Source organism: Gymnoscopelus microlampas, assembly GCF_963454915.1.
Source record: "Gymnoscopelus microlampas genome assembly, chromosome: 11".
Lineage (NCBI taxonomy): Eukaryota > Metazoa > Chordata > Actinopteri > Myctophiformes > Myctophidae > Gymnoscopelus > Gymnoscopelus microlampas.
The window spans coordinates 10,651,359-10,709,365 of record NC_139948.1 but is presented as its reverse complement, the minus strand read 5'-3'; the positions used below and the strand labels follow the sequence as shown (position 1 = coordinate 10,709,365).

The 58,007-nt window shown below is 41.0% G+C and overlaps 2 protein-coding genes across 2 annotated transcripts; both read left to right on the top strand.

Annotated features, from left to right (window-relative positions):
* Positions 1–3,309: 3,309 nt before the first annotated feature.
* On the top strand, positions 3,310–24,935 carry LOC311054568 (C-reactive protein-like; the record flags this gene model as incomplete). The annotated part of the gene is made up of 4 exons (XM_084070576.1): positions 3,310–3,315; positions 3,965–4,031; positions 23,034–23,265; positions 24,542–24,935. The coding sequence occupies 4 exons, from the start codon at positions 3,310–3,312 to the stop codon at positions 24,933–24,935; spliced, it is 699 nt and encodes a 232-aa protein (XP_083926702.1).
* Positions 24,936–37,180: 12,245 nt separating this feature from the next.
* On the top strand, positions 37,181–39,153 carry LOC311056113 (E3 ubiquitin-protein ligase TRIM35-like). Its single transcript, XM_084072504.1, has one exon. It carries the CDS (start codon positions 37,416–37,418, stop codon positions 38,868–38,870), a length of 1,455 nt encoding a protein of 484 aa, XP_083928630.1. The 5' UTR covers positions 37,181–37,415; the 3' UTR covers positions 38,871–39,153.
* The last annotated feature ends 18,854 nt before the right edge of the window (positions 39,154–58,007 follow it).

Sequence of the window (58,007 nt, the reverse complement as noted above, 5' to 3'; positions counted from 1 at the left end):
GTGGTTGAAGGTGGGGAGAGATAACAGGAGAGAGAGTGCAACCTGAATAATCATTCATATGCATTCTCTCATAAGGATAACTTCCAGCCGGTACCCTTGGGGGTCCCCGGACCACACTTTGAGACCCACTGCAGTAAAATAAACACATAAATAAATAAAAACAAAATTGTGTTTTCAGGGTGTTGTGGGGGTCCTTCAGGTAGGTCATTGATATTCAGTAAACCGTCAGCTGACAGCTATATTGAGATGACTCCTAAGAAGCCAATGAACCTGACAGCCTTCACTCTGTGCATGCGCCTGGCCACGGAGCTGAGCACAGCGAGAACGTTCATTCTGTTTGCATACCGCACACAACCCTGGGATGAACTCAATGTGTGGCATTACTCGGATGGGAGGTACTGTAGCTTCTTTCTTTTCTTTCCTTTCCTTTCTTTCTTTTCTTTCTTGCTAGCGTGCCCCCCTGTTGCACATGTGTGTCTGTGGGTTTTATAAACCGACAGACACACTGTGTAAGTCTCAGTTGCTATTACTGTTTGCAGCTCTACAAGAGTCTATCCATTAAAGGCATTGGATTTGGCTTTAGGCTACTGATTTGATAGGCAAATTGTGACAACAAACATGGACTGTATCAGCTGTGTGAGAGGCTGCATGCACAAATACACATTAGATTGTCTGTTGACTCTGTTAATGATTGAATTGATGGTGTAATGAAAGGTGATGAGCACAACGGATGAAAATTTCCTCAGGGCAAATTCTTTCCCACATCAGCAGTGCAAGACATGTATGGGGTGTGGGGGTGGATGGTGTGTCGGTTTATGTTGACCAATACACACCATTAGTGTTATATTGGAGCTTGAAATGCAAATTTTGTTTTGCCATAAAAATTTCACCCATTTATACACCGAAGGCGGAGGAAACCATGCAAGGCACCTGCTATTCAGAAGCAATTAGGGGTTCAGCGTCTTTCGACACTAACTCTGGGGGAGCCCAGACAAGACATAATGCCAGGGCAGTTCCAGTCCAGTCCAGCCCAATTTTCATCAAGTAAATGGTGTGTGTGTGTGTGTGTGTGTGTGTGTGTGTGTGTGTGTGTGTGTGTGTGTGTGTGTGTGTGTGTGTGTGTGTGTGTGTGTGTGTGTGTGTGTGTGTGTGTGTGTGTGTGTGTGTGTGTGTGTGTGTGTGTGTGTGATTCACAGATTGGGCCTCTTCCTATCTTCTAGTTCAGATGCTGCCCTTTTCCAGCTCCCTCACCTTGGGGCTCTTCAAACCCATCTGTGTGTCACCTGGGACTCCAGTTCAGGTCTGACTGCATTCTACATGGACGGCAAGAAAAGCCTCAGTAAGATCTACAAGAAGGGACACACGGTGCAACCCGGGGGCAGAGTTATCATCGGGCAAGATCCTGACAACTACGTTGGCTCTTTTGATGTCAACCAGTACTTCGTGGGAGAGATCAGTGACATCAATATGTGGGACTATGTCCTTTGTCCTGACACTATCAAGGCTTTGTACGCTGGGCAGCGGGTGGCAAGAGGCAACATATTTGACTGGGACACCATAGTGCTCAAAACGAATGGCCGGGTTGAGGTGATCGATGATAGTGCTCAAAACTAATGGGTGGGTTTTGCTGGTTGACTAATGACTACCTTTAATTGGTTAAATATGTATAAAACCACCAGACACACCAACCAGTATAAAATTCCCTTTCAAAATAATAACAACCAAAAGGATGTAAATAGCAGTGCATATCTACAATTGGGTGGTGTCATAAAGTGTGATATTGTAAATTAAAAATTAAGCTTGAGTTTATGGGTGACCTTGTTGTGACTAATCCCTGTTTAATATTTGTCCTTATTTTTTTGCATTAACAATTAATTGTGTTTAACAGTTATTCTAACTCATTTGGTTTCACGGACTTGCATAAAGTTTGTGTTCCTCTGTGGTAGGCCTATGGACAAATCTTTGTGTGGGTTGTTTGCTTTCACCGCCACCTGCTGGTGATTGTGGCCAAAAGGTCTCATGATGATACTGCTATTAATATGTATACAGTACTGTAGGCCTACATAAGACCCTATTGCTATTATATGTCTGTATAAAACAATAAAAGTAATATTAACAATGCCATGCAATCTGATATGTTTCATGTCCTGTTTTTAGGCCTACATTGTCATAACATAGTTCCTTTAAAAAGGTTTGTTTTAACTGCTTACAATGATCGGGATATTTAATTCATCCTTTGGTTAAATGTGTACACTCTCAGGAGAGTAAAATGCACACTGAGAATTTAACTATGCACCGTTTCCCATTATTTGGTTGTAAAGCCCTTCAACTGGACAGTGAGACCTAACTATGTTAACAGTTAAGTGACAGACCTGCACAACTACACATTAAAAGTAGAGATGTCTTACTAGAAAATGACTGGTGAAAATTCCCACCCTAATCCCATCTGGTATTAACTGTACTTGTGACTGAAAGTCTGTTATTTTACATAAGAATCAAGGAGATAAAAGTGATCATTAAAAACACTGGCACATACTGAGCTCAGCTCAGTATGCCAAAGACTATTTGCTCAACGACCTGAGTTTTGTCACTAATACTATAGAGTATAGACCCAGAAATATCAAGGACCTCCTGGTCGATGCTGACGCATACAGATGTGCCACTTCAAAACTTCACACGTTACTGTTCTTTCCCTGATAGTGCCCTGAAAATGCATTGTTTTCCTCCCTTTTCTGCCCTTAAAATGCACTGTTTTGCCCCTGAAAAGAAGTTGTCACTACACACCCCCGTTTTTCCCTTCAACAGACATCCATATACATGAGAACAAAAGAATGTGTGTTGAAGAAGGTGTCAGACTCATTATGAGGCGAAAGGTGATTTGACCAGTTGCTCAAATTAATTAGCATCATAAAAGCAGTGATCATCAAAATAATTCAGCATTTTAAATGCCCTTCTTTGTCCCTCTTATTGCCCTGGGAATCCCCTGAAAATGTACTGTCTTGGCGATGGCAGGACATGTGAAGTTTTGAAGTGGCACATCTGTATAATCATGTCCAGCCTCTGGACATGATTATATGCACACGCACACATGCACATGCACGCGCACGCACACGCACACGCACACACACACACACACACACACACACACACACACACACACACACACACACACACACACACACACACACACACACACGGTCTTAGCGGTGTGCCGTGATAACTGCAGATGTCATTGCTTATGAAATGGGAGGAGTTTGGAAAATGACTTATAAAAACCCAGCATGTTGGCTTTTAATCAACAGAAGAACCATGATGGTATGTATGACATCATTCTATTTTTTGTTCTTTTTTCTTTTTTCTTGAAACATACACCTGTAATATAAGTCAGTTGTGAGAAGACTGCTGAATACAACAATTCACAATTTAGGCAGACACTCTTATTCAGAGCGACTTTGGAGTGTGAAATTGGAATAAGCAGAGTAAACATGAGCACTAATCAATAAACAAGGTAGTTACATAAATAGAGCGCAGAAAAAAAACAAAGATAGTGCTTCAGAAGAAACGTGGATACCCAATACCCAATATACAATGAACTTAGCATCTGTCTAAATAACAATCAATTATTAGACATTCTGACAGGCAAATAATTGTATGAACTGACTAACTTCAAGCACTTTGTAACTTTGTTTCGAAAAGCGCTTTATGAATAAACATATTATTATTACTATTATTATTACACTTATTATTATTACTATTATTATTATTATTATTAGTATTATTATTATTATTATTATTATTATTATTATTATTATTATTATTATTATTACCCTTATTATTATCATTATTATTATTATCAAAATATATAAATGGTTTTATCTCAAATATATTTCTCAGACCTGCATTTTGTATTTGTATTTTTGACCCAGTATTTGTAATTTGTATTTTGGCCCATCTCTGTTACTAGGCTGTTGTGGACAACATGAGGCTTTTGGCAGCTCTTTTCCTCATCGCCTACCCTCTGCAAGCAGCAGGTATGTTCTTACATGTGCATGTGTTCAAATAATGTTGTTTCTGAAGTAAACACAACGGATGCTACCTTCAGGTAGCATCCGCATCAGATATATATATATATATATATATATATATATATATATATATATATCATCAGATATATTTGGTGTCTCCCCACCAAAGCCCTATTTAAAAAAAACAGTGATTTGTTTTTTTGTTTTTTTACAAGCTCAGAAAGTGTTAGATCTGCTATTTTCATAATTTCTCAAAATTGGATATTTTTTAGTTGTCAATTTTGGAAAATTGGATTTTGTTTTTGTGTGCAAATGCATGACAAAATGTATGAAATACGAGACGATTTTATATTTGAGGGACGATTTCTTTGGGAAACACTACTTTACATATGTGATAATAGCTGAATACTCGTGTGTGTGCGTGCGTGTGCGTGTGCGTGCGTGCGTGCGTGTGTGTGTGCGGCTACATTTACAGTGTTTGGGAGTAGTTTCAATATAATAAATATAGCTGCAAGCAGCAATTAGCGGTTTCGAGAATAATGGCAGACTGGCAGACTGTGACAAGAGTGGCAGACTGGCAGACTGGCAGACTTTGACAGAGTGGCAGACTGGCAGACTGGCAGACTGGCAGACTTTGACAGAGTGGCAGACTGGCAGACTGTGACAGAGTGGCAGACTGGCAGACTGGCAGACTGTGACAGACTGTGGCAGACTGGCAGACTGGCAGACAGACAGACTGTGGCAGACTGGCAGACTGGCAGACAGACAGACTGTGGCAGACTGGCAGACTGGCAGACAGACAGACAGACAGACAGTGACAGAGTGGCAGACTGGCAGACTGTGACAGACTGGCAGACTGTGACAGAGTGGCAGACAGACAAACAGACAGACTGTGACAGAGTGGCAGAGTGGCAGACTGGCAGACAGACAGACAGTGACAGAGTGGCAGACTGGCAGACAGACAGACTGTGGCAGACTGGCAGACTGGCAGACAGACAGACAGTGACAGAGTGGCAGACTGGCAGACAGACAGACAGACTGTGACAGAGTGGCAGACTGGCAGACAGACAGACAGACAGACAGTGACAGAGTGGCAGACTGGCAGACAGACAGACAGTGACAGAGTGGCAGACAGGCAGACAGACAGACTGTGACAGAGTGACAGAGTGACAGAGTGGCAGACTGGCAGACTGGCAGACAGACAGTGACAGAGTGGCAGACTGGCAGACAGACAGACAGTGACAGAGTGGCAGACAGGCAGACAGACAGACTGTGACAGAGTGAGAGAGAGAGAGAGAGAGAGAGAGAGAGAGAGAGAGAGAGAGAGAGAGAGAGAGAGAGAGAGAGAGAGAGAGAGAGAGAGAGAGCAAAGTGCACATGTCTGAATTAACAGGGTCATGTTTTGCATAATGCAATTTAAATGTTTTTCAAACTGCTCAAAATTGCAGACAATCTAAGGGCGGAGTTTACTGGTTAACAATTGCACATGCATTCATTGATACAGTCATGTTGTGTGCAATGCAATTATAATGAATTCTACATGACGTGGGATTCGAACCAGGAACCCTGTGGTTTCAAGGCAGATGATTAAGCCATTGGGCCAACAGACCTGTACTAGTGAAAAGGGAGTTCACACACATCACACACTTTCACGCAAATTGCTCAGAAATCCTTGGTTTAAATGTTTTTCAAACTGCTCAATATATTTCGGAATGGAAACTAGTGGAAAATAGTCGATCTACAAGCTCACGACGCGTTGCTATCTAAAAAGGTGTGAGATTGTAGATCGGCTATTTTCACAAGAAAGTATGTCATACATTAAAAAAAACTACTCTCAAAAGCATTTCGTGTTATTGTCTAAACATTGCACTTGTCTGAATTAACAGGGTCATGTTTTGTACAATGCAATTTAAATGTGAACTGTAATAAGTGGGATTCGAACCAGGGACCTTCGGCACATGAGACTCACACTCTACTGGTGGAGCTATCCAATACACAGCCTTAGACAGTGAAAAGGGAGAATCCAACAAAACAAAACAAAAGCGCGAATGAAGTACGTCATACATTGAAAATAACTACTTTCAAGTATGCATTTCTCGTCATCTTTAACAATTGCACATGTATTCATTGATATAGTCATGTTGTGTGCAATGCAATTATAATTAAGTCTACCTGAGGTGGGATTCGAACCGGCTACCCTATGGTTTCAAGGCAGATGATTAAGCGATCAAGCTATTGAACCAACACACCTGAACCTGTGAAAAAGGGCCTCAAACATGTATTTGACACAGTTTCATGCAAATTGCTCAGAAATCCTGGATTTAAATGTTTTTCAAACTGCTCAAAATTGCAGACAATCTAAGGGCAGAGCTTACTGGTCAAAGTGATACATGTGTTCCTCATGAGTCAAGGCACATGTGTAAGCAGGTTTAACGGCTGTCGGCCAAACGAGGCATGACTTTTGCCTGTTTAAAGTTTGCATTTTCAAAAAATTGCTATAGCGCCCCCCTTTGACCAATTGGAGTAAGATTGGTTTCAGTGATACTTGGAAGGACCCTCTACAATATTGCAAAGTGTCAAACAAATGTGAGTCTGCATGTATGTGTTAGGGGCAGATGAATAATTTAAAAAAAGCTGCAATTTTCATTGGCTTATAAAAGCTTAACGTTTTCACTTATGGAAAATCCGCTTGGTTACGTCTGTCGGCATTGGTCCAAAGTTCATGTGTATACAGTTTCGTACAGATTGCTCATAAATCCCAGGAGGAGTAGGCTTTTTACTGCTTTTTACTGCTTTTCATAGAATTTGAAATGGTGGGAGATCTAAAGGTCAGAGGTCAAAAGTCAAACAGTGAAAGTTGTTAGGCATGAGGAGACGCATGTGTGTATCGAAGTTTCATGGCTGTAGGTCGAACAGGGCATGAGCTGTACCTGTTCAAAGTTGGCATTTTCAATTGAGTGCTACAGCGCCACCCTTTGGCCAATGGTTGTGAGTTTCGGGTTTTCGCCGTTTGGCATAGCCCTCTACCATATTGCCGAATTTCATAAAAAGTGACCACGCGGTTAGGCCAGAACTGGCAAAAACGGCGGAAGAATAATAATAAAGATAGCTCTTTTCTATACCCACCCTGACTGACCTTAACCTCAGTAAAACGACCAAACCTCAAGAAACACTATTTGTAAAATAAAGAATTCCAAATAATGATCACTTTAACACATTGTTGGGGACAGGGATTGAACCAGCGACCTATGGATTCACAGGCTGCCTCTCTTCTCATTGAGCTAAAGATATGGCCTCCCTGATGGTGTCTGTTGATATCTATAGGTTTTTCCGTCCTATAGGTTCTTCCAGTGTGAGATTGTAGATCAGCTATTTTCACAAGAAAGTATGTCATACATAAAAAAAAACTACTCTCAAAAGCATTTCGTGTTATTGTCTAAACATTGCACTTGTCTGAATTAACAGGGTCATGTTTTGTACAATGCAATTTAAATGTGAACTGTAATAAGTGGGATTCGAACCAGGGACCTTCGGCACATGAGACTCACACTCTACTGGTGGAGCTATCCAATACACAGCCTCAGACAGTGAAAAGGGAGAATCCAACAAAACAAAACAAAAGCGCGAATGAAGTACATCATACATTGAAAATAACTACTTTCAAGTATGCATTTCTCGTCATCTTTAACAATTGCACATGTATTCATTGATATAGTCATGTTGTGTGCAATGCAATTATAATTAAGTCTACCTGAGGTGGGATTCGAACCGGCTACCCTATGGTTTCAAGGCAGATGATTAAGCGATCAAGCTATTGAACCAACACACCTGAACCTGTGAAAAAGGGCCTCAAACATGTATTTGACACAGTTTCATGCAAATTGCTCAGAAATCCTGGATTTAAATGTTTTTCAAACTGCTCAAAATTGCAGACAATCTAAGGGCAGAGCTTACTGGTCAAAGTGATACATGTGTTCCTCATGAGTCAAGGCACATGTGTAAGCAGGTTTAACGGCTGTCGGCCAAACGAGGCATGACTTTTGCCTGTTTAAAGTTTGCATTTTCAAAAAATTGCTATAGCGCCCCCCTTTGACCAATTGGAGTAAGATTGGTTTCAGTGATACTTGGAAGGACCCTCTACAATATTGCAAAGTGTCAAACAAATGTGAGTCTGCATGTATGTGTTAGGGGCAGATGAATAATTTAAAAAAAGCTGCAATTTTCATTGGCTTATAAAAGCTTAACGTTTTCACTTATGGAAAATCCGCTTGGTTACGTCTGTCGGCATTGGTCCAAAGTTCATGTGTATACAGTTTCGTACAGATTGCTCATAAATCCCAGGAGGAGTAGGCTTTTTACTGCTTTTTACTGCTTTTCATAGAATTCGAAATGGTGGGAGATCTAAAGGTCAGAGGTCAAAAGTCAAACAGTGAAAGTTGTTAGGCATGAGGAGACGCATGTGTGTATCGAAGTTTCATGGCTGTAGGTCGAACAGGGCATGAGCTGTACCTGTTCAAAGTTGGCATTTTCAATTGAGTGCTACAGCGCCACCCTTTGGCCAATGGTTGTGAGTTTCGGGTTTTCGCCGTTTGGCATAGCCCTCTACCATATTGCCGAATTTCATAAAAAGTGACCACGCGGTTAGGCCAGAACTGGCAAAAACGGCGGAAGAATAATAATAAAGATAGCTCTTTTCTATACCCACCCTGACTGACCTTAACCTCAGTAAAACGACCTAACCTCAAGAAACACTATTTGTAAAATAAAGAATTCCAAATAATGATCACTTTAACACATTGTTGGGGACAGGGATTGAACCAGCGACCTATGGATTCACAGGCTGCCTCTCTTCTCATTGAGCTAAAGATATGGCCTCCCTGATGGTGTCTGTTGATATCTATAGGTTTTTCCGTCCTATAGGTTCTTCCAGTGTGAGATTGTAGATCAGCTATTTTCACAAGAATGTATGTCATACATAAAAAAAAACTACTCTCAAAAGCATTTCGTGTTATTGTCTAAACATTGCACTTGTCTGAATTAACAGGGTCATGTTTTGTACAATGCAATTTAAATGTGAACTGTAATAAGTGGGATTCGAACCAGGGACCTTCGGCACATGAGACTCACACTCTACTGGTGGAGCTATCCAATACACAGCCTTAGACAGTGAAAAGGGAGAATCCAACAAAACAAAACAAAACAAAAACTGCTTTTCATAGAATTCGAAATGGTGGGAGATCTAAAGGTCAGAGGTCAAAAGTCAAACAGTGAAAGTTGTTAGGCATGAGGAGACGCATGTGTGTATCGAAGTTTCATGGCTGTAGGTCGAACAGGGCATGAGCTGTACCTGTTCAAAGTTGGCATTTTCAATTGAGTGCTACAGCGCCACCCTTTGGCCAATGGTTGTGAGTTTCGGGTTTTCGCCGTTTGGCATAGCCCTCTACCATATTGCCGAATTTCATAAGAAGTGACCAGGCGGTTAAGCCAGAACTGGCAAAAACGGCGGAAGAATAATAATAAATATAGCTGCAAGCAGCAATGAGCGGTTTCGAGAATAATGGCAGACTGGCAGACTGTGACAGAGTGGCAGACTGGCAGACTTTGACAGAGTGGCAGACTGGCAGACTGGCAGACTGTGACAGAGTGGCAGACTGGCAGACTGGCAGACTGTGACAGACTGTGGCAGACTGGCAGACTGGCAGACAGACAGACTGTGGCAGACTGGCAGACTGGCAGACAGACAGACAGACAGACAGACAGACAGACAGACAGACAGACAGACAGACAGTGACAGAGTGGCAGACTGGCAGACTGTGACAGACTGGCAGACTGGCAGACTGTGACAGAGTGGCAGACAGACAAACAGACAGACTGTGACAGAGTGGCAGAGTGGCAGACTGGCAGACAGACAGACAGACAGTGACAGAGTGGCAGACTGGCAGACTGGCAGACAGACAGACTGTGGCAGACTGGCAGACTGGCAGACAGACAGACAGTGGCAGACTGGCAGACAGACAGACAGACAGACAGACAGACAGACAGACAGACTGTGACAGAGTGGCAGACTGGCAGACAGACAGACAGTGACAGAGTGGCAGACTGGCAGACAGACAGACAGTGACAGAGTGGCAGACTGGCAGACAGACAGACTGTGACAGAGTGACAGAGTGACAGAGTGGCAGACTGGCAGACAGACAGACAGACAGACAGACAGACAGACAGACAGTGACAGAGTGGCAGACAGTGACAGAGTGGCAGACTGGCAGACAGACAGACAGTGACAGAGTGGGAGAGAGAGAGAGAGAGAGAGAGAGAGAGAGAGAGAGAGAGAGAGAGAGAGAGAGAGAGAGAGAGAGAGAGAGAGAGAGAGAGGCAGTGAGAAAGAGAGGCAGTAAGAGAGAGAGCGAGAGAGAAGAAGTGAACATGCATTAATTAACAAAGTCATGATTTTTGTTCAGTAAATTATATTTGGACCGGTTAAATTGGGGTTTGAACCAGGGACCTATAGACTTGTGGGTAGACAGTGTAAAGGATAAGGATAATTCCAGGTCCGTTCATGAAAGTCCTTGCGGTCTTGTTTCCAATGAGGGCCTGTGAGCAATTAGGGGTTAAGAGTCTTGCTCAGGGACACATTTCATTTCATCGACACATTTGCTGGCCTGGCCTGGATTCGTACCTGGGGCAACCAGGGCCTCTGGCTCCCTAGGTGGGCTCACTAACCACTCAGCTATGGCCACAGTACAGACTGAGCCATTGGATAGACAGAATTGGATTTCATATGTGGTAAGTTATCATACAGCATGGGTTGCTTATTATATACATACAAGCTCATAACGCGTCACATTGTAGATCGGCTGTATGTGGTTACTGTAGGTGTTGTATTAATAATTACATCTGCGTTTCATTTAACAATTGCATGTTTATTCATTGATACAGTCATGTTGTGTGCAATGCAATTGAGTTGAAGTCTGCATGAGGTGAGATTTGAACCGGCGACGCTCTGGTATCAAGGCAGATGATTAAGCCATTGGGCCAACAGACCCGAACTGATGAAAAGGGAGTTCACACACATGACACACTTTCACGCAAATTGCTCAGAAATACTGGATTTAAATGTTTTTCAAACTGCTCAAAATTGCAGACAATCTAAGGGCGGAGTTTACTGGTTAACAATTGCACATGCATTCATTGATACAGTCATGTTGTGTGCAATGCAATTATAATGAATTCTACATGACGTGGGATTCGAACCAGGAACCCTGTGGTTTCAAGGCAGATGATTAAGCCATTGGGCCAACAGACCTGTACTAGTGAAAAGGGAGTTCACACACATCACACACTTTCACGCAAATTGCTCAGAAATCCTTGGTTTAAATGTTTTTCAAACTGCTCAATATATTTCGGAATGGAAACTAGTGGAAAATAGTCGATCTACAAGCTCACAACGCGTTGCTATCTAAAAAGGTGTGAGATTGTAGATCGGCTATTTTCACAAGAAAGTATGTCATACATAAAAAAAAACTACTCTCAAAAGCATTTCGTGTTATTGTCTAAACATTGCACTTGTCTGAATTAACAGGGTCATGTTTTGTACAATGCAATTTAAATGTGAACTGTAATAAGTGGGATTCGAACCAGGGACCTTCGGCACATGAGACTCACACTCTACTGGTGGAGCTATCCAATACACAGCCTTAGACAGTGAAAAGGGAGAATCCAACAAAACAAAACAAAAGCGCGAATGAAGTACGTCATACATTGAAAATAACTACTTTCAAGTATGCATTTCTCGTCATCTTTAACAATTGCACATATATTCATTGATATAGTCATGTTGTGTGCAATGCAATTATAATTAAGTCTACCTGAGGTGGGATTCGAACCGGCTACCCTATGGTTTCAAGGCAGATGATTAAGCGATCAAGCTATTGAACCAACACACCTGAACCTGTGAAAAAGGGCCTCAAACATGTATTTGACACAGTTTCATGCAAATTGCTCAGAAATCCTGGATTTAAATGTTTTTCAAACTGCTCAAAATTGCAGACAATCTAAGGGCAGAGCTTACTGGTCAAAGTGATACATGTGTTCCTCATGAGTCAAGGCACATGTGTAAGCAGGTTTAACGGCTGTCGGCCAAACGAGGCATGACTTTTGCCTGTTTAAAGTTTGCATTTTCAAAAAATTGCTATAGCGCCCCCCTTTGACCAATTCGAGTAAGATTGGTTTCAGTGATACTTGGAAGGACCCTCTACAATATTGCAAAGTGTCAAACAAATGTGAGTCTGCATGTATGTGTTAGGGGCAGATGAATAATTTAAAAAAAGCTGCAATTTTCATTGGCTTATAAAAGCTTAACGTTTTCACTTATGGAAAATCCGCTAAGTTACGTTTGTCGGCATTGGTCCAAAGTTCATGTGTATACAGTTTCGTACAGATTGCTCATAAATCCCAGGAGAAGTGATTTTTTTACTGCTTTTTACTGCTTTTCATAGAATTCGAAATGGTGGGAGATCTAAAGGTCAGAGGTCAAAAGTCAAACAGCGAAAGTTGTTAGGCATGAGGAGACGCATGTGTGTATCGAAGTTTCATGGCTGTAGGTCGAACAGGGCATGAGCTGTACCTGTTCAAAGTTGGCATGTTCAATTGAGTGCTACAGCGCCACCCTTTGGCCAATGGTTGTGAGTTTCGGGTTTTCGCCGTTTGGCATAGCCCTCTACCATATTGCCGAATTTCATAAGAAGTGACCAGGCGGTTAGGCCAGAACTGGCAAAAACGGCGGAAGAATAATAATAAATATAGCTGCAAGCAGCAATTAGCGGTTTCGAGAATAATGGCAGACTGGCAGACTGTGACAAGAGTGGCAGACTGGCAGACTGGCAGACTTTGACAGAGTGGCAGACTGGCAGACTGGCAGACTGGCAGACTGGCAGACTTTGACAGAGTGGCAGACTGGCAGACTGTGACAGAGTGGCAGACTGGCAGACTGGCAGACTGTGACAGACTGTGGCAGACTGGCAGACAGACAGACTGTGGCAGACTGGCAGACTGGCAGACAGACAGACAGACAGTGACAGAGTGGCAGACTGTGACAGAGTGAGAGAGAGAGAGAGAGAGAGAGAGAGAGAGAGAGAGAGAGAGAGAGAGAGAGAGAAAGAGAGAGAGAGAGAGAGAGAGAGAGAGAGAGAGAGAGCAAAGTGCACATGTCTGAATTAACAGGGTCATGTTTTGCATAATGCAATTTAAATGTAAACTGTGACAAGTGGGGTTTGAGCCGTGGACCTTTGGCACATGAGACTAACACTGTATTGATCAAGCTATTCAATCCACAGCCTTGGTCAGTGAGAAGGGAGAATCCAACAAAACAAAACAAAACAAAAGAGGGAATGAAGTACATCATACATTGAAAACAAGTACTCTCAATAAGCGTTTCATTTAACAATTGCATGTTTCTTCATTGATACAGTCATGTTGTGTGTAATGCAATTGAGTTGAGGTCTGCATGAGGTGCGATTTGAACCGGCGACGCTCTGGTATCAAGGCAGATGATTAAGCCATTGGGCCAACAGACCCGAACTGATGAAAAGGGAGTTCACACACATGACACACTTTCACGCAAATTGCTCAGAAATACTGGATTTAAATGTTTTTCAAACTGCTCAAAATTGCAGACAATCTAAGGGCGGAGTTTACTGGTTAACAATTGCACATGCATTCATTGATACAGTCATGTTGTGTGCAATGCAATTATAATGAATTCTACATGACGTGGGATTCGAACCAGGAACCCTGTGGTTTCAAGGCAGATGATTAAGCCATTGGGCCAACAGACCTGTACTAGTGAAAAGGGAGTTCACACACATGACACACTTTCACGCAAATTGCTCAGAAATCCTTGGTTTAAATGTTTTTCAAACTGCTCAATATATTTCGGAATGGAAACTAGTGGAAAATAGTCGATCTACAAGCTCACAACGCGTTGCTATCTAAAAAGGTGTGAGATTGTAGATCGGCTATTTTCACAAGAAAGTATGTCATACATAAAAAAAAACTACTCTCAAAAGCATTTCGTGTTATTGTCTAAACATTGCACTTGTCTGAATTAACAGGGTCATGTTTTGTACAATGCAATTTAAATGTGAACTGTAATAAGTGGGATTCGAACCAGGGACCTTCGGCACATGAGACTCACACTCTACTGGTGGAGCTATCCAATACACAGCCTTAGACAGTGAAAAGGGAGAATCCAACAAAACAAAACAAAAGCGCGAATGAAGTACGTCATACATTGAAAAGAACTACTTTCAAGTATGCATTTCTCGTCATCTTTAACAATTGCACATGTATTCATTGGTATAGTCATGTTGTGTGCAATGCAATTATAATTAAGTCTACCTGAGGTGGGATTCGAACCGGCTACCCTATGGTTTCAAGGCAGATGATTAAGCGATCAAGCTATTGAACCAACACACCTGAACCTGTGAAAAAGGGCCTCAAACATGTATTTGACACAGTTTCATGCAAATTGCTCAGAAATCCTGGATTTAAATGTTTTTCAAACTGCTCAAAATTGCAGACAATCTAAGGGCAGAGCTTACTGGTCAAAGTGATACATGTGTTCCTCATGAGTCAAGGCACATGTGTAAGCAGGTTTAACGGCTGTCGGCCAAACGAGGCATGACTTTTGCCTGTTTAAAGTTTGCATTTTCAAAAAATTGCTATAGCGCCCCCCTTTGACCAATTGGAGTAAGATTGGTTTCAGTGATACTTGGAAGGACCCTCTACAATATTGCAAAGTGTCAAACAAATGTGAGTCTGCATGTATGTGTTAGGGGCAGATGAATAATTTAAAAAAAGCTGCAATTTTCATTGGCTTATAAAAGCTTAACGTTTTCACTTATGGAAAATCCGCTAAGTTACGTTTGTCGGCATTGGTCCAAAGTTCATGTGTATACAGTTTCGTACAGATTGCTCATAAATCCCAGGAGAAGTGATTTTTTTACTGCTTTTTACTGCTTTTCATAGAATTCGAAATGGTGGGAGATCTAAAGGTCAGAGGTCAAAAGTCAAACAGCGAAAGTTGTTAGGCATGAGGAGACGCATGTGTGTATCGAAGTTTCATGGCTGTAGGTCGAACAGGGCATGAGCTGTACCTGTTCAAAGTTGGCATGTTCAATTGAGTGCTACAGCGCCACCCTTTGGCCAATGGTTGTGAGTTTCGGGTTTTCGCCGTTTGGCATAGCCCTCTACCATATTGCCGAATTTCATAAGAAGTGACCAGGCGGTTAGGCCAGAACTGGCAAAAACGGCGGAAGAATAATAATAATAATAGTGAAAGTGTAGAGATGTAATAGGGTTCGAAGCCTTACAGGCTCTCGAAACCTAATAAATATAGCTGCAAGCAGCAATGAGCGGTTTCGAGAATAATGGCAGACTGGCAGACTGTGACAGAGTGGCAGACTTTGACAGACTGGCAGACTGTGACAGAGTGGCAGACTGGCAGACTGTGACAGACTGTGGCAGACTGGCAGACTGGCAGACAGACAGACTGTGGCAGACTGGCAGACTGGCAGACAGACAGACAGTGACAGAGTGGCAGACTGCCAGACTGTGACAGACTGGCAGACTGGCAGACTGTGACAGAGTGGCAGACAGACAAACAGACAGACTGTGACAGAGTGGCAGAGTGGCAGACTGGCAGACAGACAGACAGTGACAGAGTGGCAGACTGGCAGACAGACAGACTGTGGCAGACTGGCAGACTGGCAGACAGACAGACAGTGACAGAGTGGCAGACTGGCAGACAGACAGACAGTGACAGAGTGGCAGACTGGCAGACAGACAGACAGTGACAGAGTGGCAGACTGGCAGACAGACTGTGACAGAGTGACAGAGTGGCAGACTGGCAGACTGGCAGACAGACAGACAGACAGACAGACAGACAGACAGACAGTGACAGAGTGGCAGACTGGCAGACAGACAGACAGTGACAGAGTGGCAGACTGGCAGACAGACAGACAGTGACAGAGAGAGAGAGAGAGAGAGAGAGAGAGAGAGGGAGAGGGAGAGGGAGAGAGAGAGAGAAGGGGAGAGAGAGAGGGAGAGAGAGAGAGAGAGAAGGGGAGAGAGAGAGAGAGAGAGAGAGAGAGAGAGAGAGAGAGAGAGAGAGAGAGAGAGAGAGAGAGAGAAAAGAAAGAGAGAGAGAGAGAGAGAGAGAGAGAGAGAGAGAGAGAGAGGGAGAGAGAGAGAGGCAGTGAGAAAGAGAGGCAGTAAGAGAGAGAGCGAGAGAGAAGAAGTGAACATGCATTAATTAACAAAGTCATGATTTTTGTTCAGTAAATTATATTTGGACCGGTTAAATTGAGGTTTGAACCAGGGACCTATAGACTTGTGGGTAGACAGTGTAAAGGATAAGGATAATTCCAGGTCCGTTCATGAAAGTCCTTGCGGTCTTGTTTCCAATGAGGGCCTGTGAGCAATTAGGGGTTAAGAGTCTTGCTCAGGGACAAATTTCATTTCATCGACACATTTGCTGGCCTGGCCTGGAATCGTACCTGGGGCAACCAGGGCCTCTGGCTCCCTAGGTGGGCTCACTAACCACTCAGCTATGGCCACAGTACAGACTGAGCCATTGGATAGACAGAATTGGATTTCATATGTGGTGAGTTATCATACAGCATGGGTTGCTTATTATATACATACAAGCTCATAACACGTCACATTGTAGATCGGCTGTATGTGGTTACTGTAGGTGTTGTATTAATAATTACATCTGCAAAGTAACAAGTAACTAAAGCTGTCATCTGCTGTAATTGCAGTAGAGTAGAGTAGTAAAGTAAAAGTACCTAAAAATTGTACTGTGCATGTGGCAGGTGTGATTGGTGATGAGTGAGAGGGGTGGATCCAATCCATGGGAATAGGGGGAATTCCAAAGGATGATCACCTCAACGCATTGTTGGGGACAGGGATCGAACCAGCGACCTATGGATTCACAGGCTGCCTCTCTTCTCATTGAGCTAGAGATATGGCCTCCCTGATGGTGTCTGTTGACACTCTCACACTCTACTGGTGGAGCTATTGAATCGACAGCATCAGATAGTGAGAAAGGAGAATCCAACAACACAAAACAAAAGGGCAAATGAATTACGTCATACATTGAAAATAACTACTTTCAAGTATGCATTTCTCGTTATCTTTAACAATTGCATATGCATTGATACAGTCATGTTGTGTGCAATGCAATTGAGTTGAGGTCTGCATGAGGTGAGATTTGAACCAGCGACCCTGTGGTATCAAGGCAGATGATTAAGCCATTGGGCCAACAGACCCGAACTGATGAAAAAGGAGTTCACACACATGACACACTTTCACGCAAATTGCTCAGAAATGCTGGATTTAAATGTTTTTCAAAGTGCTCAAAATTGCAGACAATCTAAGGGCGGAGCTTACTGGTCAAAGTGATAGATATGTTCCTCATTGATACAGTCATGTTGTGTGCAATGCAATTATAATGAAGTCTACCTGAGGTGGGATTCGAACCAGCAACCCTGCGGTTTCAAGGCAGATGATTAAGCTATCAAGCTATTGAACCTACACACCTGAACTAGTGAAAAGGGAGTTCAAACACATGACACACTTTCACGCAAATTGCTCAGAAATCCTGGATTTAAATGTTTTTCAAACTGCTCAAAATTGCAGACAATCTAAGGGCAGAGCTTACTGGTCAAAGTGATACATGTGTTCCTCATGAGTCAAGGCACATGTGTAAGCAGGTTTAACGGCTGTCGGCCAAACGAGGCATGACTTTTGCCTGTTTAAAGTTTGCATTTTCAAAAAATTGCTATAGCGCCCCCCTTTGACCAATTGGAGTAAGATTGGTTTCAGTGATACTTGGAATGACCTTCTACAATATTGCAAAGTGTCAAACAAATGCGAGTCTGCATGTATGTTTTAGGGGCAGATGAATAATTGTCATAAAACTGCAATTTTCATTGGCTTATAAAAAGCTTAACGTTTTCACTTATGGAAAATCTGCTTGCTCACGTCTGTCGGCATTGGTCATTCATTGATACAGTCATGTTGTGTGCAATGCAATTGAGTTGAGGTCTGCATGAGGTGAGATTTGAACCGCCGACCCTCTGGTATCAAGGCAGATGATTAAGCCATTGGGCCAACAGACCCGAACTGATGAAAAGGGAGTTCACACACATGACACACTTTCACGCAAATTGCTCAGAAATAGTGGATTTAAATGTTTTTCAAACTGCTCAAAATTGCAGACAATCTAAGGGCGGAGTTTACTGGTTAACAATTGCACATGTATTCATTGATACAGTCATGTTGTGTGCAATGCAATTATAATGAATTCTACATGACGTGGGATTCGAACCAGGAACCCTGTGGTTTCAAGGCAGATGATTAAGCCATTGGGCCAACAGACCTGTACTAGTGAAAAGGGAGTTTACACACATGACACACTTTCACGCAAATTGCTCAGAAATCCTTGGTTTAAATGTTTTTCAAACTGCTCAATATATTTCGGAATGGAAACTAGTGGAAAATAGTCGATCTACAAGCTCACAACGCGTTGCTATCTAAAAAGGTGTGAGATTGTAGATCGTCTATTTTCACAAGAAAGTATGTCATACATAAAAAACAACTACTCTCAAAAGCATTTCGTGTTATTGTCTAAACATTGCACATGTCTGAATTAACAGGGTCATGTTTTGTACAATGCAATTTAAATGTGAACTGTAATAAGTGGGATTCGAACCAGGGACCTTCGGCACATGAGACTCACACTCTACTGGTGGAGCTATCCAATACACAGCCTTAGACAGTGAAAAGGGAGAATCCAACCAAACAAAACAAAAGCGCGAATGAAGTACGTCATACATTGAAAATAACTACTTTCAAGTATGCATTTCTCGTCATCTTTAACAATTGCACATGTATTCATTGGTATAGTCACGTTGTGTGCAATGCAATTATAATTAAGTCTACCTGAGGTGGGATTCGAACCGGCTACCCTATGGTTTCAAGGCAGATGATTAAGCGATCAAGCTATTGAACCAACACACCTGAACCTGTGAAAAAGGGCCTCAAACATGTATTTGACACAGTTTCATGCAAATTGCTCAGAAATCCTGGATTTAAATGTTTTTCAAACTGCTCAAAATTGCAGACAATCTAAGGGCAGAGCTTACTGGTCAAAGTGATACATGTGTTCCTCATGAGTCAAGGCACATGTGTAAGCAGGTTTAACGGCTGTCGGCCAAACGAGGCATGACTTTTGCCTGTTTAAAGTTTGCATTTTCAAAAAATTGCTATAGCGCCCCCCTTTGACCAATTGGAGTAAGATTGGTTTCAGTGATACTTGGAAGGACCCTCTACAATATTGCAAAGTGTCAAACAAATGTGAGTCTGCATGTATGTGTTAGGGGCAGATGAAAAATTAAAATAAAGCTGCAATTTTCATTGGCTTATAAAAGCTTAACGTTTTCACTTATGGAAAATCCGCTTGGTTACGTCTGTCGGCATTGGTCCAAAGTTCATGTGTATACAGTTTCGTACAGATTGCTCATAAATCCCAGGAGGAGTAGGATTTTTACTGCTTTTTACTGCTTTTCATAGAATTCGAAATGGTGGGAGATCTAAAGGTCAGAGGTCAAAAGTCAAACAGTGAAAGTTGTTAGGCATGAGGAGACGCATGTGTGTATCGAAGTTTCATGGCTGTAGGTCGAACAGGGCATGAGCTGTACCTGTTCAAAGTTGGCATTTTCAATTGAGTGCTACAGCGCCACCCTTTGGCCAATGGTTGTGAGTTTCGGGTTTTCGCCGTTTGGCATAGCCCTCTACCATATTGCCGAATTTCATAAGAAGTGACCTGGCGGTTAGGCCAGAACTGGCAAAAACGGCGGAAGAATAATAATAAATATAGCTGCAAGCAGCGATAATATGGGGCCAGGAGAGAGAAATGATAATTCCTTTAACAGGTCAGTTCATGAAAGTCCTTGCGGTCTTGTTTCCAATGAGTGCCTGTGAGCAATTAGGGGTTAAGAGTCTTGCTCAGGGCCAAATTTCATTTCATCGACACATTTGCTGACCTGGCCTGGAATCGTACCTGGGGCAACCAGAGTCTCTGGCTCCCTAGGCGGGCTCACTCATAGATATATATAAAGGCTAGATGGCTCAAGGGGGCGGCGCAAGCGTAGCTCAACCGCGGCCATCTTGCGACGGTCACTCATAACATTATGTCTATGGTGCATATACTTTGAAATAACCATAGCGTGCTCAATTTTCATCCGATTTTCAAACGGTTTGGTGTTTTGTAAACACCAAAGACGTAGTTATGATATTGCATACTTATAATTATAATCATGTTTTTTTTTTAATACAATAATATCATAACTACATCTTTGGTGTTTACAAAACACCAAACCGTTTCAAAATCGGATGAAAACTGAGCACGCTATGGTTATTTCAAAGTATATGCACCATAGACATAATGTTATGAATGACCGTCCCAAGATGGCCGCCATGTGGCGACGTCGTACTCCATTGGCCAGCAGCGCGGGTGAGTCATCTAGCCTTTATATATATCTATGGGCTCACTAACCACTCAGCTATGGCCACCCCTCAGAGAGAGAGAGAGAGAGAGAGAGAGAGAGAGAGAGAGAGAGAGAGAGAGAGAGAGAGAGAGAGAGAGAGAGAGAGAGAGAGAGAGAGAGAGAGAGAGAGAGAGAGAGAGAGAGAGAGAGAGAGATACGGAATAGATTGAAGAGACAGATAGATACGGAATAGATTGAAGAGACATAGAGAGAGACAAATGGAATAGATTGAAGAGACAGAGAGAGAGACATGGAAACGGAATAGATTGAAGAGAAAGACATGGAAATGGAATAGATTGAAGAGAGAGAGAGAGAGCGCCATGGAAACGGAATAGATTGAGTCATGTTTTTTGCATTTCAACTTAAATGAGTCTGCATCAAGTGAGGCTTGAACCGGCAACCTTACGGTCATGAAGCACTCTTAGGTAGCTGCAACACTACCTATAGTGCTATATCTTTGTCCAGGCTGATATTGTCTGTTGAGGATCACAAACTCTTGCCTTCTGTCATGACCCAAGCCCCTGTTTCACTAACACTAAGATCACTCGTTCACAAACCATTTACCAATGAAGAAATTGTACATCTCCTCAGAACCAAAATTAGTGAAAGTAGCCGATCTACAAGCTCACAAACCATTAAAAGTTGTCAGATTGTACATTGGCTATTTTCACAATGAAGTATGTTATACATTGAAAAAACATACTCTCATTGCTATCTGAAAAGTTGTGAGATTGTAGATCAGCTGTATGTAAAAAACACTCAATTAAGTATTTCATGTTATCTTTAACAATTGCAGATGTATTCATTGATAGTCATGTTGTGTGAAATGCAACTCAGATGAAGTCTGCACCAAGTGAGGCTTGAACTGGTGACCTTCAGGTTGTGGGGCACACATTTAAGCGAGAAGCCACCAACAGACAAGAACCTGTGAAAAAGGAGATCACACAGATCATACAGTTTCACGCAAATAGCTGAAAAATCCTGGGTTTAAGTGTTTTTCAAACTGCTCAAGATTGCGGACAATCTAAGGGCGGTGCTTACTGGTCAACGTGATAGATGTGTTCCTCATTAGTCAAGGCACATGTGTAAGCAGGTCTAATGGCTGTCGGCCAAACGAGGCATGACTTTTGCCTGTTTAAAGTTTCAATTTTCAAAAAATTGCTATAGCGCCCCCGTTTGACCAATTGGAGTAAGATTGGTTTCAGTGATATTTGGAATGGCCCTTTACATTTCTGCAAAGTTTCAAAGAATGGTAAGTCTGCATGTATGTGTTAGGGGCAGATGAATAATTGTCATAAAACTGCAATATTCATTGGCTCATTAAAGCTTCATTTTTTCACTTATGGAAGATATTTTGCAAACGTTTTTTGGTATAGGTCCAAAGTTCATGTGTAAAAAGTTTCGTGCAGATTACTCAAAAATCCCAGGAGGAGATAGGTTTTAACTGTTTTTCATATAATTCAAAATGGTGGGAGATCTAAAGGTCAGAGGTCAAAAGTCAGAGTGTGAAAGTTGTTCAGCATGAGGAGACGCATGTGTGCATCGAAGTTTCATGGCTGTAGGTCAAACACGGCATGAGTTGTACCTGTTCAAAGTTGGCATTTTTCAATTGAGTGCTATAGCGCCACCTTTTGACGAAAGATTGTGAGAATTATTTCTTGATCGTTTTTCATGACCATCTATCATATGGCCGAGTTTCATAAAAAGCGACTGCACCGTTCAGCCAGAACTGCCAAAAGTGGCAGAAGAAGAAATGGAATAATGCGAATAACAATATGGGTCCATGCTGGAAGCCTGGCCCCATAATAATGAAAGCCAAGGAATGTAATAGGGTTCGAAGCCTTACAGGCTCTCGAAACCTAATAATAATAATAATAATGAAAGCCAAGGAATGCAATAAGGCTTCGAAGCCTTACAGGCTCTCGAAACCTTAATAATAATAATAATAATAGTGAAAGTGTAGAGATGTAATAGGGTTCGAAGCCTTACAGGCTCTCGAAACCTAATAATAATAATGAAAGTGTAGAGATGTAATAGGGTTCGAAGCCTGATAGGCTCTCGAAACCTAATGACATATATGTTATTTTTTATGACTAGATATCTACCTTGATCACTTATCGTACAGTACAGCATGGTTCTCAAACATTTTCATGTCAAGGACCCCAAGATTTATTTTTTGTTTAACTTAACTTTCACAGAAGTTTACAACTGTGGTTGAAGGTGGGGAGAGATAACAGGAGAGAGAGTGCAACCTGAATAATCATTCATATGCATTCTCTCATTAGACTAACTTCCAGCCGGTACCCTTGGGGGTCCCCGGACCACACTTTAAGACCCATTGCAATAAAAAAAATACATAAATAAATAAAAACAGAAATACAAAATGATGTGTTTTCAGGGTGTTGTGGGGGTCCTTCAGGTAGGTCATTGATATTCAGTGAACCGTCAGCTGACAGCTACGTTGAGATGACTCCTAAGAAGCCAATGAACCTGACAGCCTTCACTCTGTGCATGCGTATGGCCACGGAGCTGAGTGGCGAGAGATCTCTGAGAAAGAGAGAGATCATTCTGTTTGCATACCGCACACAACCCTGGGATGAACTCAATATATGGCATTACTCGGATGGCAGGTATACTGTAGCTTCGTTCTTTTCTTTCTTGCGTGCGTGCCCATGTAACCCCCTGTTGCACGTGTGTCTGTGGGTTTTATAAACCGACAGACACACTGTGTAAGTCTCAGTTGCTATTACTGTTTGCAGCTGTACAAGAGTCTATCCATTAAAGGCATTGGATTTGGCTTTAGGCTACTGATTTGATAGGCAAATTGTGACAACAAACATGGACTGTATCAGCTGTGTAAGAGGCTGCATGCACAAATACACTTTAGATTGTCTGTTGATTCTGTTAATGATTGAATTGATGGTGTAATGAAAGGTGATGAGCACAACGGATGAAAATTACATTAGGGCAAATTCTTTCCCACATCAGCAGTGCCAGACATTAAATGCCCGGGCTGTTCCAGTCCAGCCCAATTTTCATCAAATGTAATGTAGTGTGTGTGTGTGTGTGTGTGTGTGTGTGTGTGTGTGTGTGTGTGTGTGTGTGTGTGTGTGTGTGTGTGTGTGTGTGTGTGTGTGTGTGTGTGTGTGTGTGTGTGTGTGTGTGTTTGTGTGTGTTATTAAATCATACATTAAATAGCTATTATTTCAATGCATTTGATGTATTATTGATGTTTTATGATGTATTATGATGTATTACCTTGTGTCCTGCTTACTGTAAATCACTCTGGATTAAGAGCGTCTGCTAAATGCCTAAACTGTAAACTGTAAATGATTAAAATAAGGAAATTCAAAGGGAGGTGTTCATTCTCGAAGTCGGCTGTACTTTTGATTGCAGCTTAGAGGAAGCTTTCCTAACTAAAGTGCTACAATAACAGCAGCTAGAGCAGACCATCTCACAGCTAGGCTACAGATGTAAACTTTTGTTTTTTATCTTTGATAGCTTAGGGCACATGCACAAGTTGGTTGTGAGGGGCCTTCAAATGGCCGGCCTCTCCAAAAGGAGGGTCAAACAGTTAGCAAGGTACTAATCAATATCAGCTATTACAGGAAGCCGCTCAATTTGGAGGAGGCGTTGTTTCCTTTACCCATGATTGTTGTCTGCTGTGTTTGACAAGTATGCCAACATTATTGTATGTAATAATGTTCTGCCTGCACTTTGTAACTGCTTGTTTTCCCATTATCTGACTGCACTGGCAGTGTTTATGTCCTTTTTACGTTCTTGTACTTCTGTTTATGTGGACATAAATACATATTTCAAATTCAAAGTGTGCGTGTGTGTGCATGTGCGTGTGTGTGTGTGGTGCGTGTGTCTAATTCACAGATTGGCCCTCTTCCTATTTTCTAGTTCAGATGCTGCCCAAATCCAGCTCCCTCAACTTGGGGTCCTTCAAACCCATCTGTGTGTGACCTGGGACTCCAGTTCAGGTCTGACTGCATTCTACATGGACGGCAAGAAAAGCCTCAGTAAGATCTACAAGAAGGGCCACAAGGTGCAACCCGGGGGCAGAGTCATCATCGGGCAAGATCCTGACAAACTGCTTGGCTCTTTCGATGCCAACCAGAGCTTCGTGGGAGAGATCTGTGACATCAACATGTGGGACTATGTCCTTTGTCCTGACACTATCAAGGCTTTGTACGCTGGCCAGCGGGTGGCAAGAGGCAACATATTTGACTGGGACACCACATTGCTCATAGCTAATGGCCGGGTTGAGGTGTTAGATGATAGCACTCAAAACTAGTGGGCGGGTTTTGCTGGTGGACTACCTTTAATTGGTTAAATATTTATAAAACCCACAGACACACTAACCAGTATTAAATTCCTAAATAAGAAAAAGAGGTTGCGCATCTACATTGGGTTTTCTCAGTGGAGTGCTAGACCCAAAGTCCAGTATACACATAAAAAGAAGGAATTAGAAAAAAAATCCAAAAGGGTAGCACATCCAAAAAAATCAATTAAATGGAGGACAAAGTACTCACATTTCCACTTTTCTTTTATTGGCACACCAATAAAATGAACGCTCACGTGTTTCGGCTATGAGCCTTCCTCAGAGCATTCATATCACATAGATTCAACTCACTTCATACAAAAGGTCAGAGTTCACCTACAGCTGAAATCTCAAGTCAATCACCAAGGTCCAATCGCTTGTATGCAAGAACACAGGCAATTACAGGTAATTAGAGGCACATATCATAAAGTAACAAAGTAACACATCCAATAAACAGTGCAGGTGCATCACATAAGATAGTCTTAATCCAAAACGCATTTTAAGCTATAATCGTCAACAAGTCCATTGGGTGTCATAGTTTTGAGTGTGTATATCCACTGCATTTCTCTCTGGGCCAGTTTCTTTAGAATATCACCCCCTCTGATAGGCATCACATTTTTTTCAATCCCACAGCATTTTAATGAAGAAGGTGAGATTAGCTTCAGCATAATGTTTTGCAATTGCATAATCCATATTTCCTGTATGGATTGCAGTTTTGTGTATTCTTTGTTTGAGGGGTTGTTTAGTTTGTCCTACGTATGCTAGACCACAGGGACATAACAGCATGTCAATCACATGTGTCAATTTGCAATTGATAAATTCACGAATAGGAATCCTCCTTCCAGTGCGGGGATGATTGAATGATTTCTTGTCTGTTGTGTTGTTGCAACAGGCACAGTTACCACATAAAATTAGTATAATATAGTATAAAATTCCCTTTCAAAATAATAACAACCAAAATTATGGAAATCGCCAATAAGCTTACACACTATCTACATGGTGGTGTCATAGTCTATGAATTGAATACCAAGGCCCTCATTGGAAACAAGTCTGCAAGGACTTTCATGAACGGACCTGTTAGACAAAGTATTTTAAATGTAACTGTGCTGTTTTATATTTTTTGCCTAATAACATATTCAATCAATATAATCAATCAAAAAACAGTGTGATATTGTAAATGAAAAATTAAGTTTGAGCTTATGGGTGACCTTGTTGTGACTAATCCCTGTTTATTAATGTTTCCTTATTTTTTGCTCATTAATAACTAATTTGGTTTAACAGTTATTCTAACTCATTTGGTTTCATGGACTTAAGCATAAAGTTAGTGTTCCTCTGTGGTATGGAACAATCTTTGTGTGGATCGTTTGCTTTTACCGCCGCCTGCTGGTGATTGTTGCTAAAAGGCCTCATGATGATATCGCTATATTAATATAGGCCTATAGTAATGCTGTATAAAACAATAACATGAAAAGCAATGTTAACAATGCCATATACAATCCGATATATGTTTCGATGTTTGAGGTTCTTTTTTAGGCCTACAGTACATTGTTCAAGGCATATTCCATTTAGCAACAATAATGGTCATAGTTCCTTTAAAAAGGTTTGTTGAATATTTAATGTATCCATGTTGTGTAACTCTGAGAGAGTTTCATTTAACTCTGAGAGAGTACAAATGTAACTCTGAGAGAGTTTCATTTAACTCTGAGAGAGTACAAATGTAACTCTGAGAGAGTACAAATGTAACTCTGAGAGAGTACAAATGTAACCAAATGGACCCTTGTGGGTCCATTTGGTTACATTTGTACTCTCTCAGAGTTACATTTTCCCATTATTTGGTTGTCAAGCCATTCAACTGGACAGTAATAAAATCCCCCTCATTAGAATATCTAGTGTTAACTGTACTTTCATAGGTATGATTTTAACATACTTACTGTAAGAATCAAATAAAAATTTGTAGAATTTGTCTTGAGGTGGGGTTTGATGTGAGTCTTCAGATTACGATGGAGAATTGGGAGTGATGAGTTTGTAGTTCTGATTGCATAATGCAGTAACCAGTGTTCGAAATAATGCTTGGTTTTTAAATCAAAATCTGACTTTGAATTAGTATCCTCTGCCTATCCAGATAGATACTCTCCCCTGACCGTGTTCATAAGACATTCCTTCACCAATAGATGGCAGCAAACCACAGAGCAAATTTCAATCTGGAGAGTAACCAGGTATTATGCTGTTTCTCATGTTTACCAGTGACCCGAGCACAACGTCTTAATTTAAACACACTGCTCGTTAAAAAAGAATTCAGCAGGAAGGATTTACATTATTTATGATAAGGCCATGTGTACATGAAAAAATAGATCTACATTTTTCTAATTCATCAATAAAAATGGGTGTGTGTAAATATACTATAATAGCTATTTTCACTATTCGTTGCCTACAGGCTTAAGTGGTTAACCAGTATTTCATAAAAATGTTTTTGGTTGAAACATGTGCTCTAACACAGATTCTAAGCAGAAGGCCCAAGAAATGTATGATTGCTTCCTTGTTGCTTTCCTAGATGATGGTTGGCATGAGGCATACTGTAGCACTCAATAAGATATACGTCACAGACATCAATACTGTACGTCACAGACATCAAAGGACCAGGACACAGCAGAGAAAAACAATCGTTACTTGTGCTACAAGTTAATACTCATTAAAAACACTGGCACGTACTGAGCTCAGACCTTGTACTGTATGTCAAAGACTACTTTTTTTTCAACCACCTGGGTTTTGTCACTGTAGACCCAGAAACATCAAGGACCTCCTGGTCAGTGCTGACACATATAATCATGTCCAGCTGCTGGAAGCTTCACTCAATGACAGCTTTCTGCTGTTGTGCAGCATGAAGGGATTTGTGTTTCTCATATCAAACTGAGGGTACTTGAAATTCAAGGACCCTCACTTCTTGAAGGTTGACCACTGAACTAAACTATCCAAACAGTAAAATCTTGTTATCTTCACTCTGGTGTAGGCTACATATGCAACCTGGTCCATTAGTCCACACCCACAAGGGTCCACTATAGTCAACCTTTTGAAAAATGTGACTCATGTCACACTTTCAAAATAATTTGTCAATTTTTTAAAAGTTTTTTGAACTTTTACGTTGGTACTGGAAGTATGTTTTTATGCCAATACTTTTGTACTTTTATAGCTCCAAATATTTTTATTGTGAAGCACAGGATACAAATATACATTTTCCGTTCAAGTATATGGATTGCTTCCTTTTTTTCCAAAAACAAACAAATAGGTAGCTAGGCCTACAAAAAAATAATACAATGTCAAAATGTACATTTTTTCTTATAACAATAACTTATATTCACAACCAAGGCTGCCTTTATATTCCAAAAATGTACACTCAAACCTAAGCAAAAAACAAAAGGACCCCACCTCCCTTCCCCCTTCCCAGAAGTGTTTCTCTTTCAATTGTATAAAGGAAGCAAATATCCCGTTCACATATACATTTCTAATGCAAGTTTACTTTTGTACTTTTACTCAATAGGCGGGTGCAATTATGGGTTGACCCAAAACAAATTGGAACAAAAGGTTTCTCAATGGTTTATTGTAGTATCAGGTGTACTTAATAACATATCAAAAGTCTACCGAAATCTGATCATTAGAAATGTCAAATTTCCAAGATGGCCTCCACCAGTTCCTTAAAAGACCATTACTCCTTCATTATTTGCCCTACACAAGTAATTATGGTGCCTAAGCCCATGTTTTGGTGATCTAGGAATCCGATTAGCATATATACATTATAGTCAAGTGATTATAAGTACAATTAAATATTGAAGCAATTGGTTATAAGCATATTTAACAATGTAATTTGACATTTCTCCCTTTTCTACACGCCATAATGCCCAGGATTGGTGAATTCATCACCTATACATGTAATTCACATTCTGTTGAAGCTTTCAACATTTCTTTGGATACCAATAAGGAATACATTCATTATTACTGGGTGGTACTGTGACATTTGTAAAAACATGGCTGCCAAGTGATAGACTGGGAATATTACACAAATCGTGGAAGAAATTCCTTACCGAGAAATGTCTTCGCCAATTTGTTTGTAAAGGTGTCTGGTTCCCAAACTGGGGGTCCCCCAAATGGTTTGCTTAATGTGCAACATTGTTTTCTCACTCAACAGTAAACAAACCAACATACAGTATAAGTGTATACAGGGTATCTGCACATTTCTAAAGTTACAATTTAATTACTCTTAAGACTATATTATCTATATATATTATCTCAAATATTAGGTAAGAAAGAGGCAAACATTGTGAAAATAGCCGATGTACAAGCTCACAACGCTACACTCAGTAGGAAAAAAATGGCCACTTGTGGGCCTAGAGAGGGTGTGCAAGTCAGTACAGAGCTCAACATGTATATAGTGTCTTCTACTGGGTGTCTAGGCAGGGGTGGTGGAGGAGTGTGGTGTGGATAAGGTTCAGATTTGCTTGTCACAGACATCTCCTTATTCCTTTATTCCTGTGAGTAGTTGTGTGAGGTTTTAGTGCAAAATGAATTTCACATATCTTTGTTTTGTGATTGGTACTGCTGGCAATAAGCTTGAACCTTGATTTTTTTTTCTGGATAATTGTAACAGCAAGAAGGTACGTATAGGGGACAGCCCATGACGCCCTGGGCTCCAGTCTCCCCATAGAATCCCAATTTAACCGACCTCCACGCCCATAAGGGGCTGTGTCCCTGCTGCTATCCAATGTGGTATATTCAGGACTACAAGTAGTTATTAAATATGAGAATATTACTACCAGGTTATTTTGCTATGACACATTAGTGTAATAGTAAGGAACTAGATTAAAGAAATTGATGACTCACTTGAAGTATACTGTGCCAGCAAAGAGGACAGAGGTTGCCTAAACAAAGGCCTAATCAGTCCTCACATTTACATAGAAATGTGTGATGAGTACATCACCTGATGAAGCTTCAAAGGCTGACTGAAACACTTTGATAAAGAACAGAGGGTGGTCATTAATGTAAATAGCATTAATCATGTGTTCCTCTGTTTCACTGATTCTCCAGATAGGTCAAACAGTCGCTGGAAGTCAAAAAGCAAGTTTGTAAGCAAAACAAGATAAGATAATATAAAGTTGAGTTGCAGTATTTTTCCCTGACTGTGAAAAGCCAAAGGTCATCAGACTTAAGCAATGGCTAATGTAATGTAACCTTTTCTAAGTAGACTCAGGATGAGACATAGTAGACTTGTATGATATCTTGATATAAAACTTAAAACCTGTTGAATATACATAAGATACATTGTAAATAAGGATTTCTACTTTTAGTGCTTTAATAAAAAAATACCCTCCTCACTACCTATGCCCACTCACAAGCGCCTATCTCGGGCATAGGAGCCAGACCCGCCAGGAGGTCCAACTGGGACCAGCATACATAGGGACATGACTGTCTGCCTGACACAGTCTTGCAACATGTGGAGGTCTTACAACCACCACCACTGGCTACCTATGCTAACTCAAGAGTGCCTATCTTGGGAGTGCCTATCTCGGGAGCCACCGTGGAGGTCCACTTGGGACCAGTGGGACTATCCAGTGAGCCAGGCGACATAGGGACACTCCTCTCAGCCTCACGCATTAGCTAAATTCCAATTCCTTAATTTCTGCCTCCTCCTCACTCCGTCCTCCAGTGTGCCGTGGCTTAGAAATCGTTTGCATCCCAAATGCTAATTTGCTTTTGGAGGAGCTGAGAAGGAGGAGATGCGCAGGCTCCCTAAGCCACTTGGAGTGAGATCTGGCAAAGAAGTTTATCTTTCATGTATCGTTTGCAAAACTGTCTTTGTTGAAATGGCGTATCATTTCTGTTGGAGGTTTTGCACATCGGACATGGGGGAGAGGAGAAGCTCAGGGTCTCCTTGGCTCCTAACTTTGCTCTTCTGTGCTCCAAGTGCCCAGGGAGCAATCCAGTAACCCCCATACTCCCCTCTACCTACCTGAGGGGAACCCTAGGCCCACTAAACTCTAGACCCACCCCGCATACTCCCCTCTGTCTAGGCACCCAGTTCTGACAGCTCTACACTAACCTCCATAACCACCCCATCCCTCTTTGCACACTCACACTGATTGCCTTCCTAATGTGTTAAAACATTCTATAAACATCTATTCAATGTTTTTCAAAATCGTGTGTCTACAAGATGACACTGCGCTTGTCCACAAGAAAAATAATGTTTTTGGTTAGTCAAAGATGAATTTAGTTTGTGCAATATTGAAAACAATACTATATTGCAACTGACAATATTCTCTACCACCACCTTCTGCAAATTGTGACTATTAGTTGTTATGTTTTGAGGATTAAAGCCTTGTTCCAGTAAAAAATAAATATAAGTTGTTGGACATTTATTATATAAGTAGTTAAGTTAACTTGAAACGGGTGACCATTTCAGAGGGTGTTAAAAGAGTCTCAAACAAAATATAGGATTTCACAATTATCTAATTGTATCTCTGCAATTTGGACAAGTCCAATGGATTCCCATGCCCCCAAAACATGGGGTTAGACACAAAAAGTACTTGTCTAGGATAAATAATGAAGGAATTAAGCTATTTTAACGTTTTTTTGGCCATCTTGGACGCCATCTTGAAAATAACACCTTAAAAGTGGTCAAACTTTGGTAGACTTTTAGTATGTTATTCAGGACACCACATACTACAAAAAACAGTTGAGAAACCTTTTGTTCCAATTTTTTTTGGGTACAGTGCTTTTTTTTCATATATGCACCCGCCTACAAGTGAAATATTGAATACAGGACTTTTACTTATTTCACTTGGAACATAGTATTTCTAACACCAAAGTGCAATCAGGAGTTGTGATGAAAAGTCCTCAGGTCTCACTTCAAAGATGCCGGCCATCCTGTTTAGTCTCTCACTCTACAGCGTGATCCAGCAGATCAGAATGCCATGCTGGGGACCAGATATTTCAGTGTTTACCAAACAATGGGTCAGGACAGGACCCAATTTATGGGCCACGGATCAGTTTTTATGGGTTGCCAGTAAATTTGCATTTTGCGTTTTGTTTTTGTTTGCGTAAAAATACATCAAAACATTTCCAAAAGATTTTCTGACAGTTTCCACAACAAATTCAAAAACGTTCCAGAAATGTAAATATATTTTCACAAATAGCTGAAATAGCAGATGTATACCGGTAAGCTCATAACGCGTCACATCGCCATGTGTTGTGAGCTTGTAGATCGACTATTTTAGATATTTGTAAAACGGGGCTTCAATGTTTAATTCAAAGTTTGAGAACCCCTGAGATATGAACAAAGTCTGTTACACATTGAGTAATAATAAAGGGATCTTTTACCATTAGCATTCCGGAAATATGATAACATTCTGCGAAAATAGCACAAGCATGTACAAGCTCACAACACGTCACCTTGTGGCACTTGGCACAGCTGTTGTTTTCAGCAATGAGATTTGGTATAGCGGGGAAAAAGGAGAGGACCAAGTATAGACCCCTGGGGAACCCCGATCAATGAAGTATATTGGGTTTATATGGTTAAAACTCTTTACCCTGCAGGTCTGAATGAGATGCTATTGATTTGTTTTATTTCATATGTTTACATATCAACTATTATGACATAATAATTATTCTTCTAAATGCATCTAAATAAATCAATTATTGGGTGCTCCCTGCTTCTTTTGAAGCATATTGTATTATTCATTGATATCCTATATGCTGTCAGTTCATTATTCCACTGGTGTATTCTTTGAAATCTATACAGTAATCAGTTATTGTTGTCTTACTTAAATCATATAGTAGATTTTGTTGATATTGTATTTTCTTGGCTCTGTACTTTTCAATTGGCTCAGTACTTTTCAGTTGGCTCTGTACTTTTCAGTTGGCTCTGTACTTTTTAGTTGGCTCTGTACTCTTCAGTTGGCTCTGGACTCTTCAGTATGTGGTGATTGAAAACCCTGCCTCTATAAATAGGACTAGGCCCGTGTATTCCTCTTTACAGCAGACTGAAGACAGTTTTTTATCAAAACATTTCTTTATTTTCTCACCCACACCTTTTTGGTGGCCACCCCCTATGGACCATGATGGTTGCATTCCCTTAATATGAAATCAGATGATCTACAAGTAGATTGACTATTTTTGACGAAGAGATTTGGTGTAGAGGGAAAAAAGAAGAAGTCTTCCCTCATGTATATTAGGGCGGATTCAGACTATGGTGCCGGGTGCGCACACCGGACCACATGGCAGATGTTGTGGTAGTGTGACTGTAGCGTACCGTTCCCCGTAACACATCACCGTACCGTACCCGAAACCACCTGGGAAGGTAGTCTCGGGTCCGATTGCTGCGCCCTCGGGAGCGGAACACTGCAATGTGAATCCATCCGTACCAACAGGAGGAAGTGGACTGCTAATCATATATCATTTATATATTTTTATAATGACACATTATTTTAGCTGGGTTATACAGTACCTTGACCCAGTCTGAATCCGCCCTTTAGGGCGGATTCAGACTGAAGTCCTGCATTAGGGTTCTCACCACACCAGTATGTGACACAAAACAGGGACACCAGGTTGAAAGTGATTAAGTGTGTCTGTGGGTTTCATTTAACAAGTGACTAAATAACAACCATTGGAACACAGGTTCTTTTGTCCATTTCCTGAAATGGAACGGTTTTGAACATACAGTACGAGGTTTCTAACCGACAGCGACGATATATACAACCATATACTGTACATACGGCTGAATCCTGCTAAAGATGACTTGGCCTTCAGCAACGCTGTAAACAGAGACGAGTGGAAAGTCTTCATCACAACATAATACAATTTAGTGATTGTATGATCGTGACTAGCTGGAGGCCATACATAATACAACACATTAGGCAGAAGGCTGCTCAGCTACATGCTCAATGGCTGTTCATAATATTCACAGATGCTGCTTTTTTTCCATTGTGTGAGTTTGCGTTTGCTCTGCTCGAGGCAGCTATGACGTTCTCTGCAGTCTCATCAGCCCGGCATCACACGCTGTGCACTGATGCTTTCCATGTGAAACTTATCTTAACACACACTGAGTAGCAAGGACCAATGCTAGGTACGTATTTGTCATGTTGATGTGACTACTACTGAGACTACTGCTGCTTTAGCACAAAACACTAGACTGTTACTATTGCTGCTATAGTCTTATGCAAGTGTTTTCTGCATAAAATGGCTTTCCCTTATGTGCTACAGAACATTTTGACATACTTTTTGTTATCTTTTCCATTATTGTCATCAACACAATGGATGCCAGCAAACATAACAAGCTGCTGAGGAAGTGTTTCTACAGTATGTAGCTGAGGTTAAATTGGACTGTCTGTAGGTGGCTGAGCAGGGGAAGCCCTCTCTAAGGCACTGGTTCTCAACTGTTTTAAATTCACGGACCCCCAGCGTGATATGCATTAAGCCTAAACTACACTGAGAGTGTATTTTGAGTTATAGATCCATAAGGGTCCATTTGGTTTCAAACAATCATTTAGCAGGGGGACCCCAAAAGAATCCCCTCAAGGACAAAGCAACTGCAAAAGACATGTGAGCACTCACGTATAGAGCACCCATAGAGCACTCACGTAATCCTCGCGGCGGGCCATGAGGATATTGCAGTGGGCCCCCAAATAACTTGCAAAACACTACGATTTTTATGATATTATAACATTAATATGACAAAGAATTAGGTGGAAATTATGACGCTTTCAAAATGTTCAAGTGGGCCCTGATCCACAAAAGGTTGAGAACCACTGGCTTAAATCTCATAATGGAAGAGTATAGGGAGACCAACCACTAAAAAATGTACTAAATTAGTTCTATTGCACTAACATATTCTAGCATACCATACATTACTTACCCTAACCCTACTATGTCTTGTGAAACGTTATGTATGACCATATTTATGCCAATATTATACTGCAACTACTACAAGCCCATTCTAATGAGACTAGAGGGCAGGCCAAAGAGCTCACCTTCCGTATGTCACTGATCACATGACCCTAACAATGAGGATCCTTTTCTTAATTCCACACACCAGATCTAAGGTATATTAATGACATACTGTAGTTCAATGTTGAAAATCAGTGGTATTCCCTGCTCCTGGTGTGCAGGCAGAGGCAGGTGACTTGACTTGCACGGCTGCCTCTGCCGTCGACATGTGAAAGTCTTAATGACAGTTGTACTTGTAAAGTAAGTTAAACGGTCAAAGTGCACTCTGAGACGATAAAAAAGCAAAGCTTTTTTCTATTGTTCCCGGTCTATAATAACATCACACCACATGCCTGTTTGGCAACATACCTGATGGCGTGTGTGTGTGTGTGTGTGTGTGTGTGTGTGTGTGTGTGTGTGTGTGTGTGTGTGTGTGTGTGTGTGTGTGCGGGGGGGGTTCTTTCCTCAGTGTGATGCGCAAACTAAAATAAACATATGGTTCAATAGTTCTGCCGTATGACTCAATGACCAAATACACCTCACATGAACACCACATTCAGGGAGCCTATGTACTGTATCAATCATGCTTAGAGCAGGATTGCTGATAATCGTATGAACGGTCAAACAGGTCCCAGGTCATCTCAACTCTACAGTATGCTGACATTTAATTTGTGTTTGGGATAAACATGTTTTGATCCTGAGCTCTGCTGGTTGCACACAGTACAATTTGTAAGTAATGAACCATGCCACACTTAGGACATACTGTAGGAATGTATGATCTGTTTGAATGACATAAAATTGTTTCCTTCCTAACTTAATTTCTCAAAGAAGAATTGGTCTAAACACTGACTGACTGCATTACTATCATGAAAACATGTCAAATCTGAGGTTTCTTCATGGGATGACATGTGCCGTTAGAATATAAAAAGGTCCCATAGTTTGAATATAGTGTGTATTTAGCTATTTTTCTAAATGAGTAGCAGCAGAATATATGATTGAGTATAATTTTCAATAACATGTAACAGCAGCACACATGATTGACATGGACATCTTTAAATGAATAAACAAATTATTAATACAAAGTGGATGACTAATGGGTAAGTTTTATAAATACATAAAAAATAATCCTTTAACTATATGTGTCAAATGTCGTGAAGATGTCAGCATATCCCAGCATAAAATGGTGTCTTTTTTCTGGGGAATATGAGTCTAACTACTGTAATTGAACTCAGACTCAAATGTGTTCTCTGTCTATGAGCTGAGGATGAAAAACCTCTTCCAGTGTTATGTTGGGTTGATGTCTGATGGTCTCTCTTCCAGTATAGAAACCTTTGTTATCAGGCTGCGTGTTTGCCACTGACGTCTAGCCACACCCTGCAACTCTGAATCACTGCTGTCAACTTGAATAGCCTTTATTTGCCTGTGGGCTCTGCTGTCGGTGTTCTGAAAGGGTTAATGTGTGCCACACACTAGAGCACTTTGGTCAAAGTTCATTAGATGATAAAAAAATTAACTTGTCATGCTATTCTCTCTGGTGTTCCCTGTCCATACTAAATATAATAAATAAAAGAACAACACAAGGATTCACATCACTGCTGTCAATGTGAATCCTTAAAAGCACATAATATGTATACTTTCCTCACGTGAATCATGGTGAAATGAGTCCTGCTAACACTATGTGTTGAATCATCCTTGAACAAAACACAAGAACCCTAAATCCTGACGAAGCACACTTGCATGGCTGCCTCTGCAGTGAAAGGGTTAATGTGAGGTGTGCATTGTTAAGTCCCTGCTATTGTTCCCTGTCTACATCAAGTGTAATACGTAAAAGACTCTCCTGACATCTTATTAAACCAATTCAATATGTGTGGAGCATACGCTACATTGTGTAGATTCAGGGTGACTTCGCTTGAGTCCACTGAGATGTAGAACTGTGTTCAATGAATTAGCACACATTTTACTTTAATTTCTCCCAGGGTTTAAGCGGCCACATGTGAATTGCACGTTAATATGCTAACAAGTTTTCCCATAAATGCCCTGTGACAAAGACATCACACCACATGCCTGTTTGGCAACATACCTGATGGCCTCGGGCACAAACTGCATGAGGAAGTTTCCGTGTGTGTGTGTGTGTGTGAGAGAGAGAGAGAGAGAGAGAGAGAGAGAGAGAGAGAGAGAGAGAGAGAGAGAGTGAACTTTGCAACATGTCTGTGGTGTGGCAAAGCTCCACCTCTTGCTTATCGAGACGATAAGATTCACATTCAGATCAAACACACAACTTCGAGTGAGGAAGGACAGACTGCCTTTCCACAGCTACAGGAGGGAATACTGACCCAGACCACTGGAACATGCTGCTGACTCTGTCAGCTGAATGGACTTTAACAAGAACCACGATTCAAAGTGAAAGTAAACTTGGGGGAATATTCTAGAAGAAGGAGTGTTGCCACTGACTGGCTGAATTCCTGAGAATCACTCTGAGACAAAATGGCTTCCAGGTCGTCTAGCTCAGAAGAGGATTATTCCTGTCCTGTGTGTTGTGACATCTTTAAAGATCCTGTTGTCCTGTTATGTAGCCACAGCTTCTGTAAAGCCTGTCTTCAGGAATGGTGGAGAGAGAAGGTAATAAAGGAATGTCCTGTTTGTAAGAGAATATCCTCAATGGATCCAGCCAGAAACCTGGCTTTGAAGAACCTGTGTGAGGCCTTCATACAGGAGAGACATCAGAGAGCTTCAACAGGGTCTGAGGTTCGCTGCAGTCTGCATAATGGAAAAATCAAACTGTTCTGTCTGGAATGTCAACAGCCAGTGTGTCTTGTGTGTCGAGATTCTAAAAAACACGTCAATCACAGTTTCAGACCCATTGATGAAGCTGCTGTGGATCACAAGGAGGAAGTCCAGAAATCACTGAAGCCTTTACAGAAGAAACTGAAGGTATTTAAAACATTTAAAACAAACTATGATCAAACAGCAGAACACATTAAGGTCCAGACCCGGCACACAGAGATGCAGATAAAGGAACAGTTTAAGAAGCATCATCAGTTTCTACAAGAGGAAGAGGAGGCCAGGATCAAAGCACTGAGGGAGGAAGAGCAGAAGAAGAGTCAGATGATGAAGGAGAAGATTGAGGGTCTGAACAGAGACATATCAACCCTTTCACATAAAATCAGAGCTATAGAGAAGGAGCTGAGAGCTGACCACGTCTCATTCCTCCAGAACTACAAGACCACAATGGAAAGAGTCCAGTTCACACTGCAGGACCCACAGCCGGTCTCAGGAGCACTGATAGACATGGCCAAACACCTGAACAACCTGACCTTCAGAGTCTGGGACAAGATGAAGGCCATTGTCTCCTACACTCCTGTCATTCTGGACCCCAACTCTGCCCATCCAGGACTGATCCTGTCTGATGATCTGACCAGTGTGAGAAGTGGAGACATACAGCAGCTTCCTGACAATCCAGAGAGGTTTGACAAAACCTACCGTGTCCTGAGTTCTGAGGGCTTTAACTCAGGGATTCACAGCTGGGACGTTGAAGTTGGAAACAACCCAAACTGGACAATAGGTGTGTTAGCAGAGTCATATCAGAGGAAGGGAACCGGAAAAGGTTTCTTCGCGGGAATCGCGGGTTTATTTGGGGTTAAGAGCTGGGGAATAGAGTTAAATAAAGGTATATACACATCAGTCGACTCATCAGGGTCACGCACAGTTATCTCAGTGAAGCGGAAACCCCAGAAGATCAGAGTCCAGCTGGACTGGGATGAAGGAAAGCTGTCATTCTCTGATCGTCATGCTAACATACACACCTTCACTTGCAAACTCACTTGCGCTGTCTTTCCATTCTTTAGCACTGATCATATTCTCCCTCTGAAGATTTTACCAGGGAACATCAAGGTATCTCCGGTTGATGTATGTCCGGTACAAGCATGCAGCATACAATGAAATATCTAAATATTTGAAGAAAATAAACCTCAAACCAAGAAGTTGAGAAAAAGGAAAAAGTTTTGGGTGAGAACAATAGATTGTTAACTCCATCCCTAACCACCCTAACCCCTAAAATGGGTGGTGATCTGTAGCTGAAACAAGATGACAATAGCCACACATTAGCCAACAAAATGCAGATGTAAATGTATGTAAATATGTAAAACAAGTATCTATCTGTTATAATGAGAAGCTTAAAGGGCAAGACCATTTTGGTAGAGGTTTGGGTTGTGTTACCTTGCCATGATGTAACTCCAAAAGATGGACAAGAAATCAAAAATAATTTATTTTGATAATTCAAAATATATTCCTTATTCCTTATTATGATTATGATTATTATACTGGGGATTTAAGGTATACATTAAATCAGTAGTAACAATGTTGAGGATTCAGGGTACTTTACTATAAAAATTTATCAAACTAATATACTAATAATACACCCGTCCTTGGTTCTGGTGACTCACCCTGCCCTCCTAATACGCGAGGGGCCGTGTTTTTTCTATAACTTTTTTCATGTATTTGTAATATATATTTTTTTAAATGTTTAAAATTAAATACAATAAAACAATAAAATAAAATAAACGAATAAAGTAATCGAAAAAACACGGCCCCCTCGTGTATTAGGAAGGAAGGGTGAGTCACCAGAACCAAGGACGGGTGTTTTTGATGAATCTAACATGTTAAAAATGGAGTTTGAAGTTATAATGGGTTTGTATAGGAAGGGGGCGTGTCTGATAACATGAATATCAAATATCTAAATAATGAATCAAGCAACTTAAAAACGTTCTGGGGGGCTCACAAAAGCCTGAGTAGTTTTGAAAGTGAAATATCCCTTTAACAATTTCATGTATTATCTTTTTGGTCATTATAGTTGTATTCGGTGTGCATAGAGGGTTAAAAGACTGCAACACATGACTCCAACTGGGTTGGACTTTTCTTTCCTCCTTTTATTAATGTTTTTAAAATGTTTGTCTTATTTGATCTGTGAAGTGCATTGGGTTGCACTTGCTGTATGAAATGCTATTAAAATAAAGTTTTGATTGATTGATTGATTGATTGAAACTGGAGACATTGTAAACCATATTCCACTCTGTGACTATTCACCTACCAGTGTGCTAATGATACATTTAAAATAAAATTGTACATGAAAGCATACTTTTTCAATCAAATAAACATTTACCAAACATCTCTTGTGTGATTTGAGTTCACATCAAAGAACAAATACTCTTCCACATTTATGACATCATAAAGTATGACATTTTATATGATCGGTAGCACAGGTCATTATGTTAAATATGACGGAAGTTTTATGAAACCTCAAGGGATGAGGTAGACTATAACCCTGCAGTCACTTGACTCACTGATAATACAATCATACCACCATAATAAAAAACTGAATACAGTAGGTTACTTCCATCTCAAGCTCAATTGTAGACTTCTGGAGGTATTGTGGATCTACAGTCAATTTATACCAAGTCACATGAGCATTTTTAAATTAGAGTGTGTGTTTTTAACTCCAAAGGCATTGACTGATATTACTGAGTTTTACTTTATGTGAACCACATAAATACATTGAAATAACAGGGGAACATTTACCCCCAAAAAGTACAAAAATCAAATCAATGCAAGACACAATGACAGCAGGGCACATTGACAACACATTATATGACCTGTCAGAGAGATATGATCCCTGCCTGCTCAATATCTATTGTGTCATATCAGATTAGCATAATATTAAAGGTGTTTTATTATGTAAAATATGTTTTATTATGTCATCATGACTGGAATAATGCTGTCTCTGCCCTACAGAGGACAAAGTCCATATAATGAATTATCAATAAAGAGTTCACTCAGATATCTCTGATGGAAGTGACTGTCAGAGCTGGTTCAGAGTTGTCAACTGTCTTTCTGTGTCACTCTCCTGGGTTAAGGTTAAAGGTTGTTACACACCGGGGCGATTTTTTCGTGCGAATAATGCGTTTTTTTTTTAAACCTTATAAAGTCAATGGCTCCGTACATGGAGCGAAAAAGCGAAGCGAAAAAGCGTCTTTTAATTATTCGGAACGAGTCCGAATTTTGCGTATATTCGCTATTTTCGCCGGTGTGTAAGGACCTTTAGTCTTAAATTTTATGTATACGGTACATGACATTGGACAGTAAAGGACTTTTGGACAGACAGAGTATATTGTGTCACAAAGGTTTTTAAAAGGCCCTTGTTTTCATATAATCACACCTGATTAGTAACACATTCAATCCTTGTTTTAGTACACACTCAGATAAACTTGAAACATATACTTTATGTAAGCACACAAGACCATACACACATGTGCGTACGCATGCACAGGCACAGGCTCAGGCACGCGCACGCGCACACGCACACACGCACACACACACACACACACACACACACTCTGCATCTCGGCCTCAATCCAGCTACTAAGGATCAGTGTAGTAACAAGTAGCCAAGACGCACAGCCACAAGTGGCAACTGACAAACAACAAAATACAGTGCCCGGCAATCACATAAGTATGCACTTTTATACAGTAAATTCAAGACGCGCGCTAGTTTCACAGTCCCTCCTCCTCCTCATCTCAGCCAATTGGGAGCTGATCCGCTCCGGCCGAGTGCACAGCGAGTCTTGCTATGCTTATCACAGTGCTTCTCAAACTTTTTCATGTCAAGGACCCCCAAATTGACACTTATTAGCCCACGGACCCCCATTTAATAGCATGTATGTCTCTGGGACCCAAATTCATTGTAAAATCAATGTTAATTTAACTCTGAGAGTGTACAAATGGAACCAAATGGACCCGTTAGGGTCCATTTGGTTCCATTTGTACACTCTCACAGTTACAGACCCATAAGGGTCCATTTGGTGCCTAATCTATCATTTAGCTGGGACCCCCTGGAACTCCCTCAAGGACCCCACTTTGAGAACCATGGGCTTATCACACACATTTGCATGAAGGTGACAATACAGTTCATGTTCCTGTGGCCAAACTATAACCTAAAATGGAATATTCTTTAATAATTAATGTTCAGTATGTCATGAGCTTTAAAAGAAGTGTAAAAATGCATACATTTATATATACAACAGTTAGCAAACAAGGATTTTAAGGAACTAGAGAGGCTTCCTCTTTAATCAAACGGATCCCAAGACCTAATCACTGAGAACCTGTTTTATCTTAACTACTGTAAACATCTTTATGTTTACTATAAAGGAAAATAGCTCTGTGTTCAAATGATTAGACATGTTTGTGGCCTACAGTACCTTATGCTACGAACATCTGATCACATCACAGCTGTTGAGTGTTTAACTTTGTCTTCTTTTGTCTTCTTTTAATCTTTTTGAAAGAAGCACTTCAATTCAGAGAAACAGTTGCTGGTTAAGTTCCAAGTCAATCACTTCGGATGCTGTTATTCTGAATGAAATGACTCTATGTAAAAACCTGTGTATATCAATTTTAGCATACGTGGCGGTCTGGGAGATACTGTAGCAACATCTAATATGACACAGATTCTTTCCCGGATTGAAGGGTATATAAACGTATAGGTTTTCCAGGTCTAAATGGGTTAAGACCTGGCCCTATCCGACCGCATCTGTCAGAGCAACATGCACAAGTCCAGTGAATGGGTCAGTGACCCACAAAATGTCATGTTACCCCAGCATAACAACCCCCTCCACCGACTACCTTGTGGTCTTCCCAAATGTTTCCATGCCAACGATCCCCAAATAGCAACTGTGACACCCCATTGCGGAAGAAAAAAGAAAATAGCAACACTGGTGGATCTACAAGCCCACAACGTTTCACATCATGACACGGTGAGCTTGTATATTGACTATTTTTGCTATTAGCAATTTGTTTTGAAACAAGGAAACCAGGAGACCTGGTTCTGCCAGACCCCTAGTGGTTGAAATCTGATTGGCCGGACTTCACATGACGTGTGTGCAGAGGAAAAGAGAGGAAACTAGATAAAGTGCTCCTCGGAGCACAGGTCTCCGCCAGGTCAGATACGTTATTGTGGCCTCCTGGTGGCGCTATAATAGGCCAATGTGAAAAGGGTGCCATCTATTCTTAGGTCGTTCACGGCAATCGGACACTGCATTCATGATTTGAAGCATTTTGTTCCAAAAATGTGTTTTGCTAAATTAGACCTGCTGGTGGCGCTATAACAGGCCAATGTGAAAAGGGTGGCATTTCTTCCTCGGCCTAGTGGGAATGTGCGTGTGAAATTTCACGGAAATCGCACGCTGCGTTCATGGTTTGAGGCAGTTTGTTCAAAACGGACCAATCCTGCAAACTTTGGATGGCAACCTTAACCAATAAGGATGGAATATGGGAAATCGGACAGATCAGGGTTGATCACATGACTATAGAGATACTGTGTAGCGATTTGCATGACGTTTGGTTAAAAACTGTAGGAATAATGTGAAAAAAATGGGTTTTGCACAAATCGGCCTCCTGGTGGCGCTATAACAGGCCCATGTGAAAAATTTGAGGCAGAGGTTCTGAATTGGCATCCAGGGAGTGTGTGTGCACAGTTTCGCAGCGACCGGGCCAACGGTGCCGGAGATTTGGTGGTAACACACGGACACACGGACACACGGACGGACGGACACACGGACGGAGGGTAAAACATACTCTCTCGCCATGCCTTACGGCCTGGCGGAGAGGAAAAGACAGACCGACAGACAAAGCCTCATGCAGGCCGACCCCCTGGGTCTGGCAAAAATCACACCCAGTGTGAAGTGAGCGGTGCTATTTAAAAACAACAGTGGTCATCAGTGATGGAAGGTTTCATGGGAATTACTTTTTTTTGTAAGTGAGTGGTGATATTTATAGGTTATCAATTTCGTCATGCGTCTCGCTAGCCAATCACAGTACTGAGCAAAGGGTCTGAATACCAATCAGCCAATCACAGTACGGCGAAAGAGGGTGGTTTGAGGAGGGGACCCAAAACGTTCCCAAACCCACTTATAGGAGCGGCTATTTCATCACGCGTCTGGCTAGCCAATCACAGTACTGAGGCAAGGGTCTGAATACCAATCAGCCAATCACAGTACGGAGAAAGAGGGTGGTTTGAGGAGGGGTCCCAAAACTTTCCCAACCCCACTTATAGGAGCGGCTACACCGCTCAAAAATAATTTGAAATAATGACATGCCCAAAATAGGAATGTCAACATTGCTACCAGACACTGGAAGAGCCACTGGTGACCGACTGTTGATCTCATGATGGTAGTGGTCCTCTGTCTGCAGCATAGTCACTGGTTCCCGCTTTCTGAAGGCTCCTTCTTTCAGAGCTGGTAAAATACAATAATATAAAAGCTGCAGAACTCGTGTCTCTAGGACCGTTATGGAGAAAATATCTGTTAAATGTCCTGTGGAGCTTTGACTTTTTACCGAGCTCCGCTTTTTTTTTGTGCTGAAAAACCTAATAATCTTTTTTACAGCGAGACTTCAATCTAGCCGGGGCCTAGCCATCTTTAGCATGGATTCCCAGACATTTCCTTAACCCCTAAAAGCAATTAAAATGTGGAGTCAAATTTGGAGTCATGTGACAAAGATCTGTCATAGAAGACTGATGTCACAAGCTGGCATTGGAGCCACGACGTTCCCATGTGGATCTTGAAATCAATATGATTCAAAATTTCAAATTGATACCCAGAAAGTGAAGGCCGTCCTTAAAAAATAAATACAAATTAAATATTAAAATAGTCAAATCACATCAAATGGTCAAAATATAATTAATAATTCATGCATTCATAATTCATTATTCATTATGCAGTCATTTTTTACCCCATCGGCTGCTGTTTTACAGCAGGTTCTTACTTTTGATTTATTTTTCTGAAAATATTTTGGAACGGTACAAATAAAAGGATACCCACACCCATATAAATGGGTCTGCGACCCATAATGGCTCTTGATGACCTAAGTTTGGGAAACACTGCATTATGGTAAGCTAGTGCCAACTGTTGTAAAATCAAGTTGATTTGTATAGCAATATCCCAGCACTTTATGCTTTACACAAAACATTAAGGGCATGAGGACAAAGTACAAAAGAAACACGTAAGAACATACCATAAAAGAGAGTTATACAGTAGCAGACCTGCAGTTTTCTGGAAATTTGCTCCAGGTATGTGACAGTGCATAAAAAATTGAACTCTGTCTGTGGGGGCGAAAAGCAGACCGGTCCCAATTGATCTGAGAAGTCTGGGTGGTTCATAAAACAAAGTGCATTGTTGTTTCAAATATCAGTCCAACTCAGCTCAGTGCCTTTATTGTCCCAATGAGGGAAAGGTTATTTGCAGCCGGTGGTAAAAACAACACAACAACAAATACAATTCACAATATCCACTCTATACGCGCTAGATCAGTATATAGGTTTGGCTGGCCTATAGGCCATTATTTAACTTTTTTGACGACATCAATATTGGCAAAACGGTATGCAGCTGATTTTAACCACTCCTGGCGTCCTTCATTTGGTGCATGTCGTTATAGGTGTAAAACATTCAAACATTTTCAAAAGGGTGTGACAGAGCGCCTGATGAAGCAACACGCGAAAAGCATTGTGCAATAAAAGTCACTGCATCCTTGTATCTTTCCTTGGAGTGTGTGGTTCCTTCCGAGGAAGTATGATTCTCGAATAGATGGCCAAATGTGTATAGTGTACCTTATACTCATTCTTGCGTTGAATGCCTTGTCAGCAACTTTTCACACCAATGTGCTAATTTGACTGCAGCTGTTATGTTCTCCTACCCTTGTGTCTGTGAGACTTGTGCCTGCATGGCTCCTGTTGTGTGTGTCCATGAATAGGTAACAGCTGATTTCATACATGGACGTTCTTATAACTTAACCAGTCAGCATAATCATTCTATAGTGGTGTCTCTTATCTTTAGCACATATCGTCTCTGTCGGGTGGAAACCTCATATGTTCAAAACTGTTACTTTTCAGGATTCAGGAAGAAACGTTTAGCTTCGCACAATGTTTCGAGCTTGTAGATCTGCTACTTATGATACTTTTTTGTGATGCTGTAGGGCGTTAATTTGAGAAAAAAACACAAAATGTTAAACTATGGAGAAAAGAGGTTTCTGCCCGACAGCAATGATATGACCATTTAGGACAGCATTTCTGTGTATAAAAGGTGTCACACGAGACACTTCAGAAAGCTTCTGCCCAGGCGGGCTGTTGCCCTGTGAGGGCTGGAGAGAGGCCTCAGGCCTGCCAGTCTAGCGTATAGCAACCTATAGGCTGTCTAGCTCTGATGCTGTGATGATCTTTCTTAATAAACTCTGTCAATCCTTCATCCTTGTGGAAAACTATTATTTTTTTTCCATTAACAGAAGGTTTAGTAGTTATAATCTTTGTGTACTGGCTTTTTAAATTATTTAGTTTTTATGTATTTTTAACTATTTACCATGGGGAGGTTCGCTGAGAACAAAATCTCTTTCTCAGGAACGCTCTGCTTCACTCTCACACTCACACACCTCCCATGCTGGGGTCTGCTCTGGATGTGTGAGTGCTCTCCTTTTTTCACACACACAAACACACGCACGCACGCACGCAAGCACGCACGCACAGCTGATGGTGTTTTCTGTCTTCACTAGGTCAAGTGCAATATAGTCGTGGTCTGCCTGTCTATGAATGAAGGGTGTGTATAGTTGCTGTGGACACAGATCTTGATCATGTGGATGTTTTATGTACACATGTCTAATTTAATTTTGTGTTTTAAACTGCTGTAGTTTGGGTCAAATAAATCTCTAATATAAATTGGATTGGGCACAGCCAGCCTGTAGAGACACAAGAGGGCGTCAGAGGGCGCTTGCTTTTCACCAAGCTATATTTGACAATTTGGAATGGAGCATGTTATTTGAACAATGTCAAGGACACTGGCACAGGTCACTTTGCAGGTTTTACGTGCACAAAGACGTTTATAATGTTGATATCCTGTAGGAGTAAGAACCTTCAAGCGCCTTAAGTGAGCTGAGTATTATTAACAATGCTGCAACAATGTCTGAAGAACCAGAATGAAATACATTACATTATACATACATTACGTTACTCGTATGTACCTGTGAACAAGATGTAACAAAAGAAAACCTAATATCACTGGCTGGTAAGCCAGTAGAGTACAATAGCAGTAGCAACACAGAAATGTGTGGGTTAATTGGCATATTGTTCAAAAGATAAAATCTGCACACCAGGTAGCTCCCGTCCCATTTGCGAAAATGTTTTATTGAAGTGGCGTTTCAAGCATTAGGTCTTCCTCAGAGCCTCAGCAAATTGTTTTGCAAATGGAGATACCTGGCGTGCAGATTGTATTACTTATTTATTATTTTTGAAAATGGTGAGCTGTTTTTGATCCAGCAGCAGCCTACCAATTGGGTTTAGGATGTGCGTCTTGTGCAATGTTTTTCATTAACTGTCATAATGAACAATTATTTTGAACCATAAAACTTCAGAACAGACGGGAGACTAAAAGTATGGACAAGGTTTTCCATCTATTGCACCTTTTCACTGAAGTTCTGAATCTTCTGACCTGATGGAAGAAGCAGAAGAATGCAGTGGTTTTGTTCTTTATTTTATTATATTGTTTAAAATGATTCTGTTATATATCTACAAGCTCATATATATCTACAAGCTCACAATGTGTCGCGGTGCGACACATATATCTGCTATTTTCAAAAGAGTTTTATTCATTTTATACATTTGAAAACGGTGAACCACCAAGACACATTGGTGTGGCGTGAGGCAAGTCCAGGTGTGCCTTGGGATTTTGTGACACATTATTATTAGTATTATTGCAATGCACTGTACAGAACTATACACAAAGTTATGAGTTATTTCTTTATTTACTATATCAGTACTTTGTGTGTGCACTCATTTCTGAAAACAGAAGGCACATTCTAATACCCCCAAGAATAATTATTAATTATTTTAACCACTTCACTTCTAACCTGGCGTTCCTATTTTGGACATGTAATTATGGGTGAACATTATTTTTTTTTAATTAAATGACATCAAGAAGAGTTGTATTTGTCACTTAGACGAGTACAAGCAGTAAAATGTTTATATGTAGTTAATTATGAATCCTGCTGACATGCATGATAAACATGTCATGAAGAGGCATCCTTCTTGACACTTTTACAACGTTATCCTGCCTCTTGCTTTTGAGTTAGGTCGGTTTTTGGCCGTGCCAGAAGAGAATAGGATACGCAATGTAGGCTATGTGATCTGAAAGATGTCGGAAATGATATACTGTATATATTTGTTTTAATTGTACACTTTATTATGATTTGAGGGTTCCTTTATTTGATGTAATATAAAAAGAAAAACCTGAGCTATTCTGGGAAGATGATAGCCAGAAGTTGGAGTGGTTGTTTAAGAATTAAGTGTTTAAGACGGCAAATGTTGTCTCTACGGCCTGCATGGAGTAGAAGACAATCCCAGGTTTTCAAGTAGGTTCCTGTTTGGTCTCCTGTTAAGATGTGAATTAACAGATCCGATTACAAGGGTGTTGTATTTTAGGTTGTATTTTTTGTGATTTGTTTATTTGATTGATCATTGTTAGTGAATTTTCATGTCGGTTCATTGTTTGTTAAATGAAATGGAAAAGTGTCCTGTGAGAACATGTGGGGTTGGCTTCCTTGGAAGCATGACACTTAAATAAAGAATATCAATCAATCAATCAATCAATCAATCAATCGATCAAGTTGTACTGGAAATGTTAACAGCCAAACCATGAGGCCATCAAAGATAAGGTGAAAACGGATTCAGTAAATGATCAGTCAGAGCCATCATACTTTTGTCCACATAAAAAATGCAGCACAGTCTATAATATTGTCAATTTCTGCAGATTATACTAGTGGTTACATCAACCTTCAATGTGTTGTCAGTGATGATGGTCCCAAAAGTATTCACAGCTCAATGGGCTTGCTATCAATGTATGTGATTGATGGAGATATTGTGCCCTGATAGTCAATTGCCATAATGCTTAAATTTGTTTGTTTTGTTTTCATTGTAATTCATTCTCCCTTTTGCTCAAGGGAAGCAAATACATACATTATAGAAAAGAACGGTTTTAAAGTCCTCTTTTATTGAGCCCAAATGATGAAACAACAGATAAACATCGGCCACTGGCATCGGTGAATGTTATCATATTTGAGTATTGGATCGGCCATTTAATTGCTAACGTTTTAGTTTTTTTGTAATATGTAGTTTAACTTTATCTCCATTTTTCAACTGTTTAGGTTTTTTGGTAAATGAATGCCCTACTTCATCATGCAAGAGCGTCGCAAATAATTGCTAAAATAGCAGCTCTACAAGTTTTTTTTATACTAAAAAGGAACGGTTTTGGACATGATAATGTATTATGTTTTCGGCGACGATTTGCATCTGAGCACCGTTGTAAAAATTCCTCAGGATGGGTCCATGCTTATAGTGTCCCTATCCTGAAGCAGTCTAATTAGGACTGTGCCATCTGCACATTAACAGTCAGTCTGTCCTGCTGCTCAGGCCTGCAGTCATTTGTGCACAGTTTAGTGAAAAAGAGAAAAACGCACCCCTGAAGGGTCCTGGTGGAGGAGAAGCCTTCCATATTAACCATTACTTGCAGGGTTCTTTATGTTAAAACAAATCTACAATCCATCCAAAGACTGTAAATTGAAATCTTTATCAATTGTAAGAATGTGGGGGGATGTTGATGTTGGACCCCTACCGTGATGAATGTTTTGAAGAAAACTCGGGAGAATGTACAGTACCATTTGGCATAATTAAATAAAAGTAAAGAATGTATGGCCATACATGTACACCCTCAAATCCAACCAACCAATGACCCCATCACAGAACAATCAACACAAATAAACCCTTTCACTCCACAAAGTTCTTAGTTTCCTCCAGCCCAGGGAAGGCAGTCCAGTGATCCAGCCAAGTGCTGGGGGGTAAATTCAAAGTCAGAATGTGAGGGGCATTTGCTGGGCAAGTGTGTGTGTGGTGTGGTTGTAGATTTGTTCTACCACCCTGGGAGTAAAAGGAGGGTGGTTGTCAAGTCAGCGTTGTTGAAGATCAGGCTCGGGTTCAGTTTAATTGGGAAAGCTCACCATCAGCATAATTGTTCACCCATCAGCAGGGTTGCATTGCTCATGGGACGGCCTTGCATGCCGTGCAGGAACCTATTTGACCAGGAGCACGCGCAGACACACGCACAGATTTAAAATACAGTGCAACCACGTTCCAATTCAGCATTGCAACACTGCCCATCAGAATTTGTCATATTCAGAGAACTCATCTCCGAGCAAAACCTGGCCTGCATGCAAACATAAGGCCACTTGTATGAACTATATAAAACAATCTATTGTGGCGAGGTTAAAAGGAATATTATCTAAGAATAGCCGACTACGCCACCTGGAGGATATGAGCCCATGCAGGACTTGAATACACAAATCCCCCTAAACACAGGTTCTTGAAACAATCATCAGTGCATCCACGGCAACGCTCCTTCCTTCCTCAAGGAATTCGTCTCCCCACAACTCTCGGTTCGCAACCTCCACTCTTCAAACACTAACCTCCTCATAACCCCCATGACCAACCTACGTACCATCGGCGTAGGGATCAAAAAGACAAGTAATCAGTCACAGCTTTCAGCTTCCATCTTAAGCCTATAATCAAACACAGCAAAGAGAACATCACACTGACTCTATACACAAATGTAAGAACCCGTAGGTAGTACGATTAAAAACTGCATCTGTCCACGAGGCCAAGTGAGGGTTAAATGACCAATTAAAGTCTACCTCTGGCAAGAATTGTTTCAGGAGGTGTGGGGTCATTTTATACAATATAGCAAAGATTACAATCTGTCACGTTTAATCGAAGAACTTGGAGAGGAGTAGTGCTGATGCTGTTGTTATTGTCATTGTGTGAGGTCCTTTTGTTGTTGTTATTTTGTGTGATTGTCTTGAAATGTTTAATGTAATTACCCATTGTTTTTCCTGTAATGTAATGTAATGTGAAAAAATCTATAAATACAGTATATTGTAAAAAGAAAAAAAAAAGAATAATAATGAAGCCAATAGGCTACAAAGGTTGGCGCTGTGCAATAATAGATAAACAAACCCATAAGCTAAACATGGTTGCAAAAGCTGCAAAAGTCGCTACTCAGAATGGCAAGAGGCGGTACTTTCTCGGAAGAGGGGTTTAAGTCTCAACTTAAACCCTCTGCTGTGTGGTGCTCGCTTCTCCTCATGCTCTAACTGCTCCGTGGCCACCTCGTCTCCATAGGGCCATATGCAACACCCGTCCACCACTGCTGCACTCCGGGTTCTGCCCCCACACGGACAGACAGGTCCTCTGCCAGGCGAACAGGGCACCCCTGCCTGTTGCCAAAAACATTCAGGCCACTGGTCCTTTTTCCCCATGCTGCACCTGTACGCCCAGCACACGGACTCCCGTCCCTGGCAGCTGTTCAGTTCATGCCTTCCTCACTCTGGCCCAGGGGCCAGTTATACCACCTCACACTAAGTTCAAACCTAGTTATAGCTTAAACACATTCAATCCGGGAAAGTATCTCTGTCATTTTAGATTTCTTTGGCTATTCAAAAATAGCATATATACAAGCTCATAGCGCGGCACCAAGTGCCACGCTATGAGCTTGTAGATCTGCAATCTTTTGAAAAATCTTGAAAATGAGTGGAAATCTTTGAATATATATTTTAAAAAAAAATATATATATATTTAAAGATTTGGACAAATTTTCACATAAAAAACGAAAAATAGCAGATCTACAAGCTCATAGCGTGGCACTCGGTGCCGCGCTATGAGTTTGTATATCTGCTATTTTTGAATAGCCAAAGAAATCTAAAATGACACAGATACTTTCCCGGCTAAATGGGTTGAATGGCTTTTTAAAAACCCCTTTAAGCTATAACTAGGCTAAGTTTGAACTTAGTGTGAGGTGGTGCAAAACTGGCCCCAGGTGACAAGGAAGAGCTGTTGAAAGCTCACACGGAAGTACTGCAATTCTCATGAATGGCCCAGCAGATGTTGCTATTTCCCCTCCTGCTGGCTGCAGAAGCACTAACTAACACTGCATTCAAGTGAATGAGGTTTTGGCCAGACTTTACACTTGATTGTATTACCTTTAGTAAATATTTTAATACATACTTTATGTTTTCAATTGCTAGTTCCAATATCATGCGTTCAGTAAATTATGGTCCCATTCATTTTAAAATTGATGATAAAGCAGGGTAGGATTTCGGGGGCTTGTGATTGGGTTACACTGAGTGAAGACACACCCCTCACTCCCCTTTATACCAATAGCAAACCGGTTGCAGTCAACCATTTTTCGCTAAAATAAATGAGTCTGTCTACTTTTGTGTAACACTGTAGTATGATAAGTAGGGTGTTAATTTACGAAAAAACACAACAAGTTAGAATATAAAGATAAGAGGTTTCTGCCTGACAACGACAATATATATTTTTACAGTTTATGGATGAGCTTTAGATCGGCTACTTTTGTGCAACACACAGTTGTTTTCCACCCGACAGCGACGATATATATACAGTACAGTATGAGTTTGAGTCAGCCTGCAGCTGTGTGTGGTCAGGTTCCTGTGAGGTTAACATGGTAACCAATGACTAATCTCACACACACACACACACACACACACACACACACACACACACACACACACACACACACACACACACACACACACACACACACACACACACACACACACACACACACACACATGCACTAATCAATAGATTGTGGAAACCTTGTATGTCCAAAACAGTTTCTTTTTTTCATTATTAAAATGATTTTAATTAAAATAGTGCACAGCAGATCTACAAGCTCACAACACATCGCACCGCCATCAGGTATCCTGCAGGAGTTTCCAGTTAGAAACCAAATGAAATGGTCCCTTGCAGCTCTGTAACTCTTAAGAGTGTACAATTGGTTCCATTTGTACACTCTCAAGAGTTATGGGGGTCCATAGTTTAAGTTATACCAAATTGGGGGTCCGTTTGGTCCCCTATATAATGTGTCCCCCCCCCACACTCCAGTGTTACCAGTGTGTTTAGAATATCTCCACGTTGCCTAGCAACTGGCCCTCAGGAAAGCCTCAGGAAAGACCACTACAGACCACTTTGCCTGTAATGTGATATGTTGCAATTGTGTGTGTGTGTGTGTGTGTGTGTGTGTGTGTGTGTGTGTGTGTGTGTGTGTGTGTGTGTGTGTGTGTGTGTGTGTGTGTGTGTGTGTGTGTGTGTGTGTGTGTGTGTGTGTGTGTGCGTGTGCGTGTGCGTGCGCGCGTGCGCGCGTGAGCGTGAATGGTGTGAATGCTGGTGAGTGTGTTCATATAGTAACAGGTCGTAATAAAGTGAGTGTGTGTGTGTTACTGTGTGAGCGGTTGGTTGTGCGATGAAGGGTGTGAATCCCTCCATGCCAGTTGGGTGGATGTGGTAAATTCACGCCAACCTTATAGGGGAAATGAAACCTTACAACAAATGCGGTACACACGCTTAGAGTTCCAGTTTTGCAGAAAAACAGAGTGGGGGACATTTGTTTTACCACTTAAATATGCCTTCATAGGCCAAATAGTGAAAATAGTCAATCTACAAGCCCATAACGCGTTGCATCACTTCCAAAAAAAGCCCCACATGCGGATGCCCAGAGTTAAAGCGGCACTATGTAACTTTCTTTTTTTAATGAATACATTTAAATTTTGTCCAATCTGTATGGTATGTTAATACAATATGACTTATACTATTGGGGTGGTTGTATTTAGTCTCCCTGCTCTTTTATTGAGACATTTAGATCATGTCAAAGGTCATGCCTCACCTAGACACAGGATCTGACCCCAATTTTGACCTGATGGTCAAGATTAAATTTATCCCCTTCCACAATCGATGCCTCTGGAAAATCTTGCCACATCTTCACGCCCGAGAAGATGTCAAACAAAGAGCTACACAGAGTGACCAAACGTAACTCTGTTGGGTTGGAGATCAAACGGCGCAGAGTTTGATGGCTGGGGCATGTGTTCCGAATGGCCCAGGATCGTAGCCCAAAGGTTAAATTAAGATAGGCTCCTGCAAGGATAAGGAAAAGAAAATGTGTCCCAAAACAACGTTGCAAAATGCGTTGTAAGCTTATACTGTAGATCTGCTAATGGCATGACAGATAAATGAACCATTATGTGGAATATGGTGGTAGGAGATAACTAACACCGAGCTGTGATGAATGGCAATGCATTTGACGTTAACCTTATAAGATTTCCCATTGCCATGCTATATCAATAAACAAAACATCTTTGTTTCATCAAAACAATGTATTCAATTTATTGTGTGTGTATAAAAACAAAATCAGAATTCAAATGGAACTCATTTTTTATTCTACTTTCATTTAATGAAGTGATACAGGTACACAAAGGAGAGGTACACAAAGGACAATATCTTTATCAGATGAAAATATTTTAGAATATATACTGTAAAATAAATAAATCCAGATCACAAAATATACCTTTCACAATATGTTTTCTGGGCAACGTGTTGTATATTTTGAAACATACTTTATTTTGGAAAAACGTTCTTGTGAAATAATGTGTGAAAATGTTTTCAGCATCGTGTCACGCTTATAGATGTGGAGCTGGAGTGAAATGAAAACTGTGAAGCCAACAACCAGCTGCTTCTCTACTGGTTCACTGCAGGTTTATTACACCTCTGTAGGACTCTGTGAGTGTGAGTGCGGGGTGTGTGTGTGTGTGTGTGTGTGTGTGTGTGTGTGTGTGTGTGTGTGTGTGTGTGTGTGTGTGTGTGTGTGTGTGTGTGTGTGTGTGTGTGTGTGTGTGTGTGTGTGTGTGTGTGTGTGTGTGTGTGTGTGTGTGTGCGCAGTGGCCTTGGGTCAGTGGTGGTTGCTCAGACACTGTGAGGTCCATTATTAATATCCCCGAAGGCTGACCTTTGTGACACAGGAGTGCGTCCATTCTCTGCCCCAGGGGTCCAATCCACTGCACACACACGCACATACAGGACACATTATTACTGCCCAGCACTGTTCTGTCCTTCTGTTAGTAACATAAGGGCATTGTTTCTCAACCTTTCTATAATTTCAAGGATATGTTTCAGTTTGATATGCATTAGGCCATGGACCCACATTTGATAAATGTGTGTGTGAGTGTGCGTGCGTGGATGAATGACCCGTGCGTCCTTCTGGGACAAGCTGTGCAGAAGGCGTGCTCAGCCAGCAGTTGTTATCTATGTCAAACACTCAGATGTTGTTGTAAGCGTCCCCTTGCCCATCCCAGCCCCCAAGTACAAACATCTTTGTCCGGATGATGGTGGCTGCTGGAACAGTCCCAGTAATATTTGTCTATCTGTGGGTGTCGACATCAAACACATAAAGCACGTTGTAGTGCTCCGCTGTATGATAGTTTGTCTCACTTTGTGCACCCCCATGCAAAGACAAATTCAGGCGCTAATGCTATCTAGGCCTACCCCAGGTGTGCCAAATTAGGCTCAGATTAGCCCCACCCACCACTAAGTGAAGTGATTAGTTGTGCTGAATCCCACTCCACCTACTCTCAGCTAAAGAGTGAGTGGATTTTGAACAATATTGTTTTAATGTTTTATTATTAAATGAACAAATCAATTATAGATTGTGTTTATAATGAATTAAATCACTCTATTCAATAAACTGCTGCAACCCTATTTTCATCATGCCATGGATTTAGGTTTACACTTATATTCTGTTAGATGTTATCTCATGTGTGTTCATCACTTATCGTCTCTGTCGGGTGGAAACTTCAGATCTCCAGAACTGTTACTGAACTGTTACTGATTTGTTACTGAACTGTTAAAATAGCAGATCTACAAGCTCAAAAGGCGTGGCTTTGCACCACGCTTCGAGCTTGCGGATCTGCTACTTTTGATACTTGTGTGTGACGTCGTAGTATGATCAAGTAGGGCATTCATTTACGAAAAAAACTCAAAAAGGTCAGATTATGGAGATAGGAGGTTTCTGCCCGACAGCGACTATGAGACAACCTTGGAGGCTGTAAATAACTTGGAGACAAATCGACTCTTTACTTTAGACTTTTGACACCCACACTATTGCATTTTTTTTATTTATTTTTTTTTACTAGAGAAATACCTAGCTATAGGAATGAGCTGGCCCAGTAACGCCCTCCACCAAGCGGAGCCTGAGGGATACTAGCGTGGGCGCCGGGCGTCTACCGCTCGCCGCCTTCAAGCTTGATTCATTGCGCACAAAAGGCTAGATGGGATCCAAGTCAACAACATAAACCCCACCGTCTCTATTCTGGGCATTTCACAATAATAGGCGAATGTTCGGTGAAAATAGGTGTACTGTAGCTACATTCTGTGAAAATATAGCCTAGGGAGACCGCTTTCTCTCTGTCTGTCTGTCTGTCTGTCTGTCTGTCTGTCTGTCCCTCTCTCTCTCGCACGAGTATGCATGAAGCAGATTGGTTTTCTTTCTGAAATATTCAACGCAAAGCACATTATGCTTTGTGCTGAATATTTAGGGACGATATCATACAAGCCCCACACCCCTCACCCCTTACCCCACCAAAACAGCAGCAAAATGGGATACATAATAAAGTGAAATCAACAGATGGTGGAATATTAACGGATAGAGAATAAACAACAATAAAATCAGATCACAAGTTGAGTTTTCTTACGGTTCATGTTGGGCGCCGTCTTGCACTTGGTAAAAAGACTTGTGGACTTAAAAATAGTTCACTTGAATCTCTAGTGTTGACTGAAATATGAACTATGAACTCTCCTGTCTCATGTTTTTAGTTGCTGTCACTCTCTATATCGCTCACTCACAATGTTTTCCACACTGGTAAAGAATATCCACCAGTCTCCTCAACGTGTTGCAAGTCAAGTCAAAATATTTCAATTGTAAAGTGCAAAATGGGATACATAATAAAGTGAAATCAACAGATGGTGGAATATTAACGGATAGAGAATAAACAACAATAAAATCAGATCACAAGTTGAGTTTTCTTACGGTTCATGTTGGGCGCCGTCTTGCACTTGGTAAAAAGACTTGTGGACTTAAAAATAGTTCACTTGAATCTCTAGTGTTGACTGAAATATGAACTATGAACTCTCCTGTCTCATGTTTTTAGTTGCTGTCACTCTCTATATCGCTCACTCACAATGTTTTCCACACTGGTAAAGAATATCCACCAGTCTCCTCAACGTGTTGCAAGTCAAGTCAAAATATTTCAATTGTAAAGTGCTGCTGTTTATGGACACATAATGCTACCAGCTTGATAGCTACGGGATGTATCACACACGTTGGCTGTCATTAACCTTCATGGCTTTTAACCAAGGGGAAAATTGTAATTTAAATCCAATTTCACCTCAGCGGTGGACCGGGCACTCGTTTATTTGAACTGATAAACATGGAGATTTGAGGGTGACTGTGTGGATTGGAATGTTTATTTTAAGCTCTGCATCGGTGTGTTATATGTGACCCAACACAAAAAACGGTTGGCGGTTTTCCTAACCGCACTTTATACTCTGCGTATGGCAAAATGCTGAAAATAGCTGATCTATAACAAGCTCGTAGCACATTGCGATCAAACATCAGACTGATATCAACAGACAGTGTATTTCCCAAAAGGAAAACTTTAAATATTTAATGATATAAATATTTAGTTATTTGATTAAAAAAATATAAAATTAATGACCAGAAGGGGGGATATCAAAGGCAAAGGCATGGTCAGCTGCCGTCAAGCTGATGATGGCAATTTGCATAATGAAATGAACATTTATGTTTATGTAAATTCCACAACTTCACAGTTACAAGTGTTGACAAGTGCTGTACGCATGCCGAATGTCGTTGCTGTTGGGCGTAAACCTTGTATCTCCATATTTCAACTACTTTATTATTTTTGGCAATGAATGCCCTACCTAAACATACAACAGTAGGGAAAATAGCCGATCTACAAGCTCACAACGCGTCACGACGCGTTGTGAGCTTGTAGATCGGCTATTTTCACTATTTATGTAATAATAATAGAAAAGGAACAGTTTTGGACATACAAGGTTTCCACCCAAAAGAG

Excerpts from the sequence above, each read along its gene's own strand:
- LOC311056113 (XM_084072504.1), top strand. The coding sequence starts at position 37,416 with ATGGCTTCCAGGTCGTCTAGCTCAGAAGAGGATTATTCCTGTCCTGTG.